This window comes from Elephas maximus, chromosome 25 (genome assembly GCF_024166365.1).
Source record: "Elephas maximus indicus isolate mEleMax1 chromosome 25, mEleMax1 primary haplotype, whole genome shotgun sequence".
Taxonomy (NCBI): domain Eukaryota; kingdom Metazoa; phylum Chordata; class Mammalia; order Proboscidea; family Elephantidae; genus Elephas; species Elephas maximus.
Genome location: NC_064843.1, coordinates 36,243,263 through 36,313,650, shown reverse-complemented (window position 1 = coordinate 36,313,650; position 70,388 = coordinate 36,243,263). Strand labels below are relative to the sequence as shown.

At 47.8% G+C, this 70,388-nt stretch overlaps 2 protein-coding genes across 6 annotated transcripts; both read left to right on the top strand.

Annotated features, from left to right (window-relative positions):
• The first annotated feature begins 18,916 nt into the window (after positions 1–18,916).
• Positions 18,917–40,625, top strand: BPIFB1 (BPI fold containing family B member 1). Of its 2 annotated transcripts, XM_049869768.1 has the most exons (16): positions 18,917–18,999; positions 20,286–20,448; positions 23,144–23,285; positions 23,964–24,071; positions 24,866–25,015; positions 25,790–25,871; positions 28,848–28,911; positions 30,807–30,892; positions 33,138–33,317; positions 34,278–34,331; positions 34,841–34,999; positions 36,716–36,783; positions 37,671–37,716; positions 38,669–38,732; positions 39,656–39,732; positions 40,452–40,625. In XM_049869768.1, the coding sequence occupies exons 1-16, from the start codon at positions 18,922–18,924 to the stop codon at positions 40,482–40,484; spliced, it is 1,554 nt and encodes a 517-aa protein (XP_049725725.1). In that variant the 5' UTR covers positions 18,917–18,921; the 3' UTR covers positions 40,485–40,625. The 2 variants fall into 2 exon arrangements, with proteins under 2 accessions (XP_049725725.1, XP_049725726.1); XM_049869769.1 differs by lacking the exon at positions 34,841–34,999.
• Positions 40,626–44,934: 4,309 nt separating this feature from the next.
• LOC126067387 (uncharacterized) lies at positions 44,935–69,789 on the top strand. 4 transcript variants are annotated; one of them, XR_007515394.1, is made up of 16 exons: positions 44,935–45,198; positions 46,734–46,871; positions 48,135–48,348; positions 50,388–50,492; positions 51,848–51,979; positions 52,993–53,077; positions 53,177–53,240; positions 53,637–53,722; positions 54,508–54,690; positions 57,014–57,067; positions 58,281–58,433; positions 59,507–59,574; positions 61,968–62,013; positions 64,536–64,599; positions 65,659–65,988; positions 67,332–67,408. XR_007515394.1 is itself a non-coding variant. In XM_049869196.1 (16 exons), exons 2-16 carry the CDS (start codon positions 46,763–46,765, stop codon positions 69,668–69,670), a joined length of 1,476 nt encoding a protein of 491 aa, XP_049725153.1. In that variant the 5' UTR covers positions 44,935–45,198; positions 46,748–46,762; the 3' UTR covers positions 69,671–69,789. The 4 variants fall into 4 exon arrangements, 3 of the variants coding, with proteins under 3 accessions (XP_049725153.1, XP_049725152.1, XP_049725154.1); XM_049869196.1 differs by lacking the exon at positions 65,659–65,988 and adding an exon at positions 69,638–69,789 and having other exon boundaries at positions 46,748–46,871; positions 67,332–67,411; XM_049869195.1 differs by lacking the exon at positions 65,659–65,988 and adding an exon at positions 69,638–69,789 and having other exon boundaries at positions 67,332–67,411.
• Positions 69,790–70,388: the final 599 nt, after the last annotated feature.

Here is a 70,388-nt window from a genome sequence, read left to right as displayed (position 1 = left end):
TTATTTACTCATTTTAAAGTCACTTAGTGGGATTGTCTGCTGATCAAAAATATGTTTTCAGTGTAAATGTTTTTTAATCCTTCAAAACACAAAAAAGTAAGTAAAAGTCACCTGTGATCGCACCACCAAGAAATAAGCATTGTTACCTCTGTGGTACATTTCTGCTTAGTATTTGTCCTAGATAAAAAAAGAATTTTTTTTAAATAATTTTTATTGTGCTTTAAGTGAAAGTTTGCAAGTCAAGTCAGTCTGTCACATATAAGCTTGTATACACCTTACTCCATACTCCCACTTACTCTCCCCCTAATGAGTTAGCCCACTCCCTCCCTCCAGTCTCTCCTTTTGTGACGGTTTTGCCAGTTTCTAACCCTCTCTAGCCTCCCATCTCCCCTCCAGACAGGAGATGCCAACACAGTCTCAAGTGTCCACCTGATACAAGTAGCTCACTCTTCATCAGCACCTCTCTCCAACCCATTGTTCAGTCCCTTCCATGTCTGATGAGTTCTCTTCGGGAATGGTTCCTGTTCTGGGCCAACAGAAGGTTTGGGGACCATGACCACCAGGATTTTTCTAGTCTCAGTCAGACCATTAAGTCTTATCTTTTTATGAGAATTTGGGGTCTGCATCCCACTGTTCACCTGCTCCCTCAGGGGTTCTCTGTTGTGCTCCCTGTCAGGGCAGTCATCTGGCCGGACACCATCTAGTTCTTCTGGTCTCAGGATGAGGTAGGTCTCTGGTTCATGTGGCCCTTTCTGTCTCTTGGGCTCATAGTTATCGTGTGACCTTGGTGTTCTTCATTCTCGTTTGATCAAGGTGGGTTGAGACCAATTGATGCATCTTAGATGGCCGCTTGTTAGCATTTAAGACCTCAGACACCACACTTCAAAGTGGGATGCAGAATGTTTTCATAATAGAATTATTTTGCCAATTGACTTAGAAGTCCCTTTAAGCCATAGTCCCCAAACCCCCGCCCTTGCTCCGCTGACCTTAGAAGCATTCAGTTTATCCCAGAAACCTCTTTGCTTTTGGTCTAGTCCAGCTGAGCTGAACTTCCGTGTATTGAGTATTGTCCTTCCCTTCACCTAAAGTACCACAAAAGTATAGTTTATACTATTTCTCAAGATCTTATAATAGTGGTCTTATACAATATTTGTCCTTTTGCCTCTGACTAATGTCACTCAGCATAATGCCTTCCAGGTTTCTCCATGTTATGAAATGTTTCACAGATTCCTCACTGTTCTTTATCGATGCATAGTATTCCATTGTGTGAATATACCATAATTTATTTATCCATTCATCTGTTGATGGACACCTTGGTTGCTTCCAGCTTTTTGCTATTGTAAACAGTGCTGCAATAAACATGGGTGTGCATACATCTGTTCGTGTAAAGGCTCTTATTTCTCTAGGATATATTCCGAGGAGTGGGATTGCTGGGTTGTATGGTAGTTCTATTTCTAACTGTTTAAGAAAACGCCAGATAGATTTCCAAAGTTGTTGTGCCATTTTACATTCCCACCGGCAGTGTATAAGAGTTCCAATCTCTCCGCAGCCTCTCCAACATTTATTATTTTGTGTTTTTTGGATTAATGCCAGCCTTGTTGGAGTGAGATGGAATCTCACCATAGTTTTAATTTGCATTTCTCTAATGGCTAATGACCGAGAGCATTTTCTCATGTATCTGTTAGCTGCCTGAATATCTTCTTTAGTGAAGTGCATGTTCATATCCTTTGCCCACTTTAAAAAAACAATTTTAATAAAAAAATAGAATCAAGTGCTACCTTGTAAACTGTTTCCTTTTTCACTTGCTAAGAGCCTTCAATTTGTTTCTCTACATGGGTTTTTGATGGCTGCCTGGTGGCCCAGTTTATTTAATAAATCCCCTTTTGCTGGACATTCAGGCTCGTCCCTCTTCAGGGTTATTATAGATAGTGCTGCAGTGGGCATCCTAACAGTCCTCTTTGCCCACGCTATTGGGTAATTCCCTCAGACAGAACCTAGACGTACTCTGGGTCAATGAGTATAGCCTTTCTGAGAACAAGCATGTCCTCGAGAATACCCAGTCCTTAGTGCATATTTCTTGAGCTCCCTCTGCTACAACCAAAGATTATTAGAACCAGCCTGACCTACTGTATCGTGGAGCCCAACATCCTCATTTTACAGTTGGAGAGACTGAGACCCAAAGAGAAGAACAGACTCGTCCAAAGTCCACACAGAGTCGGTGGCAAATTCTAGGCTGAAATCTATGTTGCTTAAAGATTTTCTCCCACTCCCTTATGTCTTTGACATATTACAAGGGTATCCATAATCTTGAGCAACAATGCAGGTGGGATGCAGCAAGGATGTTGCATCTGTACTGTTTATGGTAGATATTGCTAATGGATCATGCTCTACCCTTATACTGAGCACAGATCCTTGAGGGCTTCAATAAAAAAAATTATTTCATTATTATTTTTTTTTTACTGAGCACAGATCCTTGAGGGGTTCAATAGCCATTACCAAATGACTGGAATTGGCACAGGAGCTGAAATGTTTCTGCCATTCTGTCACAGCATCATTGATGCTACCAAAGAGCCTGTTCTAATTGAAGACTTGAGCCTTCTCAGGAGTGGCTTGAATTCTTGCCTTCCTTCTTTCCTTTTTTTTTTTTTTTTCTTTCCTTCAGAGCTTTTTTTTTTTTTCAGAGCCAGTAGTAATCAACAAGTCCTCCTGATTTCTGTTCTTCCTATCTTACCATGTCCTTGGAGAAGCTCTCGGTTTTCAGTGTGACTATAGGCTTCCCAGGAGTCCCTGGGTGGTGCAAAGAGTTAATGTGCTCACTGCTAACCAAAAGGTTAGTGGTTTGAGTCCACCCAGAGGCACCTCAAAAGAAAGCCCTGGCAATGTACTTCCAAGAAAATCAGGCATTGAAAACCCTTTGAGCACAGTTCTACTCTGACACACATGGGGTCGCCATGAATTATAGTCAACTTGACAACGACTGGTTTTGTTTTGGTTTTATAGACTTCCCAAGAGGGGATGCCCCTCATTCCAGCTGGAAACAACAGGGTAGGCTAGGACAGAGGATCAGAGCATGGGCTGTAGTGTCAGACAGACACTGTGGGGACTTGGCCAAGACACTTGCCTTCTATAAGATCTAATTTCCAATTGGAGGAGCCAACATGGTGCTATAGACAGAAGCACCATGCCATCCCTCTATAGCAAAGACCCTAAAAACTAAGTAAAGCAGAGACGAACGTCAATCCTGGAACCCTAAGCATCAAATGAAGAGATAAAGAACTCAACCAACCACCGAATGGAATAAGAAATTGACAAAGAACAGAGAGTGAGGAGAGATACAAGTGGAGGTCTCCTATCAGCTACTGCAGCACGGATTTGCCATCTTGGACTTCTGTCAGAGATCAGCAGCAGACAGGAAGTACAAGAAAGCAGCTTCATGGAGCTCGCAGCAGGAGACAGAGCACCTGGTAATCAGCAATATATGCTTTCCCACCCCCCACTCTTCTTCCCCTTGCTCAGCCTTCACCACTTCCCAGCAGGTCACATGACCGCAACATGGAAGGCACTTGGATTCACCCCGCCAAAGCCGGCCGGTTCCTTCAGTCCCATTTCATTGTTGCTAGCGTTGCTTTTTTTTTCCAGCTTCTTTTGGTTTCTTCCCTGCCTCTCACCTCCTCCCTCTCCTTTCTCTCGAGTACCTGGCTCCATGTGCCATCTTTGCTTCTTCTCGACAGGCTGTGAAGCCCCGCTCCTCTGGAGAACTGCTTCTCCAGTCCATGTCGCCATGCTGGTGGTATCCCTGGGACCCTTTTTTGTGTTTGTTTTCTTTTTCTTTTTGTGGCTTGGGAGCCCCTTCTAGCAGTCTGCACTGTTTGGCTTAGGACCACTTCCCTGGTCTGCATAGTTGCACTGGTGGCATTTCCTTTTTTTTTTTTTTGTCTTTCTTCAATTCTCAGTTTCTCATCTCTCTCTACTTACCTTCTTCTCCTGTCTCCTGACTACCAGGCATGTGTCCCATCTCTGCCCCTTCTAGGTGGGCTGTACAGCGTGGTTTGGGAGCCACTTCACCAGTCTGCGCAGCCATGCCAGTGGGATTCCTGAGGGCCTTTCTTTTTTTTTTTTTAATTATTTTTCTCTTCTCTTTTCCTTTTTTCTTTATTTCTCAGTTTCTCATCTCCCTCTCCTTTCCTTCTTATCCTGTCTCCTAAATACTTGGTGCTGTGTGCCATCTCCACCCCTTCTAGATGGGCTGTGCCCCGAGGCCTGGGAGCCACTTCTCCGGTCAGCCCTGGGATCCCTGGGGTTTTTATTTTTTTTTAATTTAATTTATTTATCTTGTTCTTTTTTCCTTTTTGTTTTACTCTATTTCTTGATTTCTCATCTCTCCACTCCAACAGCAAGCTCCCTCACCAGTTTTCCTGTTTGTTTGTTTGTTTGTTTGTTTGGCTTCTGATTCTCTCTTCTTTCCCATGCCCATCTCAGCTCCACCCTTCACAACCAAACCCTTCCCTCCTGTTTACCTGCACTGTGTGCTGAACATCACACCCGTGAGCAGCACAGGCACAGCCTACCGGAACCTGCTCTGCACTGACCCTTGGTCCACCTTGTCAGCTGCAGTATGTGCCACAAACAACCTATCCCAACCCCTCCCCTTCAGTGGGGCCTGCCATGCTGCACTGTAACTGAGCTACTGGCCCTGCCCATTGAACAAAGAGGTGAAAAATATTGTGCTCATAGATGAGGAAACAACAAAGAATGCACAGCCCACCTACTCAGACATAACCAAATAAAACAAAAAGCAGGACAAAACAAACAGATCTATAATTAATAAATAAAGGAAATAACTACTGAATGTTCTGAAGACAGCAGACAATAGTAAAAAAAAAAAAAGACAGGATGGTTCTAGTAGGCATCCAAAATAAAACACCAGGTGACTTTCCAGTAGAAGAAAAAGCACTAGTACTACCTAACAGGGAATTCAAATCTCTAATATTCAGAGCTATCCAAGAATTGAAGCAAAAAGCAGACAAAAATGAGGGGAAAAAAAGACAAATTCATGTAAAAGGCAGAAAAATTCATGGAAAATACAGACAAAAAATGGAAGAATTCAGAAAAATAATACAGGAATAAAATGCCAAAATAAATTCACAACTAGAAATCATACAAAAACAACAATTAGAAATCCAAGTGATAAAAAGGTTTCAGAAATGGACAGTGTCATAGAAGGGCTGAGGAGCAGGTTTGAAATAATGAAAGACAGGATCAGTGAAATTGAAAACAAAAACTCAGATACAACTTTGAGGAAAAATAAGAAAAAAGAATGAAGAAAAATGAAGAAACCCTGAGGATTACGTGGAATACAACCAAAAGCAAAAATTTGCAAGTGATTGGAATTCCAGAACAGGGTAGAAAACAGAAAACACAAAGAGGATCATTGAAGAATTGCTGACAGAAAACTTCCCTAATATCATGAAAGATGAAAAGCTGACCATCCAAGAAGCTCAATGAACCCCATGTAGGATAGACCTCAAAAGAAAATTGCCAAGGCATATCAGAATCACACCCCACAAAACCAAAGACAAAGAAAGAATCCTGAGAGCAACTCAAGAAAAATGAAAAGTCGCATACAGAGGGGAAACAAGAAGGCTAAACTCTGATCACTCAGCAAAAACCGTGCAGGCAAGAAGGCAATGAGATGACATATATAAAGCCTTGGAAGAAAAAATTTGCCAACCAAGAATAATATGTTCTACAAAACTCTCATTCAAATATGATGGTGAAATTAGGACATTTCCAGATAAACAGAAATTAATGGAATATGTAAAAACCAAACCAAACTTACAAGAATTATTAAAGGGAATCTTCCGATTTGAGAATAAACAACATCATAAGACAGCCTGAATCTAAGACGCAAGATCGCACCAGCCAGATACCAACCTAGGAAATGAACTCTCAAGCGCTATTGAAACCCAAATGATTTACAACAGGGAACCACAGAGGTTAATCTGTAAATGATAACAATGTCAGAGCAATAAAAGAGGGAATAAATGGTGCAGGTATAGAACTTTCTAATGGAGAAGAAGACAAGGAGATACCAAGTAATAATAGACTGGTTCAAACCTAGGAAGATAAGGGTAAATTCCAACATAATCACAAGGAAAGTTAATGAACCTATTCATCAAAATAAAAAAACAAAAACACAAAGTTTCAGTAAAAACAAAATCTACAAAAACGAAAGAAATGAAGGAAATCCACAGATAAAAGAAATTCAGCACAGGAGAGTAAGAGGAAGAAAGAAAACATCTGCACCACAAAAAAAAAAAGCACTACAAAATGACAACAATAAGCTCACAGCTACCAATAATTACACTGAATGTAAATGGCCTAAATGCACCCAAAAAGAGACAGAGAGTGACAGAAAGGATTAAAAAAAAACAGGGTCCATCAACATGCTGCCTACAAGAGACACATTTTAGAAAAAAGACGTAAATTTATTAAAAATCAAAGGATGGAAAAAATATATCAAGCAAACACCTACCAAAAAAGAGGGTGAGTGGCAATACTAACCTCAGATAGAATAGACTTTAAAACAAAATCCACCATAAAAGACAAAGAAGGGCACTATGTAGTAATTAAAGGGAAGATCCATCATGAAGACGTAGCCATAATGAATATATACGTATCCAATGACAGGGCTCCAAAATACATAAAACAAACTCTAACAGCACTGAAAAGAGAAATTGACAGTTCCACAATAATAGTAGGAGACTTTGACACACCATTCCTGGTAAGCACAGAACATCTGGAAAGAAACTCAACAAATATACAGAAGATCTAAAGGACACAATCAGCCAACTTAACCTCACAGGCATATATAGAACACTCCACCCAACAGCTGCAAAGTACACATTCTTTTCCAACACACATAGAGAGTTCTCCAGAACAGACCACATCTTAGGCCCCAGAGCAACCTTCAAGAAAATCCAAAACATTGAGATAATACAAAGTATCTTCTTCAACTGCAACGCCATCAAAGTAGAAATTAACAACAGGAAGAGCAAGGAGAAAGAATCAGTTACATGGAAACTGAATAACACCCTGCTTAAAAACCACTCGATAATAGAAGAAATCAGAGACAGAATCAAAAAAAAATTCCTAGAATCAAATGAGAATGAAAACAGGTCACACCAAAACCTTTTTGACACAGCAAAGGCAGTCCTCAGATGTCAATTGATAGCAATAGATGCACACATCAAAAAAGAAGAAAGTGACAAAATCAAAACATTAGCTACTCAAACAAATAGAAAGAGAATAGCAAAAAAGAAAAAAAGCCCACAGCCACCAGAAGAAAAGAAATAATAAAGATCAGAGCAGAAATAAATGAAATAGAGAATAGAAAAACAATAGAAAGAATCAACAAAGCCAAAAGTTGGTTCTTTGAAAGGATCAGCAAAATCGACAAACCACTGGCCAAACGGATAAAAGAAAAACAGGAGAGGATGCAAATAACCCAAATAAGAAATGAAATGGGGACATCACAAGAGACCCAACTGAAATAAAAAGGATCATAACAGACTATTATGAAAAACTATACTCCAACAAATTTGAAAACCTAAATGAAAAGGACAAATTTCTAGAAGCACACTGCCTACCTACTAACACAAATTGATGAAAACCTGAACAGACCCATCGCAAGAAATAGATGGAAAAGGTAAAAAAAAAAAAAGCTGCCAACAACAACAACAAAAAGCCCTGGCCCATATGGTTTCACTGGAGAATTCTACCAAACATTCAGAGAAGAGCTTACCCCAGTACTACCCAAACTATTTCAGGACATAAAAAAGGAAGCTATACTTCCAAATTCACTCTATGAAGCCAGCATAACCCATATACCAAAACCAGGCAAAGACTTCACAAAAAAAGGAAATTACAGACCAATATCTTTCATGAATATAGATGCAAAAATTCTCAACAAAATTCTAGCCAATAGAATTCAGCATCATATAAAAAAAAAAATACACCATGACTAAGTGAGATTCATACCAGGTATGAAAGGATGGTTCAACATTAGAAAATCAATCAACATAATCGACCACATAAAGAAAAGGAAAGAAAAGAATCACATGATCATCTCAGTTGACCCAGAAAAGGCATTTGACAAAGTTCAACACCCATTCCTGATAAACACTCTCAATAAAATAAGTATAGGAGGGAAATTCCTCAACATAATAAAGGGCATCTATACAAAACCAGGAAACACTGGTGGCATAGTGGTTAAGTGCTATGGTTGCTAACCAAAGGGTAGGCAGTTCGAATCTGCCAGGTGCTCCTTGGAAACTCTATGGAGCAGTTCTACTCTGTCCTATAGGGTCACTATGAGTCGGAATTGACTCAACGGCACTGGGTTTGGTTTTTGTTTTTATACAAAACCAAGAGCCAATCTCATTCTTAATGGAGAGAGGCTGAAAATATTCCCCTTGAGAACATGAACAAGACAAAGATGTCCTTTATAACCACTCCTATTTAACATTGTGCTGGAAATCCTAGCTAGAGAAATAAGGCAAGAAAAAGAAACAAAGGGCATCTGAATTGGTAATGAAGAACCTAAACTGTCCCTATTTTCACATATGATACTATACATAAAGAACCCAAAAGACTCCACGAGGAAACTACTAGAGCTAAAAGAAAGGTTCAGCAGAGTAGCGCGATACAAGATAAACATACAAAAATCAGTTGGATTCCGGTACACCTGTAAAGAGAACAATGAAAAGCAAATCAGGAAAACAATACCATTTATAACAGGCCCTAAAAAAAAATAAAATTCTTAGGAATAAATCTAACCAGGGGTGTAAAAGACCTATACAAAGAAAACTACAAGACACTACTGCAAGAAACCAAAAGAGACCTACGTAAATGGAAAAGCATACCACGCTCATGGATAGGTAGACTCAACATTATGAAAATGACAATTCTACCCAAAGCAGTTTACAAATACAATGCAATCCCAATCCAAATACCAAAAACATTCTTTAAAGAGATAGAAAAACAAATCATTAACTCTATATGGAAAGGGAAGGTAAGTAAAGCACTCTTGAAGAAAAATAAAGTAGGAGGGCTCTCACTATCTGACCTCAGAACCTACTACATAGCTACAGTAGTCAAAACAGCCTGGTACTGGTACAACGACAGATACATCGACCAGTGGAACAGAATTGAGAACCCAGATGTAAATCTATCCACCTACAGTCACCTGATCTTTGACAAGGGCCTAAATCCATCAAATGGGGAAAAGACAGTCTTTTTAACAGATGGTGCTGGCAAAACTGGATGTACATCTCCAAAAAAATGAAACAGGACCCATACACAAAAACGAATTCGAAATGGATCAAAGACCTAAATATAAAGCCAAAAACTATGAAGATCATGAAAGAAAAAGTAAGATCAACACTAGAGGCCCTAATACACAGCATTAACAGGATACAAACCACAACTAACAACACACAAACTCCAGAAGATAAACTAGATAACTGGGATCTTCTAAAAATTAAACACTTATGCTCATCAAAAGACTTCACCAAAAGAGTAAAAAGAGAACCTAGAGAAAAAAATTGGGGCTATTACAAATACAACAAAGGTATAATCTCTAAAATCTACAAGAAAATCCAACACCTTTACAACAAAAAGACAAATAATCCAACTTAAAAAATGGGCAAAGGAAATGAGCAGACACTTCACCAAAGAAGACATTCAAGTGATTAATAGACACAAGAGGAAATGCTCACGATCACAAGCCATTAGAGAAACGCAAATCAAAACCGAGTGAGATATCACCTCACTCGGACATTAATGAAAAAAAAAGAAAATAGCAAATGTTGGAAAAGTTGTGGGGAGATTGGAACCCTTATGCACTGCTGGTGGGAATGCAAAATGGAACAACCATTTTGGAAAACAATATGGCACTTCCTTAGACAGCTAGACATAGAAATACCATATGACCCAGCAATCCTACTAGGAATATATCCTAGACAAATAAGAGTTGTCACAAGAATAGACATAGGCACACCCATGTTCATTGCAGCACTGTTCACAATAGCAAAAAGATGGAAACAACCTAGATGCCCGTCAACAGATGAATGGATAAACACACTATGGTACATACACACAATGGAGTACTACGCAACAATAAAGAACAATGATGAATCTGCAAAGCATCTCACAATACAAATTAATCTGGAGAGCATTATGCTGAGTGAAATAAGTCAGTCACAAAAGGACAAATATTGTATGAGACCACTATTATAAAAACTCATGAAAATGTTTTTACACACACACACACACACAAAATCTTTGATAGTTACAAGGAAGGGGAGGGGTGGGGATGGAAAAGCCCTAAATAGACAATAAAACCAAAACAAACTCGTTGCCATTGAGGCAATTCTGACTTGTGGCGACAGTAGATAAGTGGTAACTTTGCTCAAGGGTAAGACAGTACACAATACTAGGAAAGCCTGCACAAACTTGTACAAGACAAGGTCATGGAAGCTCCAGAGAAACATCCAAACTCCCTGAGGGACCAAATTGCTGGACTGAGGGCTTGGGGACCATGGTATTTGGGAACATCTAGCTCAACTGGCATAACATAGTTTATAAAGAAAACGTTTACGTTCTACTTTGGTGAGTAGTGTCTGGGGTCTTAAAAGCCCGTGAGTGGCCAGCTAAGATATTCCACTGGTCTCACTCCTTCGGGAGCAAGGGAGAATGAAGAAAACTAAAGATACAAGGGAAAGATTAGTCCAAAGGACTAACGGACCACACCTACCATGGCCTCCACCAGACCGAGTCCAGTACAGTAAATGTTGCCCCGCTACTACCACTGACTGCTCTGACAGGGATCATAATAAAGGGTCCTGGACACAGCTGGAGAAAAATGTAGAACAAAATTCTAACTCACAAAACAGACCAGACTTACTGGCCTGACAGAGGCTGGAGAAACCCTGAGAGTATGGCTCCCAAACACCTTTTTAGCTCAGTACTCAAGTCACTCCTGAGGCTTACCCTTCAGCCAAAGATTAGACAGGCCCATAAAACAAAATGAGACTAAAGGAGCACAGAAGCCCAGGGGCAAGGACTAGAAGGCAGGAGGGGACAGGAAAGCTGGTAATAGGGAACCCAAGGTCTAGAAGAGAGAGTGTTGACATGTCGTGGGGTTGTTAACCAATGCCATAAAACAATATGGCAAGGTCATGGAAGCTTGTGTACTGAGTGTTTACTGAGAAGCCAGTTTGTTCTGTAAACCTTCATCTAAAGTACAATTAAAAAAAAAATCTAATTTCCTCATCTGAAAATTGGGGGTAATAATAACACTTATTTTCTCCTCTCTGTGCCTCAATTTGGTGATCTGTAGAATGGGATGGTCATTTCCACTCTGCCACCTTGCTATCTCTGAGGGTCCAACTTTGATTTAACATCAAATTATCTCCCCATCCCTAGCGGAGGCTCCTATGGACCAGTAGGGAGAGAGGGGAGAAGAGATCCTCTCTCTCTCTCTCTCACCTTCCTTCCCTCTCTCTGGCTCCATGCAGCGGTGGAGCACAGAGAGGAAAGAGGGCAGAACAGTTTCCCCTGGACTGGTACTGCAGCAAGATGGCTCCAATAGAGTGAATCTCATGAGCACCTTCGTGGGGGTAGTTTCAAACCTTCCTGCTGGGGCTTTTCTGTGGCTGGCTGCCCTGTACACCACCCCCACCAGTCCCCAGCCCTTGGCTCTTGGCACCCTTTTCTCACCATTCCAGGCAACATCTTGGGAAAACCTTGACCCAGCCCCAGACCGGACCGCTCTACTGCAGGGTCCACACAGGGCCCTCAGGAAATTTTGTGTATACCTTGACCCCTTCCAGAGGGAGGAGGGGGCAGTAATTTCCCACTCATAGAAGTCACTGTGCCCACCATGACTTGAGCTCATCAGCCATTTCTCTCAGCAGGAGACAGAGCCAGCCCACTGCATGTCCTAACTACAGGGGACACACCCCTCAAGTGCCCAGCTGGTCCCTGAAAGGCCTCCTCCCTCCAGGCCTGCACTGAGGGGCAGGCAGCCCTTCCCTTCTCCCTGAGAGAGTGGGAGGAGGGACTGCAGCCCTCCCCAAATATCTTCACAGATCTTCTTCCTTTTCTCTTCTGACCCTTTTATCACTTTGATGAGGGACCTAAGAATTGTATGACTGGTTCTTGGCCACCTGCTTTGAAAATTGGCCTTGTAGTTTGGCCCCTTCCTTGGTATGTAACACATCTGTGTAATTATGGTGTCTCAGATGACACTTCAGATCCGGCTCCAGTGCTATAGGAAAACCTCATCAGTGGGAAGTGAAAGAGAAGATCCCTTCTTGAGACAGAGTAGCCAGGAAAGGGCTCTCCAAAGAGGTGATATTGAGCCTGAGACGTGGTGAATGAGAAGAAGCCATCCTGGGGAAAAGCTGACAGAAGAGCACTCCCGGGAGAAGTCTCAGCATGTGCAAAGGCCCTGAGATAGGAATGAGAGGTGAAAGGAGCAAAGTGGTGAGAAGGCTGAGAGTGGGAAGCAGCCAACCATGCAGGGCCTCGTGAGAGCTTGGATATTCATCTAAGAGCACTGGAAACTACTGGAGGGGTGTTAATAAGCAGGGCAGTGACACGGTCTGAGTAAAGTTTTTAAAAGCTAACTCTGGCAGGTGGGTGGAAATTGGATTAAGGAGGGTCTGGGGTGGAGAGGAGACCAGTGAGGAGGCTGGTGCAATATGAAGGAAGAGAGGAGAGAGGGAGGGAGGGAGGGAGGGAGGGAGGGGTGGATGATGGATGGATGGAGGGACGGACGGACGGACGGATGGATGGATGGATGAAATGAACATCCCTCAAGGCAGAGGGGGATCCAAGCCCCAGGAGAGTAAAGAGTTAGTGCTTTGGGGGTCAAAGAGGGGTGAGAAGACATCAGGGCAGCATGGGCAGTGATCAAGGAAAGCTTTATGCAAATATTGCCGTCTGACGGAATACTACCCAACTCATTCTATGACGCTACCATCTCCCTGATACCAAAACCAGGTAAAGACATTACAAAAAAAGAAAATTATAGACCTATATCCCTCATGAACATAGATGCAAAAATCCTCAACAAAATTCTAGCCAATAGAATCCAACAACACATCAAAAAAATAATTCACCCTGATCAAGTGGGATTTATACCAGGTATGCAAGGCTGGTTTACTATCAGAAAAACCATTAATGTAATCCATCACATAAATAAAACAAAAGATAAAAACCACATGATCTTATCAATAGATGCAGAAAAGGCATTTGACAAAGTTCAACACACATTTATGATAAAAACTCTTACCAAAATAGGAATTGAAGGAAAATTCCTCAACATAATAAAGGGCACTTTTTTATGCAAAGCCAACAGCCAATATCACTCTAAATGGAGAGAACCTGAAAGCATTTCCCTTGAGAACGGGAACCATACAAGGATGCCCTTTATCACCACTCTTATTCAACATCGTACTTGAAGTCCTAGCCAGGGCAATTAGGCTAGACAAAGAAATAAAGGGTATCCGGATTGGCAGGAGGAAGTAAAGCTATCACTATTTGCAGATGACATGATCGTATACACAGAAAACCCTAAGGAATCCTCCAGAAAACTACTGAAACTAATAGAAGAGTTTGGAAGAGTCTCAGGTTATAAAATAAACGTTCGAAAATCACTTGGATTCCTCTACATCAACAAGAAGAACACCGAAGAGGAAATAACCAAATCAATACCATTCACAGTAGCCCCCAAGAAGATAAGATACTTAGGAATAAATCTTACCAAGGATGTAAAAGACCTATACAAAGAAAACTACAAAGCTCTACTACAAGAAATTCAAAAGGACATACTTAAGTGGAAAAACATACCCTGCTCATGGATAGGAGACTTAACATAGTAAAAATGTCTATTCTACCAAAAGCCATCTGTACATATAACGCACTTTCGATCCAAATTCCAATGTCATATTTTAAGGGGATAGAGAAACAAATCACCAATTTCATATGGAAGGGAAAGAACCCCCGGATAAGCAAAGCATTACTGAAAAAGAAGAAGAAAGTGGGAGGCCTCACTCTACCTGATTTCAGAACCTATTATACAGCTACAGTAGTCAAAACAGCCTGGTACTAGTACAACAACAGGCACATAGACCAATGGAACAGAATTGAGAACCCAGATATAAATCCATCCATGTATGAGCAGCTGATATTTGACAAAGGACCAGTGTCAATGAATTGGGGAAAAGATAGTCTTTTTAACAAATGGTGCTGGCATAACTGGATATCCATTTGCAAAAAAATGAAACAGGACCCATACCTCACACCATGCACAAAAACTAACTCCAAGTGGATCAAAGACCTAAACATAAAGACTAAAACGATAAAGATCACGGAAGGAAAAATAGGGACAACCCTAGGAGCCCTAATACAGGGCATAAACAGAATACAAAACATTACCAAAAATGATGAACAGAAACCAGATAACTGGGAGCTCCTAAAAATCAAACACCTATGCTCATCTAAAGACTTCACCAAAAGAGTAAAAAGACCACCTACAGACTGGGAAAGAATTTTCAGCTATGACATCTCAGACCAGCGCCTGATCTCTAAAATCTACATGATTCTGTCAAAACTCAACCACAAAAAGACAAACAACCCAATCAAGAAGTGGGCAAAGGATATGAACACACATTTCACTGAAGAAGATATTCAGGCAGCCAACAGATACATGAGAAAATGCTCCCGATCATTAGCCATTAGAGAAATGCAAATTAAAACTACGATGAGATTCCATCTCACACCAACTAGACTGGCATTAATCCAAAAAACACAAAATAATAAATGTTGGAGAGGCTGTGGAGAGATTGGAACTCTCATACACTGCTGGTGGGAATGTAAAATGGTACAACCACTTTGGAAATCTATCTGGCGTTATCTTAAACAGTTAGAAATAGAACTACCATACAACCCAGAAATCCCACTCCTCAGAATATACCCTAGAGATACAAGAGCCTTCACACAAACAGATATATGCACACCCATGTTTATTGCAGCTCTGTTTACAATAGCAAAAAGCTGGAAGCAACCAAGGTGTCCGTCAACGGATGAATGGGTAAATAAATTGTGGTATATTCACACAATGGAATACTACGCATCGATAAAGAACAGTGACGAATCTCTGAAACATTTCATAACGTGGAGGAACCTGGAAGGCATTATGCTGAGCGAAATGAGTCAGAGGCAAAAGGACAAATATTGTATAAGACCACTATTATAAGATCTTGAGAAATAGAAAAAACTGAGAACACATACTTTTGTGGTTACGAAGAGGGGAGGGAGGGAGGGAGGGAGAGGGTTTTTTATTGATCAATCAGTAGATAAGAACTGCTTTGGGTGAAGGGAAAGACAACCCTCAATACAAGGAAGGTCAGCCCAATTGGACTGGACTAAAAGCAAAGAGGTTTCCGGGATAAAATGAATGCTTCAAAGGTCAGCGGAGCAGGGGCGGGGGTCTGGGGAACATGGTTTGAGGGGACTTCTAAGTCAATTGGCAAAATAATTCTATTATGAAATCATTCTGCATCCCACTTTGAAATGTGGCGTCTGGGGTCTTAAATGCTAACAAGCGGCCATCTAAGATGCATCAATTGGTCTCAACCCACCTGGAGCAAAGGAAAATGAAGAACACCAAGGTCACACGACAACTAAGAACCCAAGAGACAGAAAGGGCCACATGAACCAGAGACCTACATCATCCTGAGACCAGAAGAACTAGTTGGTGCCCGGCCACAATCAATGACTGCCCTGACAGGGAGCACAATACAGAACCCCTGAGGGAACAGGAGATCAGTGGGATGCAGACCCCAAATTCACATAAAAAGACCAAACTTAATGGTCTGACTGCGACTAGAGGAATCCCAGTGGGAATGCTCACCAGACCTTCTGTTGGCACAGGACAGGAACCATCCCTGAAGACAACTCATCAGACATGAAAGGGACTGGTCAGTGGGTGGGAGAGAGATGCTGATGAAGAGTGAGCTAATTAAATCAGGTGGACACTGGAGACTGTGTTGGCAGCTCTTGTCTGGAGGGGGGATGGGAGGATAGAGAGAGAGGGAAGCTGGGAAAATTGTCACGGAACAAGAGACTGAAAGGGCTGACTCAATAGGGGGAGAGCAAGTGGGAGAAGGGAGTAAGATGTATGCAAACTTACATGTGACAGACTGGATTTGTAAATGTTCACTTGAAGCTTAATAGAAGTTAATTAAAAAAAAAATATTGCCGTCTGAATTGGGCTTGAAGGTCAGTGCAGTGGTGTTAATATTTCAATAACAATAATAATAATTGCTGTTGTTGTTTCTTGCTGTCCAGTCGATTCTGACTCATGGCTACCCCATGTGTACAGAGTAGAACGGTGCTCTACAGGGTTTTCAAGGCTGTGACTTTTCTGAAGTAGATTGCCAGACCTGTCTTCTGAGTTGCCTCTGGGTGGGTTCGAACCACCAACTTTCATTTAGTAGTCGAGTGCTTAACCATCTGCTCCATCCAAGGACTTCTGATAATAATAACAGCATTTACCATTTACTAAATTGTTCAACCTTCCAAGTACTTTATATGTATCTTCTATAACCCTCAAAACAATCTCAATTTACAATTCAGGAAAAAGAGGCTTAGGGAGAGGAAGCAATTTTTCCAAGGTCACACAGCTGACAAGCACAAAAACAGGGATTTGACCCATGTCTGTTGGATTCCAGGGGATTCCCACTGCCCTACTGCCCAGACAGATCAAGGTGGAGTGGAGGAGGCATTCCCAGCAAAAGACGAGGAAAGCCCTGAGAGCTGGAAAGGGGTCAGGCCGGGACAGAGGCCCCCGGCAGTCTGGGAGGGGTTGGGCAGCATGGAGGACAGGGCTATTACAGGCCATGGCGGGCTGGGGGCTCTAGGTGTGCCAGGCCTACAGGGGCACAGTCATGCTTGCTGATCCAGCCAACAGGCAGGAAGCAGTAGCTGACATGAGCCTAGGCCCTGGCACTGGTCTCCGGCCTCCCACAGAGGGGCATTGTCCACTGCCAGCAAGTGTGGTTGGGTGGGGACCTCTCTGGAGATATGACCAAGGAACAGGCAGCGTCCTTCCTGGCAGGCATAACTGATTCCCAAAGCATCTCACTTGTATGTGCTCAGGGCCTTGGCACATTTGGCAAACACGCTTCACGTTCCTCTTGGCAACACTAGGAGGAGATCAGCCTGGGACCTGCCAAATGCTGTGTGACCTCAGGACACTCACTGCCCCTCTCTTGTTCTTCCTGTAGAGGGAGATGGGATACAACAATCCCAGTGGTCCTCCCAGCTCTAAACCACAATCCCATGCTTCTAGACTGAAGTTGGGCAGCAAGGACGATTTCCCAGCTTATGACAAAGGCCATGTTTGCATCACCACCACTCTCCTCCAGCAATAACCTGGAGTTACTGGGGAAGGACAGCACAGAGGTTAAGATCATGTGGTCTGGGCCAGACGCTTGGGCTCAAAACCCAGCTCTGGCACCACTGGCCATGTGCACCTTGAGCAAGACACCCCAACTCTGAGCCTCAGATGCTTTCAGTGGAATCAAGGTTACTGACACTGGCCCTGGGTGACTGCAGGTTAAGTTAGCCAAGACCTGCACCCAGGCGGTGGGTGATGGGGGTCCTGCTGGGCTGTTTTCACGCGTCCCCTTGGTTCAACGTTATGCTTCAGTATTCATTCACTCCACAAATGTTCACTGAGATCCCTAAAGGCACACACAAGGCAAAGCGTGTGCCAATTGCTGCAGAATGAATGAAGGAGAGCACCATGCTACGGGACCTGCACCTCAGTTCATGTTCTTGGAAGCTGTGAGGGAGGAACTATTATTATCTCCATTTGACAGATGAGGGAAGTGATGTCCAGAGAAGTGAAGTACCTTTCCCAGGGTCACACAGTGAAAAAGTGGCAAAAATGGGATCCAAACGGATTCTTTTGAGTGAATTAATTAATGGAGATGTGAACCCTTGGGTGCATTGAGGAATAAAGCGGGCGAAGCTATTCCTTCCTTTACCCAAGTTAATGATCTGGACAAAATTCGGATAGTAATCTGCGGACAGAGGCTCATCCTATTATCAACAGTAATAATAACAGCGAAGACACCCACTCACACTGATCAAGCACTTCCTCTGTGCCTGGACCTATGCTCTAAGCTGTAGACACTGTGATCCTCCCAGTACACTAGGAGGTTAAGTACTGCCATTACTCCCACTTCACAGACGAAAAAAACTGAGGCTGAGAGGCTACGGAATGTGTCCCAAGTCACACAGGATGGAAGTACTGGGGCCAGGACTCAGATGCAGTCTGTCTCCAGGACCCCCCTGTGTCTGCCACATGGTGGAGACATCCCCGGGTGGGTTTTGAAGTCAGAGTTCTGATTTGAATCCTGGCTCTGCCATTCACTAACTGCGTGAGGCTGTTTCCTCCATGGTAAAGTCAGAATAATGATGTTTACCCACTGCTGTGACCTATGTAAAGCCTGGGGTGGCATCGGCCACGTCATAGGTGCTTAATACCTTGTCGCTGCTACTGTTCTCATGGCTGTCCCATGGAAGTGACTGCCCTGGAGGCAGGGGGCCCCTTGCATGGCCCACATTGTGCTTGGCCCAGCCTCCCTGCCACAGGCCCCAGGGCCCCACCTGCCCCTCATGACTGCCTAGACCCTCCTTTCTCCAAACCTCAGGAAGCTGGAATCCAAGGCTGCCTCCAGGCAGGGCTGTGGTTCACAGCAAACCACAAATATTTACCCTGGAGTCCTCAGCCTGGGCTGAGGCCTTAGCCAAAATGCAAAGAATGGGCACCCAGGCTGGAGCATGCAGGATATAAGGCTGGACTTGCAGGCCCACTGCCCAGGAGAGGAGAGCAGCGGGCAAGGACTTCTGTGTGTCCAGGTAAAAGAGCAGGGAAGGGGCTGAAGGCCAATGTTGCCAGAAAGGTTCCGAGCTAGCGATACCTGCCAAGGTCAGGTCAGGTGCAGGAGGGAGGCTGCGACCCAGACTGAAATCCCCTGGTCAGCTAGGACCCTCTGAGGGTCAGGACGTAGGGGTGGAGAGGTGGTCAGTTCCCTCACCCACAGACTAAAGAGCAGCAGTGCAGGGACCGGACTGGCTGAGTCTTTTCCTGACCTTGACCCCATGACACAAACCTGCCCAGCACACACTGATTGCTCTGTGCCCAGCCCATGCTGAGGCGAGACGGGGACAGGGGAAAGCATCAGACACAGTTCCAGCCCCAAGGAACTCTCAATGTAGGCCGATGTGGTGCTCAAAGCGGACCAGGGCCATGGTGGAGGGTAGTCAGGGAAGGTTTCCTAGAAGAGGTCATATGTCAGTTGAGAAGCTGAGTTTTGAAGCTGACTCGGCAAAGACAAAGAGAAAGGCATTCCATGCAAGGGGAACAGAGGAAGCTCCTTCCACCCCTTCGAGTTCTGCCTGAATTCTCATTTCCTTCCTGCCACCAAACTTCGGGTCCTGCGCACACACCAGCCCTCAAGGCAACAGTTCTCCAAGTGAGGTCCAGGGTACCTGCTGGAGATGGAAAGCTTTACAGAGATGGCACCTGGGCAGGGTTTTAAAGGATGAATAGGGGTTCAATAGACAGATAAGGAAGGGGAAGAGCATTTCAGGAAGCAAGAAGAGCAAGGGAAAAGGCACAGACACAGGAGAGAAGCAGGCATGTTCTGAGAACTTCAAGCACCTTGGAAAGGCTGGAACTCTCTAGAGCGAGACAGGGGAAAGTGGGAGGTGAGGTTGACTGAGGTTGGATCATAGAGGGTTTTAAGTGCCAGGCTGATGCAGATCATGTTTCATTCTGGCACTTGTGGTCGTTCTCCTGTATGAATATAGCTAACTTTTTCCAAGTGCTTACCATGTGACAGACACTGTGCTCAATACTTTCTAGGTATTAACTCATTTATTCAACTCTATGAAGTAGGTATTATGCCCATCTGTCAGATGAAAAACTCAGGCACAGAAAGGTTAGTTGCTTGTCTAAGGCCACACAACTAGCAAGCAGCAGAGCCAGGACATAGACCCAGGCATTCAGGCTCCAGAGCCCCACACTCTTAATCACTGCCATAAATAACCTCTCCTAGACCCCATGCTCCAATTCACCAGGCATGGTGAGCCTGTCCTTGGCCTCTCTGCCCAACCAACAGGGCCCTCTGTACTCACCCCAGGTTCTGACATTTGCCACCGGCTGCGTACTGACCCCCCCACCCAGGAAGATGGCTAGCCCATGGACCTTCATCTTCGTCTGTGGTTTGCTGGCAGCCACTTTGGTCCAAGCCACCCTCAGCCCCCCTGCGGTTCTCAGCCTAGGCCCAGAAGTCATCAAAGAAAGTAAGTCTTGGCCACCCAGGTCTCATTACCATAAGGCAAGGGGGTAGGTGGAGTAGCCCTCCAAAGGAGGGAGGGATTTCCCCATCACTAGGGGTGTGCACATCACAGCTCTGGGATGAGACTTGAGTGGTTGAGCTATAAAGTTTGGAATGCCTATGATCTCAAGAGCCCATGATTCTGAGAGTCCCATCTCCTTACATTCCATGATTCAGTTCCACGATTCTGGGGTGCCAAGAATCCCCCACTCTAAGTCTCCATGTCCTTCAGAGGGGGTACATGGCCACCACGTGTGATGATGTAACTGCCCCTGCCACAGCCCTTGCCTGAAATCCCACCATCAGGCACATCCTCTGAGTTAGACCTAGTCTCCAGAGCAAAGGCCCTTGACTGGGGGTCTCGTGGACTGGGTCCCTGGCACAGCTTTATCCCTCTCCAGCTGTGTGACCCTGTCAAGGCCCTCAGCTTTGGTTTCCTCCTCTGGAACAAACAAGAGGGCCTACCTCACAGGGTGACTGCGAGCACCCAATAAGATGGGAATTGACAAGAACTTTATAAACTCTATACCCGGGCTTCTCAACCTCCATACTACTGACCTTCAGAACCAGACAACTCTCTGTTGTAGGGAGCTGTTCTGTACATTATAGGATGCTTAGCAGCATTCCAGGCTCAATTGTGACAATCAGAAATGTCTCCAGACATGCCAAATACCCTCTGGGGAAAAATTCATCCCCAGTTGAGAACCACTGTTCTCAAGTGTTGTCCCCAGGGAGAGGGATGCTCAGTCAGCTCAGGAAGCCCACCATTAAAGCTCTTAGAGAACCAAACCTCTTTATTCAGTGGTCTTGAGCCAGGGCTGGTTGGGCAGGGGCTTGGATCCCCAAGCAGGACGGGCAACAGAGAATTCTATGGGGCTGCAAGAGGAAGTAGAGGGGCTCTGAGCCCACACTGTGAAATTCAGCCAGAGGGAACTTGGAGATCAACAACTGTGGCTTAGGTTCCCCTAGCGTCAGAATCTGAGTCAAGGACTTGAGTGCAAGTGGCTAGGTTGTTAGGCAATCCCAGGAAACACCTGCAGGAGAGTGGGGAGCAAGTCAGGGAAGGGAAGACAACCATAAAGGATGCATGTCCAAGCCAGTTACCACTGTGGGGACTGGAGCTCAGTCCTGTGGGGCAACTGTATTAATTAGAGTCAGTCAGGAGACAGAAACCACACAGTACTCTCAATAGGAAAATTTAATAGAAAGAGTTGTTATCAGGGGGTTGGAGTAATGGAAAACTGGCTGAGAGAGAAAAGAAAGAGAACTCTAAAGAATACCCTAGGGATTGGGAAGGGATACCCAGGACAGAACAAACTTGGAGGGTGAGAATCCTCTCCAAAGCCGGGGTTCAAACTTCATTGCAGAGGTTGTGGTTGAAGTTTACTGGGTGATGAAGTTTGCCGGGTTGTCCCAGGCCAGAGATGGTCCACATTTGGTAGGCTGAGGCTAGTGGGCAGAGACCCACCTGCTGAGATGCCTACAAAATTATCTGGGAATCCCCCCATGGAGGAAGGGGGGTTGCTGTCAGCTCATTGGGAATCTGTCCTGGGAAAATGCCTGGAAGTGAGCTGGGGAGCTTGGAGAACTCACTAGCTACCCTTGGGAGTGCCACCGAACTTGCAACCTGAAGCCACTGGGCACTGACACCACAGAGGACCAGTAAGAGGCGCACACCTGGGTCAGGAAGAGAAGCCCTTTCCTCCTCTAGTGTCCTTCCAGAGCCTCTACTAACAGGGCTTAACACTGTGCCAGCCGACAGAGGAGATATATTTATAGGGCCCAGCTCCAGTATCACAGAGCAGGCAAAAAGGATGGGATGTGGAGTTGAGAGGCAAGAACTTGATTATGAGTGCAAGGGCTCTGGGAGACAGTCGAGAACACACACTTGAGTCCTCTAACCTGAGAGTTGAAGGAGCTGGTTCATAAGTCATTGGCTGAGGGCTGCTTCTGGAGTACCAACTCTCCAGCACTCTGGCCTTCTCTGCACATAGACCAAACAGGCTCTGCTGCCAGAAAAAGTCATTAGGCAGAGAGTCTGAAATGTTCACAGTGAGCAGTGTTGAGGGAATGTGGGCGGAGCACACAGGTTCTACCTCCATTATCAGCTGGACACACTGAGCTTCAGGTCACATAGCAAGTCCGAAGGGGCAAGCACCCAGGACTTCTAACTCACTGGCCCCTGGCCTTGCTCGCTGTCTTCTCTGCTCAGCATCTGAGGCTCTTTGGACAACAGGCCCTTAGGATGAGGACACCAGAGAACTGTGAACAATTGTGTTTTGGCAGTAAAACTCCCCCAAACAGGGCCTTGTGGCTCCTGGCTCTGGAAGTATTGTCCATTGGCTGGTGTGGGGGGGGGGGGTGTTACAAGTCCACATGCCAAGTGTATAAGCCAACACTCCTGGCAAAGGCTGGCCATGCCCAGGGGTGTGAATGGCCCCACCTGTGCCCCGGCCTCACTCCTCATTTGAAAATGACCCATCTGGACCACCATCCTCCAGGTCCCATCTACACAGTGGAGATGGTCTGGATGGAGCCATTCACACTCTCACCTCATATCAGGGTCCCAGTATCCCTGAGTGATGCCCCTCCCCAGCCCAGCCCCGGCAAAGCCATCTTTCTTCCCTCCCCCCAACCCTAATCCTGGGATCTGCCTCCAGAGCTGACACAGGAGCTGAAGAACCATAATGCCGTCAGCATCCTCCAGCAGCTGCCATTGCTCAGCGCCATGCGGGAGGAACCGGCTGGGGGCATCCCTTTTCTGGGCAACGTGGTGAACACCATCATGAACCATATCACCTGGTAAGTGAAGCAGGACAAACTTGGGAGCTAGGTCTTTCCCCCACCTCTGCCCTTAACACACTTGACATGTTCAGTCAACAAACATCAAATTGTGTCAACTCTGTGCCTGGCCATGGAGAATGAATCAAACTAAGCCTCTCCTTTCAGAACCTCCCAGAGTAGTTAACAATAACCACAAGACAGTGACACAGGAACTATAACAGCGGTAACCCCAGAAGAAGATCACCTGAGATGGGAATGAGATGACTCTTCTCAGTGCAGGTGACCCTTGAGCCAATGAATCAGAGTTTACCAACAGGCAAGAAGAAAATGCCATTCCAGGCAGAGGCGCCAGCCTGGCCCAAAGCACAGAGGTGTGAGAGTCCGTCAGAATGTCTGGAGCTCCAGCCCAGAGTGAGGAGTAAACGGAGGGTCTGGGTCACAGAGAGTCTTAAACGTCGGTCCAAGTTGCTGGGATTAGTCATCTAAGCGAGGGGAATCATCATAGTGCTGTGAGCAGGGGTGGAGGGAAGGGATGGGGCTAAGACCATACCAGGGAGGAGTCAGTGGACAAGGCTTGGGGCCCAACTGCTGGCCAAGCACCCACGGGAGGTGGAAAAGATAGAGGGGGAGAAAGTTTGGGGGCAATGCTTGGTTGATCATGAAACATAATTCTCATCTCTCCCACGCCCCATCCAGGCTGAAGGTCACCTCAGCCAACGTCCTCCAGCTACAGGTGCAACCCTCAGGAGATGGCCAGGAGCTAATGATCAAGATCCCCTTAGACATGGTGGCTGGACTCAACACGTGAGTGTCTCCTCAGTCTGGCACAGTGGGCCTGGTAGGTTCACCCACTCATCCTCCCTTCCCTCCATGCAGGTATCAGGGAAAGAGTTCCAAACAGAAGAAAGAGTCTTGCCGTGTTCAAAGCTAGATCATGCAGGGCCTTGTGGGTCACGGTGGGGTCTGGCTTTTACAGAGTAAGACGGGCAGATGGAGGGTTCTGAGCAGAGGAAGGACATGATGTGACTTAACATTTTTAAAGACTACTTCTGGCTGCTGTGGGATCAAAAGTGGAGGCAGGGAGGCCAGCAAAATAATTACGATAAATCAGGAAGTGACAGTGACCACTTGGGTCAGGGCTGTGGGGGCTGGGAAGTGGTGAGAAGTGGTTGGATTCTGGAGATGTTTTGAAGGCAAGTAGCGACAACAGGATTTCCTGGTATATTGGATGTGGCGTGAGAGAGGACTCAGGGGTGACACTAAGGTTTTTGCCTGGGCAACTGGAAGTTTGGGAAATAATCCAGAATCCAGTTTTGTACCTGTTAAATTTGAGATGACTTAAGACACCTGAGTAAGGAGTGGGGTAGGAGTTTGGAAGCTTTTGTCATATGGGTGAGATTTAAACCAGGAGACGAATCCAAAACCCGCGTCTGGGACATGCTGGGGAAAAGCAGTTAGGAAGATGAGGAAAAACCAACAAAGGAGACTGACGAGAAGCCAGGCAGAAGGGAGGAGAGCCAATTGACAGATGGACAGCAGTTTTGCTCTCACCTTAAACTTGGAGGGCGCTCACAGGGTCTGGCACCTCCACCCTCCAGGCCCCTGGTCAAATCCATCGTGGAGATACACATGGAGGCTGAGGCCCAAGCCATCATCCAACTGGAGAGCAGCGAGGAGGGTCACAACCGCCTCATCCTCACCAACTGCCTCACCAGCCAAGGCGGCCTGCACATCAGTCTGCTACGCAAGTGAGTGCAGCCAGCTCCCTGCTGGGCTCCAACCACACCTGGGAGGGAAGTCAGGGGGGCAGTCTTTCCTCATTTTACACATGGAGGACACAGACCCAGAGAAAGAAAAGAACTTACCCCTCCTGACTTTCAACTGGCAATCTGTAATACCAGGGAATCTGTAATGTCAAAGAGAGTTCAAGACATCAAGGGCAGGAGCAAGAATGGTGAGATTTTGGGCATCATGCCAGGAGGTACGACAAGGACACTCAGGTGGAACCACAGTGTAAAAAAAAAGTCTTTGGAGTCAGGCAAACACAGCTCCTTCATTCACTGTCTGGGCAATGTTGGGCACGTCACTTCACCTCTCTATGCCTCACCCTCCTTATCTGTAAAGTGGAGTTGATGATATCTTCCAGGCAGCAGGGAGAGGATTAGATCAGGCAATAGCCATAAAGCACTCAGAATAGTCCATGTCATGTGGTAGGTGTTCAAAAACACTGTGCTTCCCTTCACTTCTCCTTAGCAGGAGAATGGGGAGACATACCAACCCCCATCACTCCAAAGCCCAGCACAAGTTTCAAGACAACCCCACCCCTAGACCCTGTTCCTAGAGAATTCTCTGTCACTGTCTACACCTGGCTCAGGGTCTAAACTCAGCTCTATCCCTAACAGGCTGTGTGGCCTTGGGCAGGCTCCTTCCTCCTCTGGACTTGATCTCCCCTTCGGTAAAATGGGGAGGGGAGATTATCTCTGACCCTTTTTAATCTCTCTACCCCTTCTCCCCTTGGGAAGGCTCACCTTCCTGGCCAACTTCTTAACCGACAAGGTCATGGGCTTCCTAGTGCCCGCCCTGCCCAAAATGGTGAAAAGTGAGGTAAGTGGAATCAGGACCTCTCTGGCCTGTGAGGGTTGTTCCCTCTGTGGAGCTGGGGTGGAACTGCAAGCTGGTGCTGAGGGACTTGAGTCTCCTTGGGAGGGAAACTTCTGGGGCTGGCTAATTCTTTCAGGCATGGTGGCTGAGCAAAGAGCAACGGACGGAGCCATTGACTCAGGTAGATTGTTGAGATCAAGGTAATGGAACCCCCAAAAGTCTGCCAGGATGACTTATGCTGATAACCTGATGTGCTGGATAATGTTTAATGATGAACTCTGGGAAGGGTGAGGGGAGGGAGCCCTAGTTTGTAGCACCTGCTGACTTCCATGGTATAAATACTCCTTCCATGGCTGATTTGAAGCTACCAATGTGACTTCACAGAACACAGAGTTGGGAAGAGACGTGCAATAGAACACTAATGTATAGTCTTTCCACCATGCAGATACAAGAAAGCTAAATAACCTCAAGAGCCATGGATAATAGTAAAATAACTAGGAAGGAATAAAAAATTTTGAGGTTTTTTTTTTTTTTAACCTTTGTTTTTAATAGAACTTATTTAATTGTAAATTTATGTAACTTAATTTTTCATAATGGCTGGATTTAGCACCCAGATCAGAAATTCTTGAAAATTTAACAATTGGTCCTTGCCAGTCAGTGAGAGCTGGTTCTAGCACACCACTATCTCAAATCAACCTGGCTGTGGTCTTCAGGGGTCTGCCACCCACGAAGTCTTGTAGGATTTACTTTTCTGAATCAATAAACAAGTCAATCTCATTTTATACATCTCTTATATGTCCTGAGTCAACTAAAGCATTTTAAGTAGGGCTCATCCACTTTGGCTGCTGACTTCCACTGAAAATTCCAGGATGTGTTGGCAACAATGGGCCACCCCTCCTGGGGGGTCAAAACACCTTGTCTAAAAACTGATTTTTTTTTTTTATATAATAAAACTTTTTTTTATCATTGACCCCTTGATATCTTTTTATTTATTTATTTTTTATTGGGCTTTAGATGAAGGTTTACAGAACAAACTGGCTTCTCATTAAACAGTTAGCGCACATATTGTTTTATGACATTGGTTAACAACCCCACGACATGTCAACACTCTCCCTACTCGACCTTGGGTTCCGTATTACCAGTTTTCCTCTCCCTTCCTGCCTTCTCGTCCTTGTCCCTAGGCTGGCGTGCCCCTTTAGTCTCATTTTGTTTTATGGGCCTGTCTAATCTTTGGCTGAAGGGTGAACCTCAGGAGTACCTACATTATTGAGCTAAAAGGGTGTCCAGGGGCCATACTCTCAAGATTTCTCCAATGTCTCTCCGGCCAGTAAGTCTGGTCTTTTTTCGTGAGTTAGAATTTTGTTCTATGTTTTTCTCCAGCTCTGTTCAGGACCCTCTATTGTGATCCCTGTCAGACCAGTCAGTGGTGGTAGCTGGGCACCATCTACTTGTACTGGACTCGGTCTCTTAGAGACTGTGGTAGATGTGGTCCATTAGTCCTTTGGACTAATCTTTCCCTTGTATCTTTAGTTTTCTTCATTCTCCCTTGCTCCTGAAGGGGTGAGACCAGTGAAGTATCTTAGAAGGTCACTCACGGGCTTTTAAGATTCCAGATGCTACTCACCAAAGTAGAATGTAGAACATTTTCCTTATAAACTATGTTATGCCAACTGAGCTAGATGTTTCCGGAGACCATGGTCCCTACAGCCCTCAGCCCAGTAATTTGGTCCCTCAGGGAGTTTGGATGTGTCTATTGGGCTTCCATGATATAATAAAACTTTTTTAAATGAAAAAGATGATGTGGTAACTACAACAATTTTGGAAAACAGTCTATCTTAATGCAGTAACTATTTTCTTTTTTGCATGTTGCCTTCCAATCTCCATTCACATATGTTCATATTTTTATGCGGCAGCACTTAGTATAAATACTATTGATGTTCTTTCAATTATACCTATGTTTCTATGCTATTGTAAAATATTCATAATTATTATAATAGCTGCATTATATTTAATACTGTACTAAACTGTTCCAGAGAGCCTTTTTAAAGGAATCTGAAAGTGAACAATTTTGTAAAATTTAGCTTTTCCTATTTAATATATTTTTTCTTCGGAGAACTTTTTTTTTCTATTTAAAATGGGAATTTTTCAAAGTAGAGCACCGCTGTAAACTTTGTCCCAGCCTCCAGCAAAATCATATTTTATCTGGCGTCATACTTTAACAGCTAAAAATGTCTTTTCCACTAGAAAAAAAATGGCAAAAGCATGAGATTATAATATGTTCTTCGCATAGTATCCGTCTTTAAGGGTGAAACACAAATATAGCAAAGATATGAGAAACTCACACGGTTTCCCACCATGACTCACTGGATTTGACACAGTGGTCATATGAGTATTTTACTTGACATGAGGGGAAGAGGCACAGCATGTTTGAAAGGGGGGCATCTGGCAGAAGTCCACTCAAAAAATACTGGATAAGCCCCTTCCAGTGTAAATCTATTGGTCTTAACCCAGGCTGCGTATCAGAACCCCCTGGGAAGACTTTTAAATACTGACGTCTGGGTCCTACCTCAGAGAGACGGATGGAATTGGTCTGGGTTCAGGCCTTGTATCCCAGAGGGTTCTACCTCCCCCAGAGGATTCCAATGTGCAGCTGGGGTTGAGGCCCACTGGTGGAAATGAAGGACTGGAAATCGTGGGAGAAGATGCATGAGGAATAGACGGTCCCTTGGCAACGCATGCTGGGAGTCTCTAGTCTCTCTGGCTCTGCGTTGGCAAAGCAGCTGGGAACAGGAATCAGTTATTTATAGAAAAAATTAATATTTCTCAAAGTGCATGTTCATTTCTCAAGAGTAGTAAGGAGTGGTCGACAAAATAGCCCCATGTGGCAAACCACTGGCAGTGTTGGGGGCGGGGGCGGTGAGAAGCTCAGTGCACGCCCAGCCCCTCGCTGACCAAGCTCCTGCTTTTGTGCTGTTGCAGCTGTGTCCCGTGATCAAGGCAGCCTTCGAGGACATGTATGCAGATCTCCTGCGTCTGGTGAGAGGTAGGCAGACTGCTCTCTCTCCAGCCTCTCTCCTTTAGGACTGAGCCAGTCAAGCCCGAGCAGTAACGTGGGCCCAGTAGCAGGTGGGATGAGCTGCAGGCGATCCCCCCACAGGACCAGCAGACAGGAATTCACAACGACAGCTTCACAAGCACCTACTATGTATAAGGTTCTATGTGAGGCCAGCAGGTGCAGTGGGAAAGGTTTCGGCCCCCGGAACCCCAGATAAACTCAAGTTCAAATCCCAGCTCTGCCACTGACTTGCTTCATCCCTTCGGCAAGCCACTCCACCTCCTTTTAGCCTCTATTTTCTTGTCTATAAAATGAAGGCTGTGCATCCCTGCCTCGTAGGATTGTTAGTGGAGATTAAAAGTCTACAGGCAAGTTCCAGGCACATGCCAGGTCACTGCCTGGCACAGAGATGTGCTCACAGAAGTGTGCTGAATGAGTGAGTGAATGGTACAGCAAGCTCAGTTTACTATGGAAAAGGCGACAAGGGAAGAGACAAGATCTGTGCCCAGGAAACAGGTCATTTCCCTCTCCCCAAGAATAACAGGGACCCCTGGTGATGCAGTGGTTAAGAGCTATGGCTGCTAACCAAAAAGGTCGGCAGTTTGAATCCACCAGTCGCTCCTTAGAAACCCTATGGGGCAGTTCTACTCTGTCCTATAGGGTCGCCATGAGTCCTGTAGGGTCACTATGAGTTGGAACTTGATGGCAATGGGTTTAATTGTTTTTTAAGAGCAGCAGAGATGGGAGGACATGGGTTTCTGCAAAGCGGAGACTGGTAGGGGAAGAAAAAGCCTGCCATCTATTGTTCTGGTGTCTGAAGAGGCTCATTCAAAGGGCAGCAAGAGAGGAGTGGAAAGAAGAGAGCAGAATTACACACATTGGGTACTTACTATGGGCCAAGCCCTTGGTCTGGGCATTTTATACACTGTCTCGCTGACTCCTCAGACAACCCTACGAACTAGCAATCATTAACGCACCTCCAGATGAGGTAACTGAGGCTCTGAGAAATTAAGCCATTTGTCCAAGGTCTCAGAGGCAATTAGTGATCAGGGAGAGCCTGAACCCAATACTTCCAGTGCCAAGCCTGAACTCACTCAGATTTGAGACAACTTTATTAAACTCTTACTAGGTGCCAGTTCTGTCTAACCCTATGATGCAAGTACTACTATTATACCCCTATTTTAAGATGAGTAAACAGGTTCAGTTTTTTTTTTTTTAAACAGGTTCAGAGGTGGGAAGATACTAACCGAGATCACTGGGGCTCGAACCCAGGGCTGCCTGGCTCCTCTGCAATCCTGGGACTGGGCGGGAGAGCTCCCGGAGGAGCGGGTGGGGCCAAGATCCTGGAGGAGTGGGGGGGGCCAAGATGGAGCAGGCTGGAAAAATGCCAGTCCAGGCCCGCCCCCTATCGTCATCGCCGGTTTCCGGTCCCAGCAGCCCAGGGTAGATGAGACGCCACCGCCACCTGGCGGCCAAATGCGGAATCCCGAAGCGAAAAGATGCGACCCCATGGACAGCTGGGCTCCCAGACCTGGCTGGACCCTACCTGCATCTGGGGTGCGGGTCAGTCCAGTAAAGGAGATGGAGAGTTAAAAGCAATAGTTAAGTTTTGTCCCGAACCAGAAGTTTGGCATAGGGCTGACTGGTGTTCAAATATTCTCAGTGCATGACCTTGAACAAGTCACTCCACTTTTCTGAGCCTTGGTTTCTCTATCTGTAAAATGGGGTACCTCCTAGGGTCATTGTTAAGCGTAAATATTAGTACCGAGCATATCAATATCAGTCATCATCATCATCAACATCAGTATTTTTACTCCTGGTCATCCCACCGCGTCCCACACTGCCCTCCGCTCTCACAGAACTTTCTTCTTTTCCGTGAGCAGTTCCCGTTTCCCTCACCTTCAACCACCTGGAGTTTGACCTTCTGTCTCTTGCCATCAACAGTAGTGTCATCCAGCTCAACCTGAGGGTAAGTGTCACGGGCCATCCCTGACAGCCAAGGGTCAGACACCATGGGTCTGTTTCAGGGGAGAAAAGATCAGTTACAGTTGGGACAAGCAGGCCAATTTAGAAAAGTCACAACAGGCCAAGCACCCCCCCCCCCGCCCCCAACGCAAACCATGTGAGGGAGAAAAGAACAGCAGGTGGAACCTAATGGTGACACACAGAACATTGACCCAAGGAGTGTGTGCTCTGGGGCTCTTGGCTTTTCTCTCAGGCAAGCCCCTGCTAATCCCCAAATCTCTGGCGACCTTGAAACAAGAGCCCCTGGCTGATCCCAGGATCAAAATACATCATTGAGAATAGGGCAGACCTGTTTCTCTCCCAGTTCCAGTATTCTCTAGCTACGCGACTTTGTTTGTTTTTGTGCTGGCTCCCCCAGTATTGTGTACTGCCTTACCCTCCAACAAAGTTATCACTTATCTATTGTTTATTTAGTGTTTTTTCCATCCACACCCCTCCCCTCCCTCGTCACCATCAAATGTTTCTTTTTGTATGTAAACCTTTTTATGAGTTTTTATAGTAGTGGCCTCATACAACATTTGTCCTTTTGTGATTGACTTATTTTATTCAGCATAATGTCCTCCAGATTCATCCATGTTATGAGATGCTTCTCAGATTCATCATTGTTCTTTATCGTTTCGTCGTACTCCATTGTGTGTATATGTACCACCTTTTGTTTATCCATTCTTCTGTTGATGGGCATCTAGGTTGTTTCCATCTTTTCGCTATTGTGAACAAAGCTGCAGTGAACATGGGTGTGCATATGTCTATTCATGTGATGGCTCTTATTTCTCTAGGATATATCCTAAGAGTGGGATTGCTGGATCATATGGTATTTCTATTTCTAGCTTTCTGAGGAAGTGCCATATCATTTTCCAAAATGGCCGTATAATTTTGCATTCCCATAGCAGTGCATAAGCGTTCCAATCTCCCCACAGCTACTCCAGCATTTGTTATTTTCTGGTTTTTTTGTTTGTGTGTCTGTGTGTGTGTGTGTCAGTTAATGCCGGTGTGAGATAGTATCTCATTGCGGTTTTGATTTGCATTTCTCTAATGGCTAGAGATCATGAGCATTTCCTCATGTGTCTGTTAGTTACGTGAATGTCTTCTTTGGTGAAGTGTCTGTTCATTTCCTTTGCTGATTTGTAATTGGATTATTTGTCTTTTTGTTGTAGAGGTGTTGGATTTTCCTGTAGATTTTAGAGATTAGATCTTTGTCAGATTTGTCATAGCCAAAAATTTTTTTCCAGTCTGGAGGTTCTCTTTTTACTCTTTTGGTGAAGTTTTTGATGAGCATAAGTATTTAATTTTTAGAAGATCCCAGTTATTTAGCCAATCTTTCGGAGTCGGTGTATTGTTAGTTATGGTTTGTATCCTGTTAATGCCGTGTATTAGCGCCTCTAGCATTGATCCTGTTTTTTTTCTTCTATGATCTTTTTAGTTTTTGGTTTTATATTTAGGTCTTTGATCCATTTTGAATTTGTTTTTGTGTATGGTGTAAGGTATAGGTCCTGCTTTATTTTTTTGCAGATAGACATCTGCTTCATTTTTTTGCCAGCACCATTTGTTAAAAAGAATGTCCTTTTCCCATTTGATGAGCTTTGGGCCCCTGGCTATTCGACTTTGGACAGGTTTCTTCACCTCACTGATCCTCAGTCTCTTATCTGCAAAATGTAGATAATAACAGTCACTGAGGAAGGAACGAAATGAGACTGCACAGGGCCTGCCAGACAGGAAACGTTCAGTAAATGTTAGTGCTCTCTAAAATGCAAAGCCACACATCCACGCTGCGCTGGACTCCCTGAGGAACCAGGCCAACCCAGGCTGCGTGAACCTCAGACTCTAGCTTTCATGGCTCCCTTGGGAAATCGCAGCATCAAACATTTCTACCCATTTTGTTGCAGTTTTTAATTCTCCCTTCAGCCAAATGGTTTGAGGTATCTGAGAAGTTGAAACATAAGCAAAAAATTAGATATCTGGGTTGAAAAAAATAAAAGTCAGAGATTATATGAGGGTTGCAGGTAGAGTGGATATTGCCAGGCACCTGAGATCACTCTGCCTATACCAAGGCACTGAATTTCAGGCCAAGCTTCCTGGCAGCAAATGCAAAAAGAGAAACAAGCTGAAAGGTGTCATTTCCTTCCAGATTGTTATAGAGTAAGCTGTGGAGTTAAAATTCTCAGTCAGCTCCTTGCTCTGTGTCTCCTCAGGCCAAGTTGTCGGACTCGCAGGGAAAGGTGACCAACTGGTTCAATGACTCTTTGGTGTCCCTGACGGTGCCCACCCTGGACAGCGCCCCTTTTAGTCTCATTGTGAGACAGGATGTGGTGAATTCTGTGGTGGCTGCCTTGCTCTCCCCGGAAGAACTTGCAGTACTATTGGACTATGTGGTAAGCCTTGGCATGGGGCAGAAGATGGGGCCACCTCTACTGCGTCATGGGAGTTGTCTGAATCAAACAGTGTGCAGGGACCCCTGGGGCCCCAAGCAGGAATCCCTGTCAGGCTCATTTAAATCCCTCCGGTAATAGACAGCTCATTCTCTCCTCTAACAGACCCAAAATCTTCCCCATAAGGTCCAGTCCCTGTCCTATTCTGCCCTCTGAAACCTGATACGTCTGCCTCCTCCACCAAATAACAGTCCTGTCAAGCTGAAGGGTATCTCAGATACTGAGTAGTCCGGAGATGACAAATACATCTTAGCTACTAGGCACACCAGGAATAGCAATTGTACCGATGCTCCCCTTTAGGGGGCCCATGGCAGACATCACTAGCTGATCAGGGCCCTCCTTCCTGTTGAGCCTGGTTGCTAAATCAGTGTTGGAATCCTTATCAACACAGCACAGCAGACAACCACGAGTAGTCAACGAGAATGTACCATCTCCTCCAGGGTGATTGATGAGGAAACTGAGGCCCAGAGGAGGAAAATTGTTGGCCCAAAGGCATGGGAGGGTGGCAGGAATTCAGGTCAGCTGACAGGCAACAAATAACCAAGTTCTTAAAAATTTAGAACTCAGAGTAAGGGGCTGGGATGGTGAGAAAATAGGAGTGGTCACTAGCAACCACATTCATGACTGTAGTAAGAATTATGGTCATTTCTATATGTCCTCTGGAAGTGGAGAACAGCCCACAGACCCACAACTACCACCAACTAGGAGGAAAAGTTCAGGTCAGTAAGGGCCCCTTGTCCTACTGCCTCTGACATAGCAGCTGTTTTTCCAGCAGTGAAACACATGTGGCCTGAACTACCTGGCCCACCCAGCTTTTCTGAGGTTCTAGGAAACCTTCATTCCAGCAGTGAGGTACAGGAGACACATTTCCCCTTGCCCCTCTGACCTTCCTTTCGCCCTCAGCTTCCCAAGCTGGCCCATCAGCTGAAGTCAAGCATCAAGCCGATCAGTGAAAAGGTGGGTCTATTTGCCATCTGCAGCTTGATGGGTGTTTCCTGGGTCTGTATGTGGGCCTCTGAGAAGAAGAATACGTGTGGGAGGGCTCACTTTCCTTCTAGGACTGTGAATTTAACAGAGCCAGTACCTGCCCTCACAGAGATTTCAGTCTAATAGGGCAGTTTGACCTAAATCAAATACTTACGCAGATAATACCTCAGTTACAAGTGCAGTGACCAGGGACAGGTTCTAAGTGTTATGGGAGAGCTGATAGAGTTTGGGGGATCGGGGAGTTCTTCCCTGAAAGGAAGAGCATTCCAGGCAGAGAGAACACCAAGGCCAAAGGCTATGAGGTGGGAAGAACGACAATACACTCAAGGATCTTGAAGAAGGGCACTCTGGGTGCAGCATAGAAAGGAAGCAAGGAGGCGAGGAAGGTGGTTAGGGCCAGGCCACGTGGGGGCCACGTGGGGCCTGTGGGCCACTGTGAGGTACTTGGGAGGCCACACGTAGGTCTGATGTCCTTCTAGGCTGCAGATCAGTTGGGGCCCACACAGATTGTGAAGATCTTCACCCAGGATACCCCCGTGCTCCTTCTGAGTAAGGGCAATGCCAACGTGGCCCAGCGGATCGTGTTTGAGGTGTTTGCCACCAACGAAGCCCGCTGCCCCTTGTTCACCCTGGGCATTGTGAGTTCAATTGTCTGTGACATTGGCAGCAGCCTGGAGGACCCTCCTGTTCACTGTTCCTGTTTTCCCCTCCTGCTTTGCTAAACATTTCCACCACTCTGGTCATGCAGCAGGGATGGGGAGGGAGAAGAGCCATGAATCAAGACTTAGGAGCTCTGGGGAGAGAACTCTGGCCTCGCAAGGTTATTGGGGATCTTTGAGCAGAAATTGAATTCACATGCACAAGAGGAATTATATTAGCTCATATAACTGAAAGGTCTAGATGATTTTGCCTTTGGGAGTAGCTGGATCCAGGTGCTCAAACAATCTTGTCTGTATTCTTCTCTTTCCCCATGTGGCAGCCTTCATCCTCAGGCTGGCTATCCCCTCACAGGCCCACAGAGTTGAGCCCACGTTGAGACAAGAGGACTGGCCTTTGGTACCCCTTTGCCAGTCCATCATTAGCTACCAATGGCTCCCCAAGGGCACGGGGAACATAACTTCCCAGCAAGGCAGCTCTGTTCAAGCAAGGGCAATTTTCCAGAGAAGGGCAAGAAGGGACAGGTATGAACCTTGAGCAGCAACAGTCACAGCAGCTGAGGGATGGATGCCTGCCCTGGAAAGGGGTTCTGAGTGGGGCACCCATACCACCCACTATAGAAGGCAAAAGGGAAGAGAAAGATGAGGCAGGATTTGTAGTTGGGCATTGGCACAGTGGTTAAGAATTTGGCTGTTAATCAAAAGGTCAGCAGTTTGAATCCACCAACTGCTCCTTGGAAACCCTATGGGGCAGTTCTACTCTGTCCTGTAGGGTTGCTATGAGTCGAAATCGGCTCGATGGCAATGGGTATAATGGGTAGATGCTTAACCTTAGGAGGTTAGGAGGACTCCTTAATAGAAGGCTGATATTGACACTATCCTTACAGCAGGGTTGCTTCGTACAGCTGTCTACCACACAATTTCACAAAGCCTACAAGGTGAATGGTGCACCTGGAGCTGCTCACACAGTGCCCTGGCTTCCTGGATTGAAGGACACTGAGAACCACACACACACAAACCCCGGCCTTAGTCCCTGGTGGGACCCTCCCTGGCCAATGGCAGGCACGTTCTAAAAGGCCATCCAAGCTCAGGCCTGCAAGACAAGTTTGCTGTCTGGGTGCAGCTGACCTGGAGCGGAGCCTGCCACACTTCCCTCAGGGTTACCCCAGCCCAGAGGTCAAATTGGTGTATATCTTTGGCCCCCATATTTGGGGCCTGGCTTAACTTCTGACCTTTCCAATAATGATTAACCATTTCAACAATGGTTAACATTTACCAGGTGGTTGCTTATTCTCTTTGTCCCTCAGCTTCCTCACCTCTACAATGGGGTAATAAGAGGACCCACCTCATAGGGTTGTGAGGATTAAAGGAGAATAATCATATAAAGCTCTTAAAACATGACCCAGCACACAGGTGAGGGCTTCATGCATAGCGCTGTCATCGTCATCATTATCGTTGTTCCCCAAAACAATCCTATGTTGAATCTGTTAAATAAGGGAGTGAGGACAGTTATTACCCCATTTAATAAATTAGGAAAATGAGGCCCAGAGAGGTCAGGCCCTTTCTCAAAGTCACAGAGCCAGTAACTGGGATTCAGACTGTGTCAGCTTGACGCCAGACGCTTCTTGCATAACCCCCACGCTCCAGGCTTGATTCATCCTTATAGAAGAAATGGGCCGCGGCCTTCTCTTCTCACAGGAGGCTAGTTCAGAAGCTCAGTTTTACACCGAAGGTGACCGACTTATGCTCAACTTAAATAACATCCGGTAAGCATGTAAATCACTAGGAAGACCCTGTTGATGAAAATGAATCATGCCCTATGACCATCAGGTTTCTTTAAACATAAAGTGTTTTGAGCCTCTGTGGGGTGAGTATCAGGCAAAGGCTGCTCCAGTTCTAGCAGGAAGGCTGTTGGCCTGGAATCTCCAGCTGTTGAGGACTGAAAGTGGGCAAAGGGAGGGAGAGGGAAGAGGCAGCAGCCACAGGGCGGATTGACCCTGGCCACAGGAATGGCCTGTCCACATCATTCTTAATCTCGCCCATACCCCTTGGCCCTGGGTGACCCATTCTGGACACCTCAAGACTGAACCCACCACTGGGGATCAGTGGCAGTGACAGCCACACCCAGACGCCATGCCCCCTTGGAGCCCAGCACAGAGTGCCCCTGCTTGTTCTCCCCCATCCTATGACCTTCCCTGCTGCCCCAGAGAGTAGGTCAGAGCTGCACACAGGGGGCCTCCTGGTATGAACCACACCATGAAGTGCTTTGATCAGCCCACACAATTGGCTTTTTAATATAAATTAGTTGCCACATATAAAAATCAGAATGCCTGGCCCCCTTGGCCCGCATTCCCACACAGCAACAAACCCCAGAGTTGGGAATCAGTCGTCCACTTTAGAAGGGGCCTGGGCTCCCAGTTCACCACAGTCCTCACTCCTGGGGGTGAATTATCTGCTGTTTGGGCCACTGTTTATTTTCTGTCTCTCCCCATTAGAACGTAAGCTCCACAGGGCAAAGACTTCATTTGGTTCACTGCTAACTCTACAGAGCTGGCACTGTGCCTGGTACATAGTAGTTGCTCAATAAATGTTTGTTGAATGAATGAATGAGTGGGTCCTAAGGGGCCATTCTCACAAGCATCTTCTGTTGCAGTTCTGATCGGATCTACCTTATGAACTCGGGGATTGGCCTATTCAACGTGAGTGTTAACAGAGCCCAAAATGGTTCGTTCTGAAAAGAAACACTGCCCAGAATTTACCTCAAACGAGGTCCCCACGGGCAGCCCTGTGGTAGCTTCTAAGTTACCAGCCACAAAGTCCTGGTCTGAGGTGAGTACCAGGACTCACAGGAAGGCTGCCTGGCCTGGAATCTCCAGCTCTTGATGACTGAATGTGAGCAAAAGGAAGGAGAAGGAAGAGGCCTGGCAGCAGCCACAGACCTCCTGGCTCAGGTCTTTACTGAGCACCTTCTGTGTGCTGGACACAGCTGAGAACACACGTATACTCACACGCACACTGACACTCACAAATATACACACTCACAGATACTCACCTACACAGATACACACTTTCCTTCAGTAACATTTTCATCCTAAATTAGAAAACAAAGCCCCCGATTCACAATCTCATTTTGCTCACGTTGACTCACCTCGGTGACCCTGGGCAGACTCTTCCCTGCTGGTCTTCAGATCAGAGGTCTCAAACTGGCCAAACCCTACCTTCTGCCATGTTTCCTTTGGTCCTCATCTTTTGTTTAGTTCTTTAAAAAAAATTTGGCTAATATTCTAAAACAGGGAGGTTTCCACATGAAAACCAGGATTTCTGGCCTCCCTTGAGAAGACAAAGCTCAGGCAATGTAGGGCAACATTCCCTCAAGGCAAATTAGTTTAGAAGAGAGCCGTGGAGCCCCCTGAGGATGGACCCATCCTCCACTGCACCCTAATCCCACCACCTGCCAGACCCCAGGGGCGGCTAGCTGTTTGTGCCCTGCCCCAAGCCTGTCTGCCATATGGGAGCCCTTGCCACTCTCACAGGCAGGGGGCCTGGGATTCCACCTACCCTCGCCACGGGGCTGGGTCGTGCCTGTCCTAGGAATGGCTGAGAGGGTTTTGTATTCTCAGTCAGGGTGACGGTGCCCCTACTGTCTCTCAGGCTGATTTTCTGGAAGACATCATCACTGAGATCCTAGACTCCATCCTGCTGCCGAACGAGAATGGTGCGTCACTCTGCCTGCCACCGCCCCCCCCCTTTTACTTTTCTCACCTGGGTCCCCGTTTGGGGCCCTTTTCATTCATTTTCTATCCATCCTCAGAGTCTGCTTCAAATTCCGCCTCCTCTAGGAAGCTTTTCTGAGCACCCAGCTGGAAATGACCTCTCCCCTCTCCACCCTCCCAGCTGTATTAACTCCTCTACTAGTCCAGAGTCTGGGCACAAAGAGACAAACCAGACAAGGCCCAGCTTCACAGGACTCACAGCCAAGGGACACAGGTGTAAACAGACAATCAGAGCTCACTTGAGCTGTCTCTCGCAGACCTGGGTTCAAGCCCTGGTCCCTACTCTTGCTGGCTGGCTGACCTTGAACAAGCTGCTTGACTTCCCTGAGCTTCAGTTTTCCCCACATGTAAAATGGGGAAATAAGAGCACCACCTTCTCTGAGGTGTAAATAAGATGATGTTGTAAGGTGATGCCTGTCACAGTCAGTGCTCGACACTTCTTAGCCATTGCCGTTGTTGGCATTGGTGTTTGTGCTGTTAGTGGAGGAAGCCAAGAGAGAAGGTGGAATTACTCTAATTAAGCCCTAGGTCATAGGGCTGGAGAGAGTTAGCAACCCATGTCAGCCCTGCCTTCTCTGTTTCTGTATTTTATTAGAGTGAGAAATCTCAAAGGTTAGAAACCTCTGCTGTAGACCATGGGAGCCCCTGATGGTTCCTGAACAGGAGTGTGAGAGAATGTTAGGATAGGCTTTGTGAGCAGCCAGAAGCTGGTGTCAGAGGCAAAGCGTGGGGAGATGAGGCTGTGTGGGTGCTGGGGGTTTGGAAATAGGCAAGCAGAAGCAGAGGAGACACTCCGAATCCCTGGCCAAGCCTGCCCCAGTCCCACTCCAGACCCACCACTCTCTGACCGCATTTGTTATTTCAGGCAAATTAAGACCCGGGATCCTGATTTCGATAGTGAAGGCTCTGGGATTTGAGGAAGTTGCATGTTCTCTGACCGATGTGAGTGGGCCACAGACTTAAATACACTGTCCTAGGGAGGGCAGTTAACTGCAAGTGCTCAGCTGCTAACAGAAAGATCGGTGGTTCGAACCCACCCACTGCTCTGCGGGAGAAAGATGCGGCAGTCTGCTTCCATAAAGATGTACAGCCTTGGAAGCCATATGGGGGCAGTTTTACTCTCCTTTAGGGTCGCTATGAGTTGGAATTGACTGAAGGCAGTGGGTTTTGGTTTAGGGAGGGTACAGTGGCTGGGAGAGTCCTGGGCTGGGTGGTAGGCCTGGGCTCCACTCATGAGGGACCTTGGACAAGTCCCTTTCCTTTTCCAGGCCTTGCCTCCTTATCTGTAATGTGCCCCGATGGTGCCCTGGGGGGTGGACCATTCTGGCAGTCTGGCCTGGGGTCAACACACCTCCAGCTTTTTCCATCCTACTTGTCATTCTTTCATTCATTCCTTCAATGAATAATTTTTGAGGGCATACTATGTGCCAGACATGCTTAAGAGTGCTTGAGGCCACAGAAATGACAAACAGAAAACATTCCCTACTGGTGTTACTGTTCACACACTGGACCTACCTCTTCTGACCCCTCCAAGAATCCTGTGTGAGTGAGTTCAGGGTCATGACCCCCAATGCCAGCAGTCACCTTGTCGAGGACAAAGCCAGCATAAATCTCAAGTCCGGCAGTAAAGACCCAGTTTGACTTTTCTCCTTCAATTCCAGGACGCCCTTGTGCTTACCCCGGTCTACTCATAGAACCCTGGACCACTCTCCTCTCACCCCCTGAAGACTTGGACGGTGGCCTTCCAGGCAGGCTGTCCAGCTGGGAGTGGGGAAGAGGGCAGGCCGTAGGTAAACTCTGTAGAGTGTCCCTCTCTGCAATAAACAAGCACTTCCCTGTGACTCTTGCCGTGTGATCTATTTATATCCCAGCACAGGAGTCATTTCGCCCCTGGCAGGCTTGGAGACAGGATGTCCAATCCATATCTGGGCCACATCTGGGTCATGTTTAGGCACATCTGAGTCAATCTGGACAATAGCTGAGCTATTTCTCTGCCACATTGGGCCACATATGGATGATGTCCAAGGTCTTTGCCACCTTCCTAGGGCTGAGGAATAAGAAAGCCAGTTCTTCCTTCCCGCCTTCCATGTGAGCCCCAAGGCCACTTTGGTGGGGAACACACATTTTGTTGAACTTGGCAATGTGGTGGGTCTATGGCTCTTTTTTACAATGTGGCTTCAAAGACAGATGAACCTAGGCTTTGAGTTCTGGCCTGGCTACCCACTGGTTGTATGGCCCTGGAATGTAGTTTCCCCTTTCTGGGCCTCAGTTTCCTTCTCTGTAAAATGGATAGAATCATAGCCCCGCCTTGGAGACCATGGTGACAATTAAATGAAAGAGAACGGTTCCAGAGATGTGGTAGGAGCTCAAGCAATGTCAGCTGGGGGTGATGTCATCCTTACTATGGTTTCCTGGGCTCCAGGAAGTCAAGCCTTATCGCTGAAGGCCCTACCTGCTCTGACAGCGCGTGACTGCCATTGTCACCCTGGACTCCCTGATGCCAGGAGGCTCAAGACAGACAACAGGGCTACTCTTCTCCAGACCCTGGCCTGCCCAGCACACAGAGCCCTTCACTCACTCACACCAGGAGCCTTATATGGTGGGTCCTTTAGGAATAGGCCATTTCTCAACTTCAAAGCATAAATAGCAGGCCTGTTGGCCCAGGTACAGTAACTGCTCACAGCCTGCAGAGGCTGCCCAGGGAGGAGCTTCTCCTATCTACAAGTCATGGACCAGGCCTTCAGGCCTTACACGGCATCCGCTAACACTGATTGGGCAGTTACTGAATGGCAGACTCTGTGTTCCCCAGACTCACAACCACAATGGGGTCTGAGGAATGGGTATGAATTTGCCCCTCACGCATCACATTTCTTCATCTTTCTAAATCATGTTAAATCTGGGTTTGAGTTCCCACTCACCAGGGAGCTGAGAAATTCAATCTCCATCTTGTTTGGGGTAGCTCCCTTCTTGTTCCCTGGGGCTACTCAAGGATCTGTTGGGAGGGCCTCCAAGGAAGCTGGAGGATGGGCAGAGCCTCTGATTTTTGGTGCAGCATGGCTCCAATGAAAGGGCCTCTGTCCCAGCCCACATGATCCTGTCAGAGGTGAGCAGCTCCATCAACCCAACCAAGCTGGGGCATGGGGACCCTTCTCCAAAACAGCCATGGCCGTGGCTCCCAGGATTCCAACCACCCACATCCTCTGGGCTTCCTGGGAAGAGATAAATAACTCCAGCTTCCTCACTCCTTGGGGCTGGGGCTAATCTGAGGTGCATGTTCCGCACTGGCTCACAGAGCTCCCCAGCAGGACTGAGCCCCAGTTGTTCACAGGAGCTGGATAACATACTCTTTTTTGGCTGCCTCCCCTTCCCTGTCTCAGGTCCCCACTCCCCTACAGTATTTCCTGGAATCAGCTCCCCAGTCAACTACCTACACTTAAATCCTTGTTTCAGGGTCTGCTTCTGGGGAACCCAAACGAAGACAAGCATTTGCTCTGGACAGGTACCATTCAAAGAGTCATACAGACCTTCACTCACTCAGCCTCCTCCACAGGCTATGGCACAAATTCTGTCAACTTCTCCCACTTAACAAATGAAGAAACTGAGGCTCTGACAGCTCACCAAGATGGCCAAACAGCCCTTAGCCATCAGTCTACACTGCCTCCCCTCTACTCTCTGCTCCTTCCTCACACCCCCTTGGGTTGCCACCTCCCAAACGGAAGGAGAGGGATTAGCCTCTGTTGTCGGCCTCCTTCCAATTTGGGGCATCCAAGAACCTCTAAGCCAAGAGCCCTCAGACCCGGAACTCCCAGGCTCCACCACCTTCCTGGACTGGGGGAAGGAAAACTCTGCCTCCCTCTGAGTCTTAGCAGCAGCAGCAAAGAAAAAACACAAGGTAATATCTCAATAAACTACCCAACCTCACAGGAATTATTATTGCCTTCGTCTTATAGAGGAGAGATCAAGTAGCTCACAGCGGGTAAAATGATGGAGCTGGAATGGGAACCCAGGCCTCATCCACTTCGCCCTGATGCCTCCCACCTGAATCCACAGCAAGACATTGACCCACTCTTATTGCTGAAAATGAGGGCTAATCACACTTCCTGTAGGATTAATACTCCCGTTTTACAGATCGATAAACTGAGACTCAGAGAGAGGCAGTCACTGGTGTCTTGTACCTCTCTGTGTCCTTCCCAGAGCTTCCCTTTCATGGAGGAGACCCCTAGGAAATCTCCCACCTCTCAGCAGAGATTAGTCAATGAGATAAACAGAGTCCATGGGGCTCCAACTAAATTGTCCCCTTGTCACGGATTGAACTGCATCCCCCAAAAATATGTGTCAGCTTGGTTAGGCCATGATTCCCAAGTATTGTGTGGTTGTCTTCCATTTTGTGATTGTAATTTTCCTCTGTGTATAAATCCTAATCTCTGCATGTGGTTAAAGAGGCAAGATTAGATTATGTTAAAGAGACTTAGGGTGGGATCGTAACACCCTTACTAAGGTCACATCCCTGATCCAATGTAAAGGGAGTTTCTCTGGGGCATGGCCTGCACCCTTTTATCTTACAAGAGATGAAAGGGAAGTGAGCAGAGAGTTGGGAACCTTATACGACCAAGAAAGCAGCTCTGGGAGCAGAGCAAGTCCTTTGGACCCGAGGTTCCTGCACAGAGAAGCTCCTAGACCAAGGGAAGATTGGTGACAAGGACCTTCCTCCAAAGCCAACACAGAACACCTTCCCCTGGAGCTGATGTCCTGAATGTGGACTTCTAGTCTACTAGACTAAGAGAATAAACATCTCTTTGTTAAAGCCACCCGCTTGTGGTATTTCTGTTATAGCAGCACTAGATAACTAAGAAACACCTCCTGTTCTGTTTAGAGAGGCCAGACTTTGTAAGATCTCTATGCTTCCATCAACATCCTGCACTGTCCCGGGTGACTCAGATGAGGGAATTAATTCGAGAGCCTTTCTCTGCCCCAGGCAGAAGGAGGAACAGTAATTGGTAGAAATGTTGACACCCAAGCCACAGGAAGGAGGTGAGACCATGATCCTTTAAAACACCTTCCAACCCAGAAAGTGCATGATTTTCTGAGATTCTAGAAGAAGTACAGCCCATCTAATTAGTGCTACCATATCATATTAACATTAGCCAAAGTGAAAATTTCAGACCTAGCTAATACTGAACATGCATTTCCTGTTCAGCTGCTGTCTTCCAGAACCCACCATTCCACCATCAACCTGAGTCTCCAGCTGAAGAATGGGGTTTAACACTTGCCCTGACCACATCTCTGAATTGTGAAAGGAAAAGCACTGGAGAAAATCTAAATGCCATCTAGAGACAAGTCACACCCTCCATTGGACAGTATTAATGAAGGTCAATGCTGACCTAGCCAGCTGCACACACTCAACAGTGGTGGCCCCAGGATTCTCACAGAGGGCCTTTGCATGACAAAGCGGAGGCTCAAGATCTCAGAGCTGCATTGCATAGTAGCACCCAACTCCCCTTCACTGGATGGCCAGTTCCCTTTGGGCTGTGTGACTCTGAGTCTCAGTTTCCTCACCTATAAAATGGAAATTAAAATAACTAACTTTAAAAAATCTTTCCCATGTGCCACACCTTCACTGACATCTTCATGAGTTGCCTCATTGAACCTTCACAATACCCAAAAGACATAGGTAGATTTATTATTCTCATTTTACAGAGGTGGAGAGTGAGGCCCAGAAAGGGAAAGTAACTCGCCCATAGTCACACAGCTACTGAATAGGGTCGGTATTTGAACCCAGGCCTGTCTGGCTGCAGAGGCCATGCCCTTCATGACTGTACCACACAGAAATGATGGTGCGGAATAAGTTAAAACAGTGTATGTAAAAGGATGTTGGGAATGGCCACAAGGTGGTTGCCTGCCAGCCCCACGCCTCTGGCTCTTGTCTGCTCTCTCCCTTCCGCCCCCCCCCCCGCCCCCACATTCTCCCTCATTTGAGGTCTGTGGCTGTCACATCCTGTCTTGGAAGTTCCCAACCCTTACCAAGAGCTGGAGGCCCCACCCCAGGCCTCACAACACTGACGTCTTTACAAAGGAAAAGGGCTGGCCCCAAAACCACAGGAACTGCCCACTTGCTGGGGTCTATTGTCCCAAGTCCAGGCACAGAGCCTGTCCTGTGGACCTCAGTGACGGAACCTGTTGGTGTTGGCCAGAAGCCTCTTGCCACCCAGTGCCAGGAGGACTCCTTCCTCCACTAAGGAGCTCCTTTGAGTGACAAGACCTGGCCAGGTGGCTGGACTTCCTGCTCATGTGTCCCACCCACCCTGGGCTTCAGGAAAAAAAAAAAGCTCAGGTTATAAAAGCTGTGTCTTTCCGGGAAGCTGGAGACAAAGACCAAGAGGGTTTCTGGACAGGCCAGTTCTTGCAGAGGTAAGGACAAGGATGCCTACACGGGCATTTCTCAAGTAGTTCTTGAGCACCTATAACAATCTGGTGAACTGGTGCCTAGATTCTTAGTGGCAATGGATTTGAGTTCAAATCCCAGCTCTGTCAGCTACTGCCTGTGTGACATTGGGCAAGTTACTTCTCTTCTCTGAGCCTCAGTTTCATCATCTAAAATAGGCAAGATATCGAATGATCCCACAGTGTGGTGATGAGGACTCGATGAAGAGACGAAGCTTGTAATGCTCTCACCTCAGTCTGGTGCCTGCCCCATAGTAAGGACTTAAGAAGAAGTCGGGGCTGGTACTGATGATTCAAGGCACGGGGCGGAAAGGGCTGGAAGACGTGTGTGAAGTGCTAAGGGCAGGGAAGGAGGAGAGACCTGATTTGAGTGAGTTGATTGAGAAATGTGCCTGACAGAGGGACTCACTAAACACTGGTTAGATGAATTTAACATCAGCCTGGAAGCAAAGTATGAATAGCTAATATTACAAGTACAAACTTCGCAGTCTGAAATTCACATATGCAAATAAACAAATTGGATCACTGTTTTGAGCTCCTGTGCCACCAAGTGGCAAACAACTGGATGTTGCCAATTCTAGGTACCACCAGGATTTTCTCCAGCACTCCAGGGTAGGCTCAACCACTTAGAAGGTCTCCTTTCCCCACCCAGGGGCAATGGTTACACTTTGGGTGGCTTCTTCATGGGCATGGCATGGGGGGCCGGCGATGGCTCCTGGGTGGGCCCTGCTTATGCCAGCATCTGCCATGGAGATGTCTGCCTTGCAGTCCCAGGGGCTGCGCCCCCTGGTGGTGTGCCCTTGTCCACCCCAACAGCCCCCTGTCTGCAGACTCTGAGGCCCCAGCCATACTCTTTTGGCCCTTGGGCAGGACTGAGGTTAGGCTGATGGGAACCGGGATACTGATTGAAATAATACTGAAGTATTTCCCTACTGGTTGCTAAAGAGCCGTGGTTTTGAACCCTCCCAGGTGCCTATCCTACCATCCCAGGCACTACAGCACCTCCCTGCGAATCCCTACCCCCAGGACTCCTCAAGATCCAGAAAAAACAGGGTTAAAAGGGAGTAATGCATCTTTTAACAGCTCACAATATTGTCCAGCCACTTTGACAGCTCTTGTTGCTCACTGCTTGCTAAACGCTTTGTGCGTATTGTTGAATGTATTCCTCACCTCGACCTATGACTGTTGCCACTTTACAGATGAAAAAACTGAGGCATGGAGAGGTCGAATAACTTGCTAAGGGTCACACAGCCAGGCAGTGGCAGAGCCCTGATTTGAAGCAAGCCCCCGATGAGTCAGGTGTTCCAGGCACAGAGGGACCCACATACACAAATATGTGGTGATGTGAAGTGCAGGCTGCAGACAAGGACTAGCAGATTTGGAGCTGCGGGAAGACTCGAGGGAAGAAAAGCAGAGAAGTGGTTCTAGGAGTCGTAGACCTGGGAGACACAAGGCGCTGGTTCCCCGGGCAAGGACATCAAGGTGGCCCCTGCTGTTCCCAGCTCTGTGTCCACAGGTCCTGGCCAAGAAAATGCTGCCGCTCTGGGGGTGGTTGCTGTGCTGGGGGCTGCTGCCCCAGGCCCGAGGGGAGGCCCAGCACCTGCTTTTCCTGCGGATCAGCAAGGGTCAGCTAGAAACAGGTAAATTTTAGGGCGTGGGCTTCAGGCAGCAGGGACCCAGTACAGGGTGGGAAATGATACCACCTCTCTGCTCCTGGCCTCGCCTCCTCTGGCCTCCCCCTTGTAAGCCCCAGAATTCACCTTCTTTCACCCTGACCTGCCCCTTCTCTAACACTTGCCATGGCTTCCCTGCCCCCTTAGGAGAAACTCTAAGTTCCTCATCCTGGCGATAAAGCTCTGCATGTTCTTGTCCTGCTGGCACCTTCTGTCTCTTCCACCATGAACTTCCCTGACCAGGCCATAGGTTTCCCAGCTGCCCTGACTTTGCTAATGCTGTTTCTTCCACTTAAAATGCCCTCTTTTTCAGTACTGTGAATTCTGATTCATCCCCTAAGGCAAAGCTCTAATGACCACTCCGCTGGGAAGTCCTCCTGATTTCCCCAGGCAGGAGAGTCCTTCCTTCCTCTGGGCTCTCCTTTGAAGAATCCTCTTCTATGAACTTATGCAAGTGTATTATACTTGATACCCTGTCTGTTTATCTATCTGCCTGTCTGTCTGTCTCCCTATACTAAACCGAGCACCTTGGTGACCATCCACCTCCTACTGCGTTCACCATACTCCAGTCTCACTGGACTTTCTGTTTCGTAAACTCACCAGGCTCATTCCTGCCTCAGGTCCTTTGCCTGTTCTCTTTGCCTGCATTGCTTTCCTCCCAGATCTTTCAAGAGTAGATTCCTTCAGGGTGTTGGCATGTTGTGGGGTCATTAACCAATGACATAAAACAATGTGTACTCACTGTTTAATGAGAAGCTAGTTTGTTTTGTAAACCTTCATCTAAAGTACAATTAAAAAAAAAAAAAAAAAGAGTCGATTCCTTCCCTTCATTCAGGTCTCAGTTCAATGCCTCCTCTTCAGAGACGCCCTCTCTGACCACCCTATTTAAAGTAGACCTTCACCCCTGCCGTGTGCCATCTCAACTCCTGCTTTATTTTCTTTGTGGCACTTAACACTTTCGAAAATGACCTTGCATATTTATCAGATTGCTCAGTCGTCTGTCTCCCCACTAGAATGCAGACTCCATGAGGGCAGGAGCCTCCTCGCTCCTGTCCATGAGGGCAGGAGCCTCCTCGCTCCTGTTCCCTGAGCCCAAAAGAGCAGGCGCGTGATAAGTACCTGTTGCCAAATGACTATCTAAATTTCTGACTCCAAGCAGCCACTGGCAAGTGTTTGTTGAATGGCTGAGCGAAGGGTGAAGCTCCACACTGAGGAGGCTTGTGTCCTCAGATATTTCAGACCTGTTCTTGGAGCACCGCGTCCTAGACCGTGTGGTCAAGATGCCTGTGACGGGAGCCACGAGTGAAGGAGTCAGTGTCCTGGACCACCTGCCCTTTGTCAAGGAAAGCCTGTCCAAGAGCAGTGGTTTTGACCTGTCACTCATCGGGGACCTGCTCTTGGGGAAGAAACTCCTGCTGCTGGGGGAGCTGATCAGGGCAGGCGGGTGAGTCCTTGAGGCTGCCTCCGGGCTTTCTTGCCCCTCTGGCAGGCCCCATTTCCCTAAGCCTCGGTGTCCTCCCTTGTCAAGCAGAGCGAGTAATGCCGTCTTGCCTCACAGACCGGGCAGAGGCCTGGTGTCCTAAGAGGTTCTCTACAGCCTGGAAAGGGCAAAGCGAGAACATTTTTATTTTTCCTAAACCCCTGCAAGCCACTTGGAATCTTTCTAGGAGCCAAACCAAACTAAATGCCATCAAGTCAGTTCCAACTCATAGCGACCCTACAGGAGAGAGTACAACTGCCCCACAGGGTTTCCAGGGAGCAGCTGGTGGATTCGAACTGCCAGCCTTTTGGTTAGCAGCCATAGCTCCTAACCACTGTGCTGCTAGAGCTTCAAAAAAAAAAAAAAAAGCAGGGTCTAAATCAGGGATCTCAACCTGGTAGCCCTCCAGGCACATTCAGCCTACGCCTGGGTTTTGCAAATTTGCAGTGTTTTTAAAAATATCTTAATTGTCAATGAGGAAAAATCCAGGGTTTCATCAAAATCTGAGTTTCCCAATTCTCTCTAAAAATCAAAGATCTGGCCATATCGGCCTGACGTTGCATGAGGCAATAATTGGTGCTAGGACTATAGCCCATAAGTTGGTTCCCAGCCACCCCTCCTGCCTGGCCACCAAAGGAAGCTGAGTTGGAGACTCCTGGTAAAATAACCACGGATGTAAATGAATGATACGTGTTTAGACTGAGTCAGGAGTTTCTGCATGGTTCGTCAGTGCAGCCAGAGGCACTCCTCTGAACCCATCCCCCCACCTACATGGGCAGGTAGAGCCAGATGAGTCCTGAGATGGTGATGTCCAGAAGACATTTTCTGACAGGGATGAACCTAAGTGAAAACCTCGGGCACTGGGGCGGGTGGGAGCAGTGCCCAGAGAGGCTGGGGAGGAGGCTGCAGGACCCATCCCTGCCCCAGCCCATGCCAAGGCCAAGGCCACTCACTCCAGCCCCTGCCTTCTCACTGCCTCTGCACACACTCCCTGGCATGGGACATCAACTTGGGAGGGCTATGGTTGCCAGTGGCTGGGTGTCAAAGGAAAGCCTCTCAAGGTCCAAGCCATTCTTGAAAACGCTTCAGGGAGGCTCCATGCTGGAGGCGGGCACACAGCCTTCAGGAAGCCTGACCCAGTGAGGCATCAACGAGCATTTGCTGCTTGCTCTAGTGGGTACCAGATGAGTCCCCCACCTGCACCCAATGTTCAGAAAATACGTGAAGCTCTGTGCTTCAACACAGAGACCTAAGGCCACTGGAGGGAGCAGAAGGCGCAGGTGCTCCCTCCTGGATGCCCACACACGTGCTCCCTCCTGGATGCCCAGTGGAGCGCATGGGTCTGGTGGATAGTGCTGGGGTCACCAGCCATCTGGCTTTCTCTGACTCTCACGCACTCATTTTTATTTTGCAGAAAGCTTATGTTTGAATTCAGATAAGCTAGATGTGCGTAGACAGCTCCTCCACTGTATTCTCCCCATTCTGTGGCTGGTAACACTGAGGCCCACTAAGGGAAGGACTTGCCCAAGTCTGTAAGACATGGAGGCTGGAACTAGAGCCCACCATTCTGAGATGGCGAGGGTCAAGGGAAAGGGTTCCCCCAGAGCTGCCCCACACCTCCTGTGGCCTGCGCCTTGTCCAGCCAGTCCAGACATACACACTCCAGAGTTGCAGAGCCCTTGCCAGGGCACAGCCAGGGGAGCAGCCTCTCGCCCTGGCTTAGCTGACCCCAAAGGGAGCCAAGGGCATTGTGGAGCGGAAGAGGCCAATACCTACAGCAGAAGAATTGGGCTCAGCCAGGCCACACTCTCTTTGAGGCTTCAGTCTACCCATCAGCACAGAGAAGTAGATTGCACCCTACCATCTAACCAGGGGACTTCCTCAACCTGGTTCCAGATCCAGGGCCCAGTGTGTCCAGGCCCAGCACCCAGCTACAGGGGCCCCAAAGCCCAGCAAGGAGTGAGTTACTTCCTGTCCCTCATACTCCCCCATACTTCTCACAGGTTGGTCATAGAAGATGCCAAAGGCCCCGAGGTCATCCTGCAAATCCTGAGCGACAGCCTGCTGCAGGTCACGTTGCGCAGCAAACTGTACCTCTCGCTCCAGGGGTGAGTGCATGGCCGGTGCTTCCTCCCTACCCACTTGAGTCCCAGGCTGCCTGACCCCTCACTGTCGTGGCATGAAAGGCAGCCATGCAGGGCTAGCAAAGCCACCTGTCTCATGTCACCACGAGGGTCACAATAACCCTTGTCAGTCAGGTACATTTTAAATCCATCTTTACTGATAGGAAAACTGAGGCACAGAGTGGGAGAGGGACCTGCCCAGGATGATACAGGGTGCTGGCAGCAGAGGATGATATAAAGCCCTCTGACAGCTATGCCAGGGGACACACGGGCTGCCTGAGGACATGGGCAGCCAGGTAGATTACCCAGAATGATATGAGAAGGGAATGGAACAAGCTCCCCTTGTAGTTCAGCAGACCTGGGCTCCAATCCCACTTGCCATCTGGTGACTTGAGCAAGGGGCCCCCCTTCCCTGTTTCCTCGTCTATACAGTGGGGATAACCAGGTTCCCTACTGCATGAGGCTGTTGGGAAAGTTTACTGCTGCAGAATCCTAGAACGTGGGTGGCTGTGCAGACCCAGAGTCACAAACACAACAGCCAGCAGAGGAGGTGATCTTGAAATATTATTAAATGCCATTTAGGACTGTCCCTCCTCTTGTCTTTCTTGGTCTAGCTTCCCTTTTTAATAGAGAAAGTATATAAATAAACCCACTGCCATTGAATCGATTCCGACTCATAGCAACGCCATAGGTTTACAGAAGCAGACTGCCACATCTTTCTCCCGAGGAGCCGCTGGTGGTTTCGAACTGCTGACCTTTCAGTTAGCAATTGATCGCTTCAATATTAATAGAGATGAACACAAAAAATATTTATTTGATAGAGACGTAGGCACAGAGAAACATTACTCTGCTATAACGTAAATATATCACTGCCCTTATGATAAACCAAAAAACCAAACCCACTGCCATCGAGTCAATCTTGACAGAGTAGAACTGCCCCATAGGGTTTCCAAGGAGTGGCTGGTGGATTTGAACTGCCAGCCTTTTGGTTAGCAGCTGAACTCTTAACCACTGCGCCACTAGGGCTCTCTTGTAATCATACTGCAATCAAAATGCATCTTGATATTTGGCCTGGTGGCAATGTGGCAAGGAGTGAGGAGGGCCCATCTTGAGCTCACCCTCAGCCCCAGGTGACTGCCACCATGTAAAGATACTGGCCCAGTATTGTCAGAGCATTCAAGTTTTCCAAAGTATGAAAGTCATATTTGTAATGAAACCTCCTAGTTTTTTGCTTGAGCCCTCCAGGTACCCTGTGTCATCCTGGAGGCCACCACCTTGTAACCTCCAGCCTCAACCTGGGGCTGTGGCTTGGAACCTACCCAGATATGCTGTCCCTACAGGATCCTTCGGCTCAGAGTCATCAAGAACATCCGCATTGGGGTACGGCTAGAACAGACAGGGAACAAGACCAAGGTGGCCCTTGAGGAGTGCAACACCCCACCAGGATACCTAAGCATCGAAGTTCTGGAGAAGTGAGTAGCGGCCAGCCCCAAGCTTCCCTGGGCAGGGGCAGGTGCCAGGCCTTCCTGCACCAATCCTGCAGTGCAACCCTCACCAAAACTCAGGGTGGGGCTGCTTCTCCCCACCCAAGCTATTTGGAATGAGCAGGACTGTCAGGGACAGGTGGATCTCCAAGGCCATAGGCTACACACGCTGCCATGTTGACTGCCATAACCAAGAGCATGAGCACACCCAGGTTCAAAGCTTAGCTTGGCCATTTCGTAGCAATGGGCCCTGACCAAGTGATTTGACTTCTAGGAGCCTCAATATTCTCACCAGTAAAATGGGATCACTCACACTACACAGCCAGCTTGGGGTGGTTATGGGGAAGGGATAAGCTAACTCATGTGACCCCCCTTTAGCACAGAACCTGCCACATAAGAAGGCCACTATCTAGCATTCTTATATTAAAAAAAAAAAAAAAAAAACAGCGGACAAGTTGATTCCAACTCACAGCGACCCTACACATAGGACAGCATAGAACTGCCACAGGGGGTTTCCAAGGCTGTAAATCTTTACAGAAGCAGACTACCATGTCTTTCTCCTGAGATGTAGCTAATGGGTTCGAACCACCAACATTTCAGTTAGCAGCTGAGCACTTACCCACTGTGCCACCAGGGCTCCTTTCCTTATATTTACCCAGGGCAAAAGCCACCTCCTCTGGGAAGTCTTCCATGAAGCCCACTGCCAGGTGTGATCTCTCCCTGCTTGAAAATCCCAGAGACCTTTATGAGAGAGAGAAATAAAGAGACACGCAGAGAAGGAGAATCAGGAAGAAAGAAAGAGAAGGAGAAGAAAGTGAGGGAGAGAGAAACCATGAAAAGAAGAAAAGAACAAAAAAGGAAAGGGGGGTAGAAAAGGAGAGAGGAGAGGAGGGAGACAAAAGGTGGGGAAGGAAGCAGCTGCTCTGAACCTCCATGCTACACAAGCCCTGGAGGAGGAGTGTTCCTAAGCTCGGACCCCACTAGCTGTCCGTTGTCCCTAGAATGAACCCTCTCCTGGTGAATGCAGCTCTGGAGTTGGTGACGAAAATCTTGGATGAGATGTTGCCCTTCCTCCTGCAGAAGATGGTGAGTTTCCCTTCCCTCACCACCAAGGGGCATGACCCCAAGGAAGAGCCCTATGACCTCTCCCCAACCCTGTTGAGAACCCTCATGCCTTTCCTCCAGGTGTGCCCCCTGGCCACGACCCTGCTTAACTCGATGCTAGAAGACCTGCTGCACCTCTCTCTACGTACGTTGTCCCTGGCCAGGGCGCAGCTTGTCTGCTGTCCCCCTACTATGTGCCAGGCACTGTTCTAAGCTCTGGGAATATGCCAGGGAACTACACAGACCAACTCTGCCCATAGGGGTCCTCCTTTCTAGTTGGGGAAGAAAAGGGCAATACAGCTTGTGACCATGGTACACCATTTCCCTCCCTCTGAGCCTCAGTTTCCCAGTCAGTAAAATGGAATTAATCATAGGCCCAGTTATCACTCAGTAAAAGTCCACCATTATGAGAAACGCAGACAGGCCTAGCCCTCAAGGAGCTTTAAGCTAAGTGGAGAGGAAGAAGGGATTCTCCCTGCTTCACCGACTCCCCAAGTCCCTCCACAGGGTGCCTGGCCCCAGTTTCATTTCCTCATTGTAGCCCCAACCACCTCGGGCCCAGATGACTTCCAGTACTACGTCACCACCACAGAGCTCACAGATGAGGCCGTCATGATGAAAGTCCAGGTGAGCCTGCCCCTGGTCTGGAGGATGGGCAGAGAGGAAAATGAGATGGGGCTTCTCTGAAATGGAGGCAGAAAGGGGAGGAGAAGGAGCAACAAAAGGAGGTGCTAGACAAAGGAGGGAGAAAGAGAGAAGCAGTAGGGAAAGAGAATGGGAGACCTGCAGAACCGCAGGTGCTGACCACAGGAAGTCCTGCCTCAACCCTGGAAGCCAGGAGAGGCCACCGGGCTCCAGTGAGGGAGGGTCAGGCTCCAACAAGAGAGCAGTTGGGTCAGGCCAGGAGCTGCAGGGCCACACACAACGCTCCAGGTGGGAGGGATCCCCCAGATGGAGAAACGGAGGCCCAAAGAAGGAACAGGGTTGGCTGTGTCTGCCCAACTCTCCATCCACGGCCCTTCCTCGTTCCCATGGAGTGATAGGCTATGGGTCAGGAGGATGGATGGGAAGGACTTGAGTGGATAGGTAGGAGCTTTAACAAAGGCACAGAGAAGGGATGGGGCTCAAACGAGAGAGAGGCGAGGAAACGGGGCTCATGGGTCCAAAGGCTAGAGTCACCTCTTACCTACCATGTGTGGGATCTTGGGTAAGTCACTTCACCTCTCTGGACTTCAGTTTCCTCATCTGTCAAGTAGTGACAATGGTAGTTCTCATCTCATGGGACTGCTGTGAGGCTCAGGTGGATTGTGCCCATGCCCAGCACATAGCGAGTCCTCCATACATCAGCTGTAACCAATTATTGGCCAGAGAGGCTGTTCCCGCTAAATTTCTCTTCCTCCATTTCTCTGAAGCTTGTGACCCCGTGTGGCCCACACCAGAGAGCCCCACAACCTGACCACCTGCCTCCCCAGCCCCTTCCAAAATTAGCCCAGGGCAGCATGGCAGACCTGGCCTTTTGGAAGGAAGTCTACAATGATATCCTGTCCTGCCTCTATACCACTGAAGTGATCCGTGTGAACCCGCAGGACTCCATGGTGAGTGCTTGGGGAGAGGGAGTGGGGTGAGACACAGATTTATTGCTCTATTTTTCACATGAAGAAACCAAGGTCCAAATGGTGAAATGCCTTGCTGGGTGGGTTTAGGTAAGTCATTTACCCTCTCTGGACCTCACCCAGAAAACTTCTATTCTGCCTTGAGAATCCAGCATAACACTTATCCATTCATTTATGCAACAAGTATTTATTGGGGGCCTACTGTTTACTGTTTGTCAGGCCTTCTGTACAAAGGGTCCCTGATTTGTAGCACTCACAGTCTAGTGGGCAAAATAGAAACTGAACAAGAAAACAGTCTAAGTAAAATAATTCATCTTACTGGAAATAGGCAGGGCAATAGGCAGTAAGTTCCTGGTGGAGGTGAGAAGACTACCCTGGACACTGTTGTCAGGGAAGACCTCTCTGAGGAGGTAGCCTGAATGGTGACAAGGAGCCATACTAATGGAGGTCTGAAGGAAGAGCAAGCTCCCAGGGTCAAAGGGGAGGATCAAATGAGGAAAAAATGCAGATACATCACCGTTCAAAAGACCCAGGAGCTCCTCATCATACTCTGAATAAAGTCCAGATAAAATGCAGCTCCCAGGGCCCTGCAAGGCCTGGCCCCTGCCTATCTCTCCATGCCTGCCTCCTCCTGCTCTCCCCTCAGCCACTACACTCCAGCCACACAAGCCAAGCTTATTTTCAACCTCAGGGCCTTTGTACATGCTGGTTTCTCTGCCTGGAACACTCTTCCCTCCACTGTTGGTGTCAGTGCAAATATCATCTCCTCAGAGACCCCTTCCTAGCCTACTGTGTCTAAAGTGATCTCTAGATACATAAATAGACAGATAAGACATTTACACTTATATATATATAAAAATATTATTTAATTTATATATATTTATAAAACTTAATATTACTTATACATGTATATATATAAACAAACATATATGTATATGTTTGCATATATATATATATAAATAACCCATTGCCGTTGAGTCGATTCCAACACAGCATCCCTGCAGGACAGAACAGAACTGCCCCATAGGGTTTCCAAAGAGCAGCTGATTGGCTCAAACTGCTGACCTTTTGGTTAGCAGCCATAGCTCTTAACTACTGCACCACTAGGGTGCCCATATCTATATCTACATCTATGCTTATGCCTATGCCTATGTCTATATCTATACACACATCCATTTTTTACTTTACTTATCCACTATCTCCCCCATTACAAGGGCAGGGACTTTGAACTGTGTACTGTGTGAATGGTACATAGTGGATGCTCAATAAATATTTGATGGGTAAATGAAATCCTAAGATCCATATTTGGAAGAGGTAAAAAAAAAAAAAAAAATTTTTTTTTTTTAATGTTAGTGCCTTATTTTTTGCATAAGAAAACCAAGGACTAGGTGGGGAAAGTTACTTTCCCAAGGTTGCAGTAGGATCAGGACTAGAGCCCAGGTGTCCTGCCTCCTCATGTCATTCTTTTCATCTGTGGCAGTTAGAAGTAAACCCAGCAATTCCATGTCTACAGAAATTCTTGTACCAGAGGGCAAGGGTGCATGTGCAAGGCTGTTCTTTGCAGCTTCACTCATTATGGGGGTGGGGGGTAACATAGGTGTCCATCAGTAAGAAACTGGCAAAATAAATTAGGTCAGGGGCATACAGTTTGGAATACTATGCAGCTGTTTTAAAAAACGGAACTGTTCTTTATGTACGGAGGTTAAGAGAAACAAACAAGGTACAGGACTACATGGTTAGAATGTTCCCATCTATTCATGACTACACGTATGTAGAAAAAAATCTGGCAGGATATGCTCCAAATTGTCAACAATGGTGACCCCTGAGAATAGGATTCAGGGACAAAAGGGAAGAGGTGTTACAGTAGATATTTTTGTAATGTTTTCTACAATTATTTGTGATTTTTAAAGACCAATGGAGCATAGATAAATGGATAGAAATGTGATAAAGCAAGTATAGGAAAATGTTAAGAGCAGAACTAGGTGATGAGGATACAAATGCCCTCTAAAAAAATTCTTTAAACTTTGCTGTCTGTGTCGGAATCGATTTGACAGCACCCAACAACAGCATATGTGTGAAAATTTTCTTGACAAAACATTAGGGGAAAATTCATCAAAACAATAAAAAGTTAACCTTTCCAGATAAATCATGATGAAAAAACAGCTGAATGGTTCTTCTCAGCTGAGACCGACCCGTTGTGCAGGTGGTGCATAGCATTGGTGAGAGTTACGTCTCAATGTTCCCAACTGGGTCCTCCAGCCTGCTCAAGTTTCCAAAGCCCACCACACACTTTGCTCTTTTCCAGGCTGCTGAACTCATTCAGCTGTTGCTGCTGAGAGAGCTGGAGCCAAAGCCCAAGGTGGGTGTGTTCCCCAGCTTCTCCCCCAACACCCTGGCCAGGATCTCAGGAAAAATTCTGGGATGAGGGGCTAGGCTGGGCTACATGGGCCTGTTCCATTTGGCCAGGGTTTCCTGCTACGGACTCTGCTAATCACAGCACCTGCTTCACAGGCGTTGTAAGGATTAAACAAGTGATGCAAGGAAAGCACTTTGTTCAATGCCCGACCTAGGTGACTGTGGCCACGTGGCCATCACTAATAGTCATTACTGCACAAGACCCCACCCTGCGGCAGACCTAGCAAGACAGACAGATGTGCACACAGTGGATAACAGCAAGCAAGCCCCTTCATGTACCTTGACTTAATCCTCCGGCAACCCTGCACTAAACCAAAACCAAACCCACTGCCATCCAGTCGATTCTGACTCATAGTGACCCTATAGCGTTTCCAAGGCTGTACATCTCTACGGAAGCAGACTGCCACATCTTTCTCTCCCAGGGCGGCTGATGGTTTCAAACCACTGACCTTTTGGTTAGCAGTCGATCACTTTAACCACTGCACCACCAGGGCTCCTTAGCCCTGCACTACCACCCCTTTTTACAGGTGAGCAAACAGAGGCTCAGCAAGGTCAATTCACTTGCCCACACTGACATCGTCCAGTAAGGAGCACAACCAGGATTTGATCTCTGTCCCCTGACTCCAAAACCCATGGTCAGTCTATGACAATACCCTCTCTCCAAAGGCTTTTAGAATATGGCACCTGGTGGACAAACAATAATGATAAAAAAATGATAATGGCTGACACAGATATAGCATTGCTATGTGCCAGGTTCTATTCTAAGCTGTTTACATAAATCCTCATTTAATCCTCACGACAACCTTATTGGGCAGGTACAATTGTCACCCCATTTTACAAATGTGAAAATTGAGGCACAGAGAGATTACGACAGTTGCTTCAGTCCACACAGCTTGTAAGTGGTGGCCTTTCACATCTGACTCCAAAACCTATGCTTTTACCTGCTGTTCATGCCCAGGAGAAAGAGGACATAATCCCACCTAAAGAAGCTCAGGGAAAGTAAGTGACCAAGGTCACACAGCAAATGACTGCAAAGCTAAAGTGGAAACCTAAACACCCTGGCAGCTAAAATGCTCTTGTTCCTATCCTCCAAGCTGGGGGCCAAGGAAACCCATCTGCTGCCCCTTCTTGTACCTTTTCTGTTTTAACCTCGTCAGGCTTCTACTCGGTCCAGAGCAAGCATGGGACTAACCATCAGCACCCCTGATCCTCCCACCATCCTCCTGGACAACCATATGGCCACGGTCACCCAGCCAGGCTCACTGGTGCTCCTGGGGCCCTGCAACAACTCCTCTGCTTCCGTCTCCTGGGTGAGTGAGATGAGAACTTCTTTGTTCCACGGGGGGCCTAGGTCAGCTGTGAGGGCGGCCCCGGGCCTGCTGACTCCAGGCTGAGGGCAGAGTAACAGGAGGGCAGCAGCAAGCCTCACCGCCACATGGTCCACTGAGACTTAGTCAGTTCACACCTGGACAGCTGACCCTGTTGCTAACACATTAAAATATTCAGACACCTGCTCCCCGAGTTCAGCCCCAGTGCTTCCCAAAGGCCTCCTCAGCAAATAGTTTCACCTCCAGGACCATCTGGTGGGTGCCCTTGCTGGGCTGGTTGTTAAATCTTTTGTCTGTCTTCCCTGGACATTGAAAGCCCCTGCCCACAGACTGGGGGAAGTTCAGAGCTCTGTTTGTTCATGGAGGGGATCAATGGGTCTGTGTTCCTCTATTCCATGGGAGAAGGTGACCCAGGCTGCAAAGACACAGAGGGCTGGGCCCTGGAGAAATTCTGGAGAAATACAGCCACCAAAAGTTTCAACTTCTCCATTCTGAGACCCCTTGGGATTCCTATTTCCCATTCCATGGGCCTTGTAGTTGGGAAGGAAGTGCCTTGGACGAGGGAGCACTTGGGTTCACCCTGCCATCCCAGTGTGGACAGCAGGTTCCTGGGATCCTAGCGGGCTTGACTCTGTAGCCAGAAAACCCAGTCATCCCTGACTGTTGGTGAAAATTCTGTTTCTAACTTATAAGGTGACCATGTCAATTATGGGGGCCCACAGACAACCTCCTCAAAACCAAGGGGTCCTCTGGCTTCCAACAACAGTGATTCTACTGCTGAGTGGTTCTCATTGCAAAAGGCTTTCCCTCCACTGAGCTGAGTCCCTCCACTTACACCCAGCCCAGTTTCTGCTACCCTCCAGAGGCACCCACACTATCAAGGTCTGAGCACATGTGAACCAACAGCCAGAGAAGGAAATGTCCAGAGTGGGGAGGAGGGGCACAGGATTGGGGGCAACTCTGGAGGGGTACTCATGGGGGTGGAGGTGAAGGAACTGCCTCTGGTTAGAATATAAATCCTTCTCCTCTTCTGACCTAATTTCAATTGTTCATAGAAACTGCATTCGGAGGCTATGTTTTCCTCAAGAAACCGGAAATTAAGTATCCAATTCAATCCAAACAGGTGATGTTTTTGACTTGGGATGTTCAGAAAAAATAAGATGGCTGATGGAGAGAAAAAGAGAGATGGGACAAGGGAGAGCGTGGTTAAGAGTGGAGGTTTCCATGCCTGCTATCTGCTTGGGACAGTGGAACAGCATGGCTTGTGGAAGGAAGGAGGGAGGGGAGCCTAAAGTTAAGGCCAAAGGCTTTGGTGTCAACAGACCTGTGTTCAAATTCCAGCCGAGCCACTTCCTAGCTGTGCGACCTTTGGCACACCACACACCTCTTAGTGCCTCTGCTCTTTCATCTGTACAACATAGATGATACCTTCTTCACAGTATTGTTATGAGAATTCAATGAGCTCAAGTATGTGACGTCTTTGGCAGCGTGCCTGACACCCTGCCAAATGGCAGCCAGGTACTTGGAAGAGGAATGAGGGTGAAGGCAGGGTTTCATTGATTAAACATTAAGACAATGTGAAATTCCCCCCAGCTTGTCCCCAAATGCTAGTTAAGAGCATGGGGCCAGTGCCTAGTAATGGGGTAGGATCCAATAGCTATTCAATATGTCTTTGTTAAGGCATAGCATGAGCCAGCTCTATCTAAATAATCCATGTCAGGTCTTCCTAAAGCACCTACTATGTACTGAGCCCTCAGAGTGCTTGGAGTGAGTTCAGGGAAGGAAAAAAAAAAAAAAAACAGGATTCCCAAGGTATTATTCCCATCAGAGTGTCAGGTGTGGTCAAAAAGCATTCAGGAACTAGCATGCCCTCACTGAAATACCTACTATGTGGCAGTCATTGTGCCTAGAGCTTTACATACCTGGTCTCTGTGCCAGGACCTCACAGCACACTTAAGGATAGATATTACTAGCCCCATTTAATAGAAGAGGAAACTGAGGCACAGTGAGGGGAAGTGGCTTGTCCTAGGAGGACAGAGCTAGGATTTGAACTCAGGTCTGTCCAATTCAAAAGCTTCTTATCCTGCTTCTGGGACAGATTACCAAGGGCTGGAGTGATTAGAAATGTCTATGTGACAGAGGAGGAACCTGGGTGGGACCTGGCTATGTGAAGGGAAAAGGGGAGGGTGTAATGGCCTAAAGCTTGGTTGGCAAGCACGCAGCCTGAAGGGACCTATTGCCCTTCAATGCACCCCAGGGAGACAGCTCTAATTAATTCCAGCACTCTTTCTCACTGAGCTCAGGGGCAGCCTCAGAATCCTGTCCAACACAGCCTTTGCCAAACATATCCAGTGCACTCAGTGACATGCACTTTTCATCTTTGGTCTAAAAGAAAGAACAAAGACAATTGACAGAATGGGCAGTGATGGGGGAGAGAACCAAGATTAAGTTCCCTCTTTGGAATGACTCAGTCATCGTTAAGGCATAGTCCCCTTGTTTCCTCTGCGGCCAGGCTGGCAGAATGTTGGCATGGCGTGGTAGCCATCTATGTACAAGGACAGCTTAAGGCTGAGAGGAGGGCCCAGAGTGTCTGAGACACAAATCACCAGCTCAGCAGGTGGGTAGTCAGCCAGCTTGGGGCTGCCCATGCAGCAGACATCGTTTGAGAATGCCTGGGGACAGGCTTTATGTCTTGAGACCCCAGAACCAAGCTTGTTTGACTGTTTTCCAACCGGGGGTCACAGGGAAGGCTCAAGGGGCTATCACAAAATCCTACTGCTCCATCTTCCCTGGGGGGCGCCTTCCAACTGGGGGCCTTTAGCCTTATAGTAGGTAAGTCACTTTGGCAAGTGACTTACGCTCTCTGAGCTTCAGTTTCTCAATCTGTAAGAGAGCGCTATTGTTAGATCTGGGGGTGTCAATAGGATAAAATGTCACACACAGGTAAAGTGCTTAGCACTGGGAACAGCAAGCACTCAATATACACTAGTTGTTATGACCATGGTGGTGGTGGTGGTAGTTACTTTCATCACCTGGAGCAAAATAATCTAGTGTGGAGGGAGCTGGGGGTGAGGGTGGTTCCAAAAAGACTCCAAAGGAGAAGCCTGGTGGGGACACAACAGACACAGGGTCATGGCAATCATTCATCACACACGAACAGTTGTGAAACAACATGATTGTGACAATTAGACAAGACGCTCCAGGCCTGTGCCTGCACACAGCAGGCATTCCGATTTATGTCAGCTGCCATTACTATTCTCGAGCTTCATGCTCTCAGCCCTTTGACACTTCACATTTGATCCTCACCACAACTCTGAGAGCAAATGGGTCTGGGAGGAAATTATGCCTGTTGTGTATATGAGGGAAGTGAAGCTCAGAGAGGTGATGGTACTTCCTGGGGTCACACAGGGATGGGGAGCAGAGCAGAAGAGCCCAAGTGCTGTGACTCAGCTCACTGAGCACCATGCCCCACAAACACTGCTATGACCTAAAAGAGTGATCTCTTTTCTCTGGTAGTGCCACGATCACCCTGGGCTCCTACCCCGCTGACCTTGTGAAGCAGGTGAGTCTCCTTCCTTAGCCTTGGCCTCCCTGTGGTCCTGAAGGGCCCATGAGCAAGCCTAAAAAAAAGGCCCTTGTCACTGAGATTGAAATTCTCATTCACTTTCTATCACTGATCTCATCTTGTTCTGGGGTCTCCATGCCCGTTGGTGGGGACAGGAGACACAGGGACATTTCACCCATTCATACACTTAACAAATGTTAGTTGAACACCTACTATGTGCCTGGCCCTGGCTTAGGTACTTGGGATGTATCCCTGCCCTCATGGTGCTCACATCCTAGCAGGGTGAGGTCAGCTAATAAACAATAAATGTAAGTAAATTACATAGTATATAGGAAGGTAATCCTAAACCAAACCAGTTGCTGTCAAGTTGATTCTGACTCATGGTAACTCCATGTGCTGCAGAGTAGAACTGTGCTCCATAAGGTTTTCAAGGCTATGACTTTTCCAAAGCATATTGCCAGGTCTTTCTTCCGAGGCACCTCGGAGTGGGTTCAAGCTGCCAACCTTTCAGTTAGTAGTCAAGTGCTTAGCCATTTGTGCCACCCAGGGACTCCAGGAGGGTGATTAAAAAAAAAATTGCTGTCAAGTTGATACGGACTCATAGTGACCCTATGGGACAGAGTAGAACTGCCCCATAAGGTATCCAAGGAGTGGCTGGTGGATTCAAACTGCCAACCTTTTGGTTAGCAGCCATAGATCTTAACCACTGCACCACCAGGGCTCCAGGACGGTGATAGTGCTATTGAAAAGGGAAAAGGTAGAAGGGAGTATGGGAGTATGGGGGACAGGAAATGTGAAGTGGTGGGAGGGGGCATTATCATATAGGGGGATCATGGAAGGTCCCATTGAGAAGGTGAGATTTGAGAAAAGCCTCGGAGGAGGTGAGGGAGGGAGCCTTGGGGATACGTTGGAAGTGGTGGGCCAAAGGCCCCAAGGCAGCAGCGTGCATGATGGGCTCAGGGAATAGCCAGTGTGGCTAAAGCCAAATGAGTGAGGGAGTGTGGGAGGAGGGTGAGGCAGACAGGTGACAGGTCTGGGCCATGCAGGGCCTCACGGTGGGGGGCTAATCTTTCCTCTGAGTGTGACGAGGCTCCTAGATGGTTCTGAGTAGAGCAGAACCCCTCTGGCCATCCTGTGGAGAGCAGACTGTAGGGAGCAAGGATGGAGGCAGGGAGGCCAGCGAGAAGGCGGGTAGAGAGACCCAGGTGAGGGCTGGTGAGGCTCGGCCCAGGGTGGTGGCAGTGGAGGGCGTAGTGCTCAGGAGCAGGATGTATTCTGAAGGGAGAGCTGACAGGGTGCCCTGAAGGAGTGGAGGTGGGGAAGGAGTGAGAGAGAGCAGTTCAGGATGACACCGGGAATTTTCAGAGCATTTCCTCCTCTTGGTGGGAAATATTTAGCCGACTCATAGTTTGCACCCCCAGCAGGGCTGTGTGTCCCTTCTCCAGGTTTCCCCACCCCATGCTTCTCTGTGCCCACATGCGGCCTGCGGGTTTCTGGTGTAGGGTCGTTGGTCTTGGCCCTACCTGTCCTTGGGGCACTGCACTGCTCCCACTGTTGACAAGTCCTCTGTGGGTGGAACACATGGTCTCTCCCCCCAGAAGGTTGTTCCTGCTCCTGTACTAGCTGAGCTTCCACGACCCCTACCTGTCCCATGCCTTTTCCCACCCTAGGGACATCCCACCACCCTCCACTTCCACAGGAGTGTAAGCCTTCTGTTTTAGCCCTAATGGGGGAAGGCTGTAAGAGGGAAGACAGAACAAAGAGGGATGAGTGAGAACATGCATTGAGAAGCGCTTCAAAAACATCCCCATTACACCAGACCTGGCTCCATCCTTACTTCCACAGAGTCCCAGGGACAAGAGGTCAAAAGATCATCTGCCCAGGTCTCTTCTGTAACATCACTAGAGGGTGCTTATCCAGACCAGGGCCGCCATGTACAGTTGGACAGGTCGAGCACTGTATAAGGTGCAACATTTCAGAGGGGCACCATCCACATCACAGACAACGCAGATATGCCTGTTTATTGCTGTTTCCCAACAGACGAGGAAAGAGTGTCTTGAAGAAGGGTAGTCTTTTTCTAATCTGCCCAAATGGGTTGGGACAGGCCTGATCAAGACCTCTTGAACACCCCTGGTGATGGGAGGCTCACTACCTCAATGAGCCAATTCCTGGTCCTATTATAACTATCCTGGCATTAGAGAACTTCTCCATGGACTGACCCAAAATTGGTCCCTGGCCAGCTCTGGCCCTGGGGTCCCTCACAGCAACCAGCTTCCCTTCCCCAGGGCTGCCCTGCAGAGATGTCATCGCAACTTAGGATCAGGGTTTCTTTTTTCCAGGCTCTCAACCTTCCCCAGTCACTTTATTACTCTTGTCATTTGTCTCCAATGTCCTTTAAAAGTGCAGTCCCCAGGACTTCTCCTGATCCCCTGTGAGCTATATGTTGGGGCCCCCATCCCTGTGGTCAGAATCTGCCGGCCCAGCAGAAGTGACCTGCCTGTTCCCTTTATCTGTTGTAGGAAGAACATCTGAAGGCCTCTCTCTCAGAGCTTCTGAAGAGGGTATTCTTGGCCCAGTACAACGGTGAGCTATGCTGTTTCTCTTTCATGCCCTGTGTACCATGTAGCTTGGGGCAACACCAACGATGTCCAGAATGTCGGCACAGACAGCTGATTTCTGCTTTGTCCCCCAGGGTAGGTCAAGCAGAGCCACCGACAAGGCAGATGGAGGCAGAGTAGATTCTGGGATCCAGGGTGTGGTAGATGAGGGGGAAGGGGCTGTGTGTGCCCTCCTCTTCGCCTCCCCAGCAGCACTTGAGAAGTGGGGCGAGTGGCCCAGAAGGACTTCTTGGGGGAGGTAGAATTTAGCTTTATGGAATGTCAGGACAACAGGGAAGAGACCTCAGAGGGGATGGAGCCCAGGACTCAAAACTCCAATGCTTGCAGGGGCCAGGCAGGTAACGGACCAAGGGGAACGGCCCAGCCTGTGGCAAACTGCGGAGACGATGCCCCACCTTAAGTGGGCAGCTAACACTCAGCTTAATAGGATGTTGCCAGCAAGGCAAAAAAATTTTTTTTTCTTTTGAGAGATGCCAGAAATCTGAACTTTTTGAGACATCACTCCTTTCTTAAATGTCAACAGCAAATTCAAAGTTTTCCAGAGCGCTATTGTCTTGGTTTGGGCTCCCTCAGAGGCAGGTTCTGAGATAACAGCGTGCAGGTAGTTTTCTGGGAGGTGATCCTGGAAAGCAGAGGGTGGCGAGGAAGTGAGTTCTGTAGGGGTATAGAGCCTCAGCTTCCTCGCCTGACCCAATTTGTGTAACTATCACATAGCAATCAGGCCGTCCTCGTGATTATTTGATCAGTGCCTGTGTCTGCAACCAGGCTGAGCTGCCCTAGGACAGGGACTCCCCCTGTCTTTGTTTCCCGTTGTGTCTTCAGCACCTTGTCCAGTGCCTGGTGCTCAGGAGGCACTCAGGAAAAACAGGAAGGATAGATAAACAGCTCAGACTTTAGACTTTAGAAATAACCTGGCCAGTTTCAGGTGCTCCCCACTCCCCGCCACACACACACAGTTCCAGAGAGGTTAAATGACTTGCCCAAGGTCACACAGCAAGTCTCTGGCTTCTTCCTTCCTTGACAGGTTTTTCTCTGTGCTCCAACTCAAGCACTCATGTTGGGACTGCAGAGTGAGGCTAGCGGAGCAGGTGGGGGCTCGAATGCTAGCCAGGCCAAAGGTTTGGCACCCTCTCTGAGGCCCATGGCAGCCAGGGAAGGCTCTGGACATGAAGAAAGCAACTTTGTGTTTGAGAAGAAGAAGGTGCCAATGGAGGGTCCCACAAAGTGGCCAGAGAGAGAGAGATGGACAAGGATGCAGGGACTGGGGAGGAAGGGCCCCACCCTCACCAGTTCTCACGACTCACCATGGGCAGCTCACTTGACAAGCGCATCTTGGATCCTAGGCCATGGAGAGGTACAGCGAGGGTCAAGAGATGACCCACAGGCTAGGCCTGGCCCAGATAGCTTATACAATCCTGCAGGGTCTGAACACCAGGCTGATGCACTGCACAACGCCAGGGTGCTATTCACACTGGAGTCCTCTCTGTGGGCCTTGGAGTCTGTCCAAACGCTCCATCAACAAGGTTGGGGAGAGAGGACAGACCCAAAGCCGCTGAAAGGACCCCAGAGGGCTGCCTGCAAGAGGCCACCTGAGGGTGGGCAAATTGCCAGGGGAGAGGCTCAAATGTTTGTTGAGGAAGAGGGCTCAGGGGGTCAGAAATGTGGAGGTGGGGTATTATTAACTAAGGGCATCAGGGAAGGGACAGCTAGCCTTGGCACAGAGAAGACTGAAATGAGGGGTTGGGATGCTGGAGCTGGGAGGCTGATGAGGCGGCCTCTGCAAGGTCTGGGGATAGGTGGGGAGGCCAGAGGCCCCCGTCCCTCTTCCTCCATGCCACCCCCACCTGCCTAGGCCAGAATAACACGTAAAGCCTGCAAGGATATCAGATTCCCCCTGAATCCAGAGTGATAGGGGTGGGGGCTGCTGGCGCAGAGGAGGAATCTGGAGGGGCCAGGCCAGTCTTCAAGGTTAAATCTCCAAAATTCACTTTGCCAAAAATCAACCTGCTGAATGGCTAATTCACTGAGCCTCAGTTTACAAAATGACCAATTCTCTAAGTTCACCAAATTTGCCAATCTACCAAAAACTTACTCAAAGAGCTATTTTTTATATTTTTTAATAGATATGGGTATATTCATGAATATTTTCCTTCCTTGATATAGTCAATGGATATTTTTTATTAATATAACCAAATTTCCAGTGTTTTAAAGGTAATTTTCAGTTTATGCTGACTTCTTTCTAATCCTTTTTTTGAGACATTTTCCATTTCTACCAATATTTTAGTGTTTTTAGAAGCTTTTCAACAATTTCCCTCAATTAAACAAGAAGAATAAAAATCATTAATATATATATGTAAAAATCCTTCGACAAATGGAATGTTTCCTAAAACACTACTGAGAAGAATATATTCATGTCACTGAATATATTCAAGAAGAGTTTCCCTTAAGATAGGTTTGTAGTAAATGAATAAAGTGGCCATTTGGGGACTTGGCTTTCTGGACTGAAGCAGCTTGCAAGTTCAGGGCTCCCCGATGGGGCTGGGAGATGGTCCCAGTTGAGAAAACGGAGTCCTTTCCCTGCTCTGGGCATTGGAGCAGCAGGGATCAGCTGGCCTGACCCCACACCACCCCTGCCCTGCACTCACAGAGAGCCCTGCCCACTAGGGCACTGAGCTCCCCTGCCCACCTCTCTCACAGAGCGCCTCAGAAAACAAGACCTCCCACTGCCCAACATCAAGGGCATCTCCTTCGACCAGGCCCACATGGACTCCTCTGAAGTAAGTGCTGGGGTAAAGGGTTCTTCCTGAGATGCATGCGGAGGGGTCATAGCTAGAAGTGCCTTCAATCCCCAGACACTAGAAGACACCTTCCTGCAGATGGAAATGCTGAGGCACAGGGCGGAGGAGGTACTTCCTATGTGCCAGGCCCTTTACCTACCTATCTCATCTCCTCTTCACAGCCATCCTAGATGTGACTCTCGTTTGCAGATGAGGAAACTGGGACTTTGAGGGGCTACATGAATCCCTCCAAAGGCAGAGCCAGACCACAGGGCTCACTGAGAGCTTCAGTGTCTTATACAAGGGAGAGCCTTCACAACAGTCCCATAAGTTAATGCTGTTATTTTCCCATCTTACAACTGAGGAAACTGAGGTTCTGAGAGACAAAAGAACTTATCCAGGATAGCAGAGCTGGGATTACAACTGGGATTCATCTGACTTCAAAGATTGTACCCTTACCCAGACCACCCAGGTCCCTAAAACTTGGGTGCCCCAACCCCCAGAATAGGGCTGTTGTTTCTGCAGCCTGCTGTTGTGAGCCACCAATGGTTGGGAACTACAGCCAGGGAGATAAGATCTGGCCAGAGACCAGAGGGCAGAGAAAGCCAGTGAGGAACCATGGACAGTCAGGGACCTGTCAGCTGTGAATCTGCTCCTGAGGCCCGTGTTCCTCCGCCCTCTTCCTTCTCGTTGTGGGCCAAATCTGAGGAGGGGCAGTGGTTGAGGAAAAGGAGGTCAGAGGGATATGGCAAGGCTTAGAGACGCCCTTCATTTCTTCGTCTCCCACCTTAAAAGGACTCTCACTCTTAAACAACACAGCAGGAAGGGACTTCAGGGGGGTGAAGCAGACAGAAAATCAGACAGAACTGAGTTGAAGGAGGCCCTGCCACCTCCTGGCTGTGTGACCTCAGGCAAGCCACTGCCCCTCTCTGAGCCTGTTCTCCTTGGCTGTAAAATGGGGATAAGGACGGTTCTCCTCATGAGCTGGAGTTAAGGGCTCCCCTTTACAAACACAACGAACTGTTAGGAGCGCAGATATCACCCAGTCCCACTCCAGCATGTGACAGACCGTGGCCCAGGATCCTACACATAAAGTTCCAGAGTCAGGACCCTCAGCTTCTGCCCAAGCCTGGACCCAGGACTCCCAGCTGCCAATCTGGACATTCAGGAGACACTAGCAACCTACTTCTAAGAACCAGAAGTTACTGTGCAGGAGAGGGCAGGAGGAGAAGTGCTGGTTTGGCTCATCAAAGCTCCAGCCCCTGGCTGTGCTATTCCCTGCAGGTCCCTCCCTGGTTCAGCCCAGGGGGACCTTAGCAGGAGGGGAGGCTCACACACACTCGGGGCGGTGGTGGGGAGCTGGAGCTGCTCTAAGTGGGCCTGTCAGCTCAGGGTGCTGCTCAGGTAGGGCAGGGTCCCCTCTATAGCTCTGAGTGCCAAAGAGGAGCAGAGCCAGGGCAAAGCCAGAGCCCTTAAACCAGCAGCTGTCTCATAGCCAGACTATTGGAGGCTATGGGTGGGCTCATTCTCCTACTCCTTTATTCACTTCTAGGCTGCCTTGTATTGTTGTGCAGGTTATATACTGCAGAACTCCAGGGTGTACCACTCATGCCGTAGTTTACATGAACAGTGCCACCTGGAGTTAGGCAGTGCACAATCTACACATCTGTACATGGCTGCTCTGATCGCCCATTCATTCATTCATTCATTCACTTTCATTCATTTATTCAACATATGTCACTGGCTACTCTGTCTCAAGCCCTGTGCTGTGCAATGCTGGGATAAACAGATGACTTAGACCCAGTCCCTGAACCCTCCAGGAGCTCCCCCTCTGGTGGGGAAAGCAGATGCAGGGGCAGGCATGATCCAGGCAGCAAGGCTAGATCTGGCAGAGCTTTGGGCGTTGTGAGTAGAAGAGTTGGGCAGGAGCACCCTCTCTGGGCAACCCCAACAGGATCAATCCTACAGAGGCCCCTTGCTACACAGGCTTTCAGGAAGAACCCCCAAAGACTTGTCTGTTCGTTCCCTCACAAACGTCCCTAAGACACCCCCTTCCCCTCTGCTCTGCTCCCTTGTCCAGTCAGTCTCTGACTATGCTGACTTGCCACCGAGGGAAGGCAGGTCCTCAGGACACATATGTGGTCCCTCTTGGGAGTGGCAGGAGCAGCCTCAGGGATAGTGGGCAATGAGGACGAATGGGGAGCATCTTTCTGCTTTTATCCACAGGATTACATGCTGCTGACCGTCCCGGAGGAGTAGCCAGTTCTTACCAAGGGCCAGCCCGCCCCGCTCAGCCGCAACTGCTCTGGACCCTTGAGAGTCCAAGGAATGACTACAGTCATGATGGAAAATCCCAGTTGCAATAAAGATGATTCTTGCTTGGGAAGGAGTCTGGTTCTGAGTTTGCTAACGGGTTCTATAAGGTGGGGATGCTGTTTATCTCCCTGATATTTCCTGTTTGCCTTTGGCCCCTAAGAGAAGTACGCTGAGTTCTGAATTCAGTGCCTCCAGGAAGAGACATTCCTGCTGGAAGCAGAGAAAAGGCATGTGAGTTTCTAAAGTCCAGGACACAGGGGTCATCAGCACAGCCAGGAAATTCTCCCTGGTCTACAGGGAGGAAGAAGAGGGAGGCAGGAAAGAGGAGAAGTTTCTTTCTTTCCCTCAGAAAGGGGGAACCATAGAGGCCCCAGAGATATGCAGGAGCCCTGAGTGCAGAGGAAAGGGGCTCAGGAAGGTAGGTGACTGGTCCCCCAAGCTGGGAGTCAAGGTGGGTGAGAGTGAGGTGGCTAGGTGTGGCGGGTGGCAAAGTGTTTTTCATTGCCCTAAAAAAAAAAAAAAAAAAAATTTTTTTTTTTTTCATGGAGAAGGGTCTGGGACAGCTTTCCCCTAGCCCCACGCCTGAACTTCCCAGTGAGCAGAGAAAGACAGAGTAGCAGAGGGCCTCGAAGTCAGACATGTGAACAGCTCCTGGTTGCCA

What these genes read in the sequence shown, in the direction of transcription:
- BPIFB1 (XM_049869768.1), top strand. Translation starts at nt 18,922, where the DNA reads ATGCAGGATATAAGGCTGGACTTGCAGGCCCACTGCCCAGGAGAGGAG. An exon ending in CCAAAATGGTGAAAAGTGAG is followed by an intron (nt 25,872 to 28,847) that starts GTAAGTGGAATC and finishes GTGCTGTTGCAG; the next exon opens with CTGTGTCCCGTGATCAAGGC. An exon ending in TTGCATGTTCTCTGACCGAT is followed by an intron (nt 39,733 to 40,451) that starts GTGAGTGGGCCA and finishes CTTCAATTCCAG; the next exon opens with GACGCCCTTGTGCTTACCCC.
- LOC126067387 (XM_049869196.1), top strand. Translation starts at nt 46,763, where the DNA reads ATGCTGCCGCTCTGGGGGTGGTTGCTGTGCTGGGGGCTGCTGCCCCAG. An exon ending in AGCTGGAGCCAAAGCCCAAG is followed by an intron (nt 57,068 to 58,280) that starts GTGGGTGTGTTC and finishes TAACCTCGTCAG; the next exon opens with GCTTCTACTCGGTCCAGAGC. An exon ending in ATTCTTGGCCCAGTACAACG is followed by an intron (nt 64,600 to 67,331) that starts GTGAGCTATGCT and finishes CCTCTCTCACAG; the next exon opens with AGCGCCTCAGAAAACAAGAC.